We start from the raw sequence: 72,089 nt of genomic DNA, 5'->3' as shown, positions 1-72,089 counted from the left end.
TCATTGCAGATGGTAAGGCTGCTCCTTGAATGCTTACCTGGTGGAGAGCAAGGAGAAGCAGCTCTCTCTTGACTCTTAGAAGGGCCCTAATCCCATTTATGAGGGCTCCACCCTCATGACTTCATGTAATCACTTCTTAAAGGTCCCACCTCCTAATACTATCACATCAGGGGGTAGATTCTCAACATATGAATTTGCCTGGCTAGTGCCTCCCCAAGAGGCAGTCTGACTTACCCCTTAGCTGCATCTAAGCATCTATATCTCTTCTACCTGACTCTAATCACCTGAACTTCCGGGGAAACGCTCCTAGTTACTCTCCCCCCTACAGGTAGACGAATAGTTTGAAGCCTCTTGATAATGCTAATCTTATTTTTTTTATTCCCTGGGAGAGGAGAATCCCTTAAAATACTAACTTTTAACATAAAATACAAATTCTTTAATATGCCCTCTAAGGCCTACCAAGTTTTAGCCCTTGCTCACCTTCTCATTCTTGTAAATCTCCACCCTCCCCACAGTCGCCCCACTGCCCTTTATAAACCCTCTCTTTCTCACGGAATTCTCACCAAGTGTTCCCTCTCCAAGAATGCTCTGACCTCGCCTCCTCACCAGACAACTGCTGTCCATCCTTAATGTCTCCACCTAAGGACCACTTCCTCAGGAAAACTCGTGAACAAGGTAGGGTTTCCCATATATCCTGTACTCTTTCTTCCGAAGAACTTATGTAATGTTCCCACAGGACTGGGAGCCCTGCTTTTCTCATTGCTTTTCTTATCAATGTATCGCTAGTACCTCCACTTTGTTTTATCAAGGCAGTACTGGCTATTTTTAATTCTTTACATTTCTGTTCAAAATTTATAACCAGTTGTCACTTTTAACTAAAACCCCATTCAGTTGTTGATTGGGACCCCATTCAATTTACAGATCAATTCGGGGAGGGGGGGGACCGACATCTTTACAATATTGAGTCTCTCAATCCATGAATATGATATATCCCATCAGTAATTTAAATATTCTTTCGTTTCTCAAAATGGCAAGCTATTAGCCTAGACTAGGATGACCTTAACTGAGGCTAGCTTGGGTTGATTTGAAACTCACTTTTAATCTAGTTTGCCATTCCTTCTATGAGTTAGTTCTAAGGGTCTCCCACTAAATGCTGGGATGGTTAGCAGAGACCTTCATAGCTGGTCATCCCTGAACTTCAGTTTTGGTTTTCCCATCAAACAGAGATTGCTGAACGTCTGCTCTGCTAGTTAAGGTTTTAGTCCCTGTGTTCTGCTTGGCTGTTCAGCTGTTGGGGGTCATTAAGAGGACTGAGCCAAGTTGACCCATGAGCTTGATCCTGGCAATTGGAGCCCCCCCTCCTCACCCCCCGTCCTTGGATGTCTGTTCTACCCACCGTTCCCATAGTTGGAGCTATTTCAAGGACACATTCTTGAGCGAGGACAATGTTATTGAGACCATCTGGATAGCATATGAGACTGAGTCCCATTAAGGCCTCTACATAAACTTTTAAGATTCAAGTAGGTGGGTGTAGAGATCTACTCACTTTATGGGGCCCCAGATAAGCCTCATATGCAAGTACCCTTTCTCATTACACCTGCCACCTGCCAATCTGAAATGGTCAGCCTCTTCCTTCCATCTCTCCCTGCCCTCTGTGCTCAGGGATAATTTCAAATTTCACCCAGGAAACTTCTCAAGTTTCAAACCAACATCAGCCACATAGCTCAGAGAAACAAACATCTCTAAGGGAAATAGCTTTCATATCAGGCTCACCCAAATGTGCTTTTCTCTTCTCTGATATCTGGATCCCATAATCCAGGTTGCATTAAGAGCTCTCTCATATCTTTGATATTTTAAAAAATTATCGACAAGTTTTAGTTGTTCTCTTGGAAAAGTTGGCCTGACTGTCAATACTGGAGGGTCACATTTGTAGGTTATGTATTCAATAAGTCCACAGTCATCATAAGTGAAGAGTTATAACACATAGGAGAGGCCAAAAACATTGTCGTGTCAGTACTTATCTGTGACAGAACTGGTGTCTTACTCTCTACTCACGTCAGGTCAATTTCTTGACTCATACCTACTATCCTACTCCTGTTTTAGTTCTTTTAAATTTGATACATATAAAATAAAACCTTAAATTTACCTCAACATTAGAAGAGCTAGAGGCTTACTTATCTCAACTGTAAAGAAACAAAAACAAACAAATGTAACATCTAACAGTATGACCACAGGTGGCATGTTCCTTTTAGCTTTCTGCTTCATGAGGAATGTGTAGCTTTCTTCAAGATCTTTTTGTGGTCTGCCATGGCTCTGGAGTTCCTGCAATAATGCCTGTGCTGGAAGCAAGGAAAAGGAGGTCTCTAGGCTAGGATGGTCCACTTTGGGGTCAAAAACATCGATCCAGTAACTGTCCCTTTCCTCCTCCATTTGCAAAGAAGGATATGAAACATGGCCCTTTGCTCAGAATATAACATAAGTTGTGTAAATATGAAAGACGGAAAATGGTTATCAGATGAAAACTAACAATGTGTGACGATTTCCTTTGCTCGTCGGATTAAAGTAGAACATATTTTGAAGCTGTATAACTGATTATATTGCTATATGTACCTATCTATACTACCTTAAACAAGCCTCACCTAAGACTAATTAAACTCACCTGAAGAGCATATGGGACTCGCAGCTACTAAACCGTAGGTTCCTTGTAGGTAGGAAATAAGTTTTATTCATTTACATACTCCCCTAATTTAATCAAAACCTTATAATGAAATACAAAAACAGTAAAGTTTGTCAAATAAGTAAATGAGAATACAAAATAATGGAGAGCCAAAAAATCTTTCTGGACTCTCAGAAGTTGGGAGCTTTCGCTGATACTGACTTTGACACCTTACTAACTCATTATTTTTTTACTATGTTTGTGCCTTTTGCAAAGGACCAGGCGTGCTTTTTAACAAGTGATCTTTTGGTTAACCTGTATGGCTACATCCAGTTTGTCTGCTTTTCATGCATGCCAAAATTAAACTTCCTTTAAACCAAAGATAACGTAAAGTACACAAACCCATGAAATCAGTTCCTTATCTCTGAACCCTGGGAGCTCAGTGAGGACACATGGCTTCAGGGTTTACAAGCATTGCTGGTGTTAGAACTCACCCCATATCATTCCTTCATGTTAACCCAAGCTTTCTCTTTAATTTCCTTTAAGTTTGGTATATCTTTAAGTTGTTTCTAAGGACATTTAGGTAGTAAGTTTTTACCAACATTTCAACCAATTTTTCATTTCTCAGACTTTTTTTTCTGTACACATTCTAAAATTTCACAGTCTTCTGATATCTATATCTATACCTATTTATCTATGATAGAGTTCTGATATCTCTATCTTTACCTCTATCTATAGATAGCTGATAGAGATAGAGATATAATGAGTTTTGCCACACACTCATTATATTATCAGCCTCTTCCCATTTATCAGCATGTGTATTATTTAGAATTTCTTCTAATAATTCATATTATTAAGATTCATATGTGGTCCAGTCTTAAGAGTGGGAAATGAATAAGGTCATTGGAGAATAAAACTTACCAGACATTTAATTTCTTGACATGAAATGTTGATCGAATTGGAGCTGATGAATTTTCAGAATTGTTTCCACTACAAAGTTATTATTTATTTTCAATTTTACTTTAATGGCCAGTAAATGGTGCAGTGGAGAGAAATTTGAGTCGACGTTGTAATTCATTAATTCACTGAACAAGTGTTTGTTGAATGTCAGCTGTGCTTGGTCCCATTCTTAAGGATATTAAGATGAACACACATTTCAGAGAGAGGGAGGGAGAGAGAGAGAGAGAGAGAGAGAGAGAGAGAGAGAGAGAGAGAGAGANGAGAGAGAGAGAGAGAGAGAGAGAGAGAGAGAGAGAGAGAGAGAGAGAGAGAATAGGAAGGGGAAGAAGGAGGGAGGGAAGGAGGACAAAATTGACTCTAGTGGCAATTGAGAGTCTAGGTTCAGTAGTTACATAGATGAGTTGAAATCCCAATGAATAACTCATTAAGTTATTTAATTAATCTCTTTAAATCTCAGTTTCCTAAATTATACCCTAAAAATGGGGATAGCTGATTCAAAGGAATATTTAGCACAGTAATTGATTATAAAGTTGTTATCACAATACCTAAGACACATTAGATATAGGAATAGAAAGAAACTAAGTCTTTCTGGTAAACATGATTATAACATAAATGAATAATGAGTAGAGTCATGTAGATCAGGCCATGGTGTTTTGGGAGCACAGAAAATGACTCTGGACCCAACAGGAGTGAGGGTGGTGTGGTTGAGGTGGTGAGTGATGAAGCGAAGCTTCTGGCAGAGTTGACGCCTCCTGCAAATCTGAACAGACAAAGAGAAGCTGTCCCAGAAACAAAGTGACGGTGAGCACTCCCAGCAAAAAGGATCATGGGAATAAGGACACAGTGGCTTTCTGTAGCACGGTGTGTGGGGAGCAGTAAGAGTGGTTCAATATCATCAGAGCAGAAAGTAAATGCAGCTATTTGCCCACAAGATTGATAACACCAAACTTTTGAGGAGTTTGCCCTGATTGTCAGGATAAGGTGACAGCATTTCATCTTGTGGCTACTAAAGCATTACTGAAGAGCAAAATGGCAGCCATTATGAGAAGCATGGCTCGAGGAGGAACTGACTAGAAGTGGAGAGTTACTTGGGCATTTGTTTCAATGAATATAAGCAAGAACTGATGAGGAAGTGACTGTGGAGGACAGGTCACTCAAGGTGGTTCCTGGGTGGCAGGTGGGCTATGATATTTAAAACCCAGGCTGTTAGTCCTGGAGGATCACTTAATTTAAGAGTGAAGATGGTTATTTTATGGTTTCATTTGTTATGTGCACTTTTCTTTGGGAAAAAACAGTGGTGATGTCCATCGTGCATCTGGAAATAATACCTGAAGGTCAATGTGGGGCTCACACCAAGGCTGTATGTAGACGTGGGCCACCTGCGTGTACAAAATATGTGTCATTGGGGGTCAAGGAGAATGTTTAGGATGCATGTTCAGATTGACCTGAGGTGTCAAGGAAATCCTGGGAAACCACGCAGCTCAGAAATCAGAAAGGAAAAGAGGAGTCCTTACGTAAGAAAGACAAACTCTTAGAAACAGGTCATGACAACTAAGAGATTTAGTGTCACAAAAGCCGGCAGAGTAATGGCATTTGAGAAGTGGGAATTACCACAATTATCAAATGCACTGGAGAAGTCTGGAAAATAAGAATTTTTAAAAAGATAGATTAACAGATCGATAGATTGATAGATGATAGATAGATAGATAGATAGATAGATAGATAGATAGATAGATAGATGAGAAATGCATATATGGAAGATCTTATTGAAGCTGTTTCTCTGAAATGATATGGATAGAAGCCAAATTATGATGGTTTTAGAAATACATAGGAAAAAAAGTATACAATAATTTTAATAGATTTATTGAGGTATGACTGACATACAACAAGGTGTACATATTAAAGTGCACAATTTGATAAGTTTTGGTCTGTGTGTTTCTGTGGCTGTGTGTGTGTGTCCTGGTTCCTGGCACAGAGCTCCTAGAACCCTTGCAATTTCCTAAGTGATAAGAGCACTAGGAGCATCTTTTCTTCTAATGAGGTCACTCTGGGTGGGCCTTTGGATGGGGGCTGGTCACCACAAAGAACAAGCCTTGATTAGAACCTTGGAACTTTTAGCACCACCACCCCCTTCTCCAGAGCTGAGAGAGGGGCTGAAAGTGGAGTTAATGATGGGCCATGCCTATATGATGAAGCCTCCATAAAAATCCCAACGGCATGGGGTTGTGAGGGCTTCTGGGTTGGTGAACACGTGGAGGTGCTGGGAGAGTGGATAGAAAGATGTGATAAAAGAGGCAGATGGAGAGATGCAGAGGGCAAGGGGTGAGGGGAGGACGCAGGGCATTTGTGCGTTCCCCAGAGCATCACTCTCAGTTCGCACTTGCACTTTATTTCATAACCCTCTCATCTTCTGTATCTTCAAGATGGTCTTATCACCTCAACATGTCATAATTAGAGAATTGCTAACAGTTCTCAGAGATGCTTTCTGACCACTATTCCCCCAAGTGATCTAACACTGACCTACTGTCAGCTTCTTTTGGAGGAATATTTCTCCACTTTATATGTCCTTCACCTCAGTAAAACAAGGTAACTCTTCTGACAAGAAAAGATTTATAGGTATCAATTCTTGTGCCCTATATATTTCCAACGGGCTGAAATCCTGTCATAGATTTCCTTATTGCTTTTACAGAAGTTAAACATCTAGTCCTTTCTCTGTATTTACAGTTGTGTTACTGTTCTAGTCGCTCGCTTACCTTTCTCCAATACTGTTAGACCCTTGGGATGTGAAAGTATGTTTAATTACTCCATTAACCCACATCTTCTGTGCTTGCAAGAAACAGGGCTTCTAGCCAGGTATCTTTACCACTCCATTCATTTATTAATGGGCCAATAAAACATACCCTAAAGTGTCTTCATCTAATAGAATCATTAGACATTTATATAGAGGTTTCCATTCCGCGATACCCAAGGCATTTGGCAGATTTTTGCCATCAAACTTACTGAATTTATGTATAGCGTATAGAGTAATAATTAATTAGATTTTTAAAAAGTAATGATTTCTATAATACAAAAGAGAATGGACTAAGGGGAAGGAGGAATAACACGGCTAATTTTCTCAGATGCTGCAAAACAATGGTATCTATGGGGCAGGAGAGCTTGGGGTAGAAACAAAATGACTAAATATGCTCCGAAGTGGGCAGTGATGGGTTTGTAAAGTAAAAGGTAGAAAAAGAAAGTAAAAAGGTAAATGTGAGGTACTAGTGAGTAAAAGGAACATAGGGAGAGAAACGAGTGTTTCTTTTGCAACTTGTGTGCTTGCTTTGCAGCAGGAACAATGTCTGGGCTACCTCAGCTGGTGCAGGCTGCTCAGGATAAAAGCATCGGAGTTCAGAAGCCCGAAGATGCAAAGACCATAGCAGCCCCTTTTTTTCTAGTTTCACTTGATGGACAACAAATTTTATCCTTACGTTTCTCTTGCAAGGGTAATGGAGTTGACATTGTAATTTTATATTTAGACATGGTACAGTACAGGATTTCAGATGCACAAAAATATGCTTCATGAGGAATGAGGAAATTCACCTCCCAGTGTAAATGATACAGGAATGGTTTAGAGGTGTCACGAGAAGAAAGAGAAAGACTTCTAGTTTATCATTGCAAAGAGGTGGAAAGTATAATAATAAAGCGTAAAATCCAAATTACATTATTCTTCCTTAAACATTTTGATGGGGTACAGTAATTCATAAATCATGTTACATAATGTTGAAATTAATATAAGTTGAAGTTTATTACTGAGTGAGAGGCAAATTCACATGAAGTTTTAAGATGAGGGGAAGTTCATGCTTGTGGTTAGATACATTGAGCTACTTGGTCACCCTTCCCCCAAGATACAAATCCCTGCTCCTCTGTCTTAGGGTGACTTTGTGAGCAGGTTTGAACTTTACTGCTTTAAGAGAACAGGAAATGAAGAATTCCAGACAGTAAAAAACAAAAAAACAAAACCAGGTTGTGAAAGTGTTCTTATAAGACTGTGGCAGCCAGTTGGGAGTTATCAAATTGTTAATAAATCTAATTAATGCTATTTGAAAGCTAAAGAATGAGAAAATGGGAAAAACAAACCATTTTATTGTAATGAAGCAACATTAGTGGCTCCATGTAATGGCCTCTAATAAAGCTTGTTTAATCACCTGCTGTGAACAGGAATTTCCTTTCAGTGTTTCTAGAGTCAGAACAAAGGAACTATTTTACTTCCTCCTTTAAGGCCTCAGTCAGAGTGAGTTTTCAGGCAGTCTGATTGGCAGCCGGTTAGTTCCAGGGATGACTTGCAAAGTGCAGTACTGACTTCCCTGCGTCTCAGCTCCACCCTACCACAAGCCCCTCCCCCTACCTTTTGTCCAGAAACATTCCCTCTGAAGGCACTATTGAGTAACAATACAAAGACAGGTGACTTGTATGCTGAAGGTCACTCACATTCATGTGTATTATTTAGAGGTGCTGTATCACAAAAGGGGGAGAATGTGGGGTCAGCATGGGACGTGCAGGCTTGCACTCCTTAGTGAATTTCCTGTTAACATGGGGTACTTTGTTATATTCTCTAGAACAGCGGTTGTCAACCTGTGGGTTGCGACCCCTTTGAGGGTCGAATGACCCTTTCACAGGGGTCGCCTAAGACCATGGGAAAACAAAAAGATTATTTACATGACGATTCATAACAGTAGCAAAATCACAGTTATAGAGTAGCAACGAAAATAATTTTATGGTTGGGGGTCACCACAACATGAGGAACTGTATTAAGGGGTTGCGGCATTAGGAAGATTGAGAACCGCTGCTCTAGAAGAAGATAGAAACTGTTATTTGCATAAATTAATTATTGTATATCATTAAAGCCATGGGCTATAGAGATTTAGGAACTATCCAAGCAAGGGACGCATTTGGATTGGATGCTGGTGAGCAGTTGGTCCAGGCGTGGGGATGGCAGGCCCCAGGTGCAGGTGAGGCACCAAACCATGGCCAATGACCACCTGTCAATGTGGCCAGTGACCACCTGTTGTCATGCCCCACTGACAGCTTTGCCTAAAGCAGGCCCTCTTCTATAATTTCATGGAATCATAAAATCAGTGCCTTCGAATAACCTTCTACATCCATGGCTCCATGTCGGTAGACTAGGAAACTGAGGTTTTAGAGAGATAAAATGACTTCCATAGAGTCTCACCCCTAGGTAATGCAAAATCTGAGACTAAAATATGGGTTTTCTGGTTTTGAGTTCAATATTCCTCCTCTATGTATCACTGATTAATCTTTCTTCTAAATAGAAATAATCAATGCCAAGTTTTTTAAAAGTCCATCATTTTACATTATTCTTCAGCCTTTCAGGTAAAAAGATGGAAAATGCTGGATGCCTGAGAATTATGTGGAATTAATAAAAATGGGTAAACAGTAGAGGCACATAACTTGTTAAGTATGTATTTTATTTTGGTTTCCCCCAAAGCACAGCACGAGACAAGGGATTGGGAATACATGTTTCAAGAGGAAATTTTGAGGTGCAAAAGTACAAGAATGGGGAAAAGGAGAGAAAACCATGGAAGAGGACAAAGCTCTGTGTTTTGATGACCCAATTACCACATTAAGCACAGTCCCAGTGTGGACCCCAGTGAGGAGCTGTGTGGAATCTGCTCCATAGAGGCCTGGAGGCTGGGGCGTTTATCAATACTCCTTTCTCCCATTTATGCAGGATTCCTCCCCCACCTGTGCAGGCTCAACCAACTTGCAGCTGAATGGCTTCTTGTGGCTTAGGAGAAAGCTTTGAATAGCAAGCAGAGGGTGGGAAGATTTGGGGCATGGGCAGCGTGCTTGGAACTGTCCACCACCCATGCGCTGAAATCAGTTGGACTCTGGGGGAGTTTTCATGGCGCATCACAACCATTGACTCAATTCTTAACTGTGACAAAATAGTCAAAAGGCTGTTTTATGAGTTCTTTATTAAGCAATAATTCTTTTGAAATTGGAATTGAATTTCTTCTAGTGCTCTTCTGAAGTATATTGTAGGGTACTTGTAAACTAGACCATTAGGTATGTATGTGATTCATGGAGAAGATGAAAACCTCCACAAAGAAGATGGAATTGATATCAATAAAAGTAATGCTTCTGTGGATTTATGTAAACTTTTTATTTTTCCCCAAATCCTTTCTCATGCATTATCTCTTTTTGTCCTTCCAAATATCTCTTTATTCCCTGAACATGTTGATATTATTTTTGCTTCCATTTCTTGTGATATATAATCCCCTCTTTAAATGCCTTTTAAAAAGGTAGGCAAATCTTTAAGGATATAGGTGAATTATTGGTTTCTTTAGGGAGTCCTCCCTATTTCACTAGGAAAGCAGAATTACTTGCTTTCCTCCGTGATTCTGAATACTTTTTTTATAAGATCATAACACTTCTGGGTTTTAAGTATGCAATTCAAACAAGATGTTATTCTTTCCATATAACTTTGATTAATAGTTAGAATAAAAGTTAATATGCATATAATAATACTTATGGGAGTATGGAACACTGTAAACATTGCTATTAGAGTTTCTGAAGGACAATATTTTCAAGAATATTGATTGTTAAAAAGAATGTCATTGTTATAACAAAAATCAGAGCAGAACTTAATGAAACAGAGAACAAAAAGACAATGAAAAAAAGGAATGTCATTGTTAAAATTGAATTTCAACAGTTTCTGGTATAAGATGGCAACTTAGCAATGTTGCTGTCTGTGAGGAAGTAGAAACGCTGATTTCATCTCTTATTAAATCAGGAGACATCTGTAATTCTGAATTACAATGTATGAAGATGGAAAGACAAAGTAGGAATCAAATTATTTATCAAAGTAGAGATAGATCAAATACATATGAGGTGATAAAAAATATGGTGAATGTTTAAATAAAAAAAAATATTACAGCAAAAGGCACATTGCCATTAATTCCCCTCAAAGTACTTCCCCTCGCTTCAAACATACTTATCCCATCATTCTTGCCACTTTTTGAAGCAGTTCTGGAAGTCCTCTTTCGTGAGTGTCTTTAGTTGCACTGTCATGGCTGCCTTGATGTCCTGAATCATTTTGACTTTGGAGAAGAGCCAGAAGTCACATGGTCCCAGATCTGGTGAATAAGGTGGGTGAGGATACACTGTAATGTATTTATCTGACAGAAATTACTGTACCAGAAGTGATGTGTGACACGGAGCGTTGTCATGATGGAGGATGAAATAAGGACACTCATGTAAGAGAACTTCCAGAACTGCTTCAGAAAGTGGCAAGAATGATGGGATAAGTGTGTTTGAAGCAAGGGGAGTGTTTTGAGGGGGATTAATGGCAATGTGTCTTTTACTGTAATAATTTTATTTAAACATTTCCTGTATTTTTTTTATCATATCTCGTATATCTACAAAGTGTATGTTATCAATGAGAAGAAAACTGCTTTCTTCTTCAGAATACTTGTGAAGTTGAGGCAACATGACTAAGGAAGTGCTTGGGTAATGGGTGACACCTGGGGAGATTTAGAAGTTTAAACAAGAAACTGTTACATCCCCAGTTCCCACCTCTACCTCATGTCTTCAGACAACCACAACTTCCAGGCTTTGTGGGAACAGAAAACATGCCCTCTGGAGAACCTGTACTATAGAGGCTTAGATTAAAGAAAACCAGGTACTGAAAATGTAGGGTGAGCTGCAAGGTTAACGAGGAGCGTGAAGTAGAAGTCCCTCTTCCCAATCTCTCTCCTCCCTGGCTGTAGAAAACCAGCAGTCAGGTTTTTACACAAGATCAAAAATCTTAGGGATCCTTCTCCAGATGAAATGAAGCATTCCAGAGAGAAAATCAAATCTTGCCATTCAGTGGTCTCCAAAGTCCACCTGATCATTATACAGTGAATTCTGCCATTCACACTGAGATTAAAAGCAATTTTAAATATAAACAGATAGTTACGAATCTCAAAGCTTTTGAGGAAGGTCTCTAACACAAAAGGGAGAAACCAATAAACAAATAATACATAAGGAGCATAAGCAAAGTTGAAAGCAAAAGAAAAGCTTAAGAAACAAAGAAAAACTATTAATATACTCAAAGACATAAATACTGAACCTATGAAGGAATAGCAAAATGCTGTGAAGAAGGAATGCAGATCAGAGACAGAGCTCTAAGAAATTAAAACTACCAGTAGAAAGTTTGTTTGTTTGTTTGTTTTAAGAAAAAAGTTTTGGGTGATAAAATCAAGGAAATCTACTAGAAAGTAGAACATATAGGCAACTGACTGGATAACATACAGGCAACTGACTGGATAATAAGAAATGAGGGCTGATCATTTAAAAACAATCCATGGGATATCCAAATAATAGAGACAACAGAATGAGAGAAAATAAACATTGGAGAGAAGGAAATAATCCAAGAGATAACACGGGAAAATCTCCAAAGTGGAGGGCATGAATCTTCAGATTGAAGTGAATCATTGAGTGTTCAGAATAATGAATTAAGACTTAACCAAGTCACATTTTTAGGAGACTTTTAAATATCATATTATAAAAGTTCCCAGAGTGAAATGACATGTCATTTACAAAGGGGCAGGAGAGTTCTCTGTAATGACACTTGAAACTACAATACATGGATCAAGGCATTCCATTAGTGTCTATAAATGTTACAGATCGATACCATGTGAAGCTTGTAAACACACACACACACACACACACACACACACACACACACACACACACACACACGGGAGAAGCATTTGAGTCTTATCAAAGGCCAATCCTGCCTTTTCGGCCTGGATCCTGTTCCAACCAGTTTATTCAAGAACTTTGTGATCACAATTGTACTCTCTCTACTGCATCGTTTTTCTCCTGTTTCACTGAATAATTCCTTTTATCACAAGGTAAACCCTCATAAGTCTTAACTTAAAAAAATACAGACATCATACCTTTCTTTCTCCAGCCGCTATTTATTTGTTTTTGTCTTCTTATCTGTACAATAAATTTTTCTTGTCAGAGCTGCTAACTTCTTTTCTATTTTCTAATTTTATCACTTCCTGTTTACTCCTCCACCCACTTCAGTTGGACATTTGTTGTTACTGCTATCATTCAGGTTGCTATCTCCACATTGCGAGGTGTCACGGCACCTTCCCTGCTCACACCTTTCTTACCTACCAAACAGAAAGTGACACAGTGAACTGCTCTCTGCCCTTTGAAGCAAGTCATTTACTTGACTTCTGGGACATTACCATGTGTTTATTGTCCTGCACCTCCCTGGCCCCTCTTCCTTGGTCCATGCCTTCTCTGCTTGATTTCTCTTTTGCAGAGTCTATTTGGATGCTAATACGTATCTCAAAATATTTCCAGAATAGAACTCTTGCTGCCCCCTCTCAAGCCCAACTCTTCCCCAGGTTTTCTCATTCCATTAAATAGTTCCATAATCATTCACTTCTCAGTTACTAAGTAACTGGGAAGCATCTCTTTTCTCTATAGCTCAATCCAAAATAAATTCTGAAACTACCCTCTCCTCACCATCTTTATTTATACTATTGTAGTTTAGCCTGCCATCAATAATCTTAGGCCTGCTTTCTTCATTCCCGTTCTTGTCCTCTCTTCACAGCAGCGATGTAATCTCATTCAAGAGTAAATCATATCGCCTCCTGAGACTCTTCTAAATACTTCTCGTTGTATTTAAAACCAACTGCAACTTCGGACTGTGATGTACAGGGCTCTGTATTGAAGCTGTCCATTAAACTATAATGTGGGTCACATACAGCACATCTCATCTCAGACTCTGCTGGATTTCCAGCACTCAGTGGCCATGAGTGTAATGACCCCCATGTTGGACAGTGCAGCCCTCCATGATGGTAGCCCCAGTTACTTCTGCACCTCTTGTTATCAGTCTCCATTTCTTTGGCCATTCTCCAGTCAAAATGACCCTCCTCCCATGACTCACATATGGCATTTTGCATTGCAAGTCCCTCTGTCTGGGTTTTTTTTCTCCAGAGCATCTCAGGAGAGCCCCTTCTGATCATTTAGATATCATCTCAGATGCTACCTTCTCAGAGAGGTCTTCCCTTACCATCCAATCTAAAGTAGCATTCCTTCTCCAGACCCTCCTCATTCCACTAATCAAGTTTCTTTTTCATAGAACTTATGTGTTTCATTAGTATCTGTTCTCCTATACCCTAGGCTGCCATCTTGACCACATGGGCTTCATGTAGCTTGTTCACAGATGTATTCATAGGGCTTAGAGCAGCTCCTGGAATACTTACAGAAAGTATGGATGGATGTGCAAATGAATTAATGAAGGCATCACCATCAAAATGTTCACAGTAGTAGTATAAACATTGGAGTTTATACCATTGCATTTTCTAACTTTGCTTTAACAAACACGTGTTACTTTTGGAACAAAAAGAATAAAATTTTTGTAATAAGCTAATAAAAATATTATGAAACCACTGGATTCTGGACTATATGAAAAATCAGTAGTATCAAAAATTCTATTACCTTGCTGGTAAAGTAAATGCAATTTCCCCTAAGAGATTTAGCTGCTTTGCAATAAACATCCAGCAAGTGTCCTAACATTGATCCTGAGCTAGAGTATAATTTATCTCACAGGTAGTAATAGATGAATAATGCTCATTATTTGATTTTATTCTTCTTAGAATTTGGCATAATGCCAAACTATGGTACTTGCAAGGTCTATACCTTGGATACAAAAATTTCTTTAGGGGTCATGGTAGGAGGCATTTGAGGGGTGCAAAAATCTCCTTGCCTTAGCCATAACTCTGTGGCCAAGCATGGTGATATTACACATGTCTGCTCCAGGCAAATGGTTCTCATTCTCCAATCTTGGTCTCAGAGGTTCCTTTTTTTTTTTTTTTTTAAGGATTTTATTGGGAGAAAGTGTGTTTTTCCAGGACCTATCATCTTCAAGTCAAGTAGTTTTCTTCAATCTAGTTGTGGAGGGTGCATCTCAGTGGCCCAAGTGGGGATCGAACCAGCAACCTTGATGTTATGAGCACTGCGCTCTAACCATCTGAGCTAACTGGCTGCCTCCTCTCAGAAAGTTCCTGAAAGGAACCTCAGGAGGTTCTTTCAAGCATACATATTAAGTCCAGTACCCTGGGAACCTGCATTCCTAATCAATTCAGTTCGAGATTCCTGCTGCCCTATGGTCAAGGACCCATCCCTTTCCAGGGAAAGTTCCCTGGGGGGGAACAACAGTGAACTACAGCGAGTGGTTAAACATTTAGAGGATTAGATTTTCAGGTCTTTTCTAATTGACAACTTGCTGAAAATAGACTTCAAAGAGAAAAGGGCTAAGATTTTTGAGGAGGCTAAGGGCTACCCAGAGAGAAACAGAGTCTGTTATATTAGAATTCTCTGGAATGCTGGGGCTGGGTCAGCATTAGATGAAGACCACATGGCCAGTCTTCAGGAAGATGCAGAGGCTCCAAAGAAAAGCAGTGCCCACCACACAATGTTCCCACAATGTGCAATCACAGTGGGGAAAAAACCCTATACACAAACAGACACAAACTCAATTACAAGGAAGAAAATTATTAACACTTTGGAACATAGACTTACAAGTAGCATGGTCTCTAGACCCCTGATAGAGGCTTATTTTAGAGATTTACATAACTGAAGTGTGGAAAGATAAATTATTTGGCAGGAGACTCTAGCGCCCTATCGGCGATGAGAAATGAAGTCTGAATCAGGGCTCTTAAGGCCTGTGAATCACCTGGCTACCAGCCTAAAGTAGAATCAAGAAACTATTTTATCTCTTCCTTCCCTTTAAGCATTAGGTTTAGTGAACCAGTTTACACCTCCTGCTGATGAATCATCTTTTGAAATGACCCTGCTACATCACATGCACTTAATTATGAAGATTTTAGCGCTATATTTTGCTATATTATGTGTGTGGGTTGCAGATTACCATTGCCTGACCACATCCTCGGTAAAAGCTTAAACTGTCATCAAGTCACAAATAAAAGAGTGAATTCTTCATCCCCCATAGCTGCAGAGGGAAAAACAAAAGTGAGAAACTCTGATGGCAAGATAACACTGCTCCAGCCCTTTGTCTCTCAGAGTCCTCACTGCACTCAGCTCTCCAGACCTGTGTCTGGGACTCTCATGCTGTTACTTTAATCATCACCATCTTTGTGGATGACAGTGTCAGTGAAAATAGCACAAACATCTTGTTCAAAAGTAAGTAAATCTAACACCAGGAAAGAGAATTGCATAGAAGGAAATAAAATACAGCTTTGTGCGGCCACATAAGGTCGAGGACACATTTATGCCATAAGTGACACTTCATTGGCAAAGACAGATGAGCTGCGTTCATCTGAGAATACAACTATTTTTTCATATCATAGGGAAGAAAAGTTATTAGAGTGTGTGGTGTTCAATATTGGATACCTGAAACTTCCGATAAGCTTGAGGAAAAAAGTAATATCTGTGATTTAAAAAAATCATTGCACTCCTTGGGATTTACCCAAAGAAGTTCAAAACTAATATCCATACAGAAGCCCTCACACAGATGTGTATAGCAGTTTCATCCATAATCGCCAAAACTTGACAGTAACCGAGATGCTGTTCAGTCGGTGAATGGATAAATAAACTGTGATGCATCCAGAAAATGGAATACTATCCAGCACTAAAAAAATAAATAAGCTATCAAGCAATGAAAAGACAGGAAAGAACCTTAAAAAATATAGATGGTCCCTGACTTACAACGATTCAACATGGTTTATTGACTTTACGATGGTGCCAAAGCAACACACATCCAGTAGAAACTATACTTCAAATTTTGTAGTTTGATCTTTTACTGGGCTAGTGATATGTGGAACATGCTTTCTCCTGATACTGGACGCAGAAAGGAGACACAGCTTCTCACCAGCCATATATCACCAGGGTAAACAACTGACACTCTACAGTGTAGGCTGTTGCTAGCGTCTTTTGAGTATTGTATTCAATACATTATGTGAGTTATTCAACACATTATTGTGTTAGGTGATTTTCCCCAACTGTAGACTACGGTAAGTGTTCTGAACATATTTAAGGTAGGGTAGTCTAAGCTATGATGTTCAGTAGGTTAGGTGTATTAAATGCATTTTCAATTTATGATATTTTCAACTTATGGTGGATATATCAGGATGTAAGCCCATCGTAAATTGAAAAGCATCAGTATTACTAAGTGAAAGAAGCCAATCAGAAAAGGCGACATACTGTATGATTTCAGCTCTGTCACATTCTGGAGAAAGCAAAATTATGGAGACAGTAAAAAGATCAGCAGTTGCCAGATGTTAGAGGTGAGGGAGTGATAAACAGGTGCAACACAGAGGTGTTTTCGGGCAGTCAGAACATTCTGTATGAGACTGTAATTATGGGTATATGTCATTATACATTTTCCCAAACCCATGGAATGTACAACACCAAGAATAACTATGGACTTTGGGTAACTTTGACATATCAATGTAGGTTCATCAATTGTAACAAATGTTCCATCTGCTGGAGGATATTCATAACAGGGGAGGCTGTGTCTGTGTGAAGGCAGAGGGTATATGGGAAATCTCTGTACTTTCAGCTCAATTTTTCAGTGAACCTAAAACTGCTCTTAAAAAATAAATTATTTTTTCCTGTTACTGTACATAGTTGTTGCAACATTATTGACTATATTCTTTATACTGTACTTTATATCTACATAACTATTTTGTAACTACCAATTTGTATTTCTAAATCCCTCCACCTTTTTCACCCAGCCCCTCAACCTCGCTCCTGTCTGGCAACCATAATTTTGTTTTCTGTTTCTATGGGTCTGTTTCTGTTTTGTTAGTTTAATTTGTTCTTTAGATTCCACATGTAAGTGAGATCATATGGTATTTGTTGTTCTCAGTCTGACTTATCTGACTTAGCATAATACCCTCTAGGTCCATCTATGTTGTCACAAATGCTGATTTCATTTTTTTTATAGCCATGTAATATGCCATTACATGTGTGTGTGTGTGTGTGTGTGTGTGTGTGTGTGTGTATCACATCTTCTTTATCCAATCATCTGTCGACAGGCATTTGGGTTGCTTCCATATCTTGGCTATTGTAAATAGTGCTGCAATGAATATAGGGGTGCATATATTTCTTTTTGAATTAGTGTTTTGGATTTCTTTGGATAAATACCCAGAAGTGGAATTGCTGGGTCATAATGTAGTTCTACTTGTAATTATTTGAGGAAACTTCATACTGTTTTCCATCGTGGCTGCACCAATTTCCAATCCCATCAACAGTACACAAGGGTTCCTTTTTCTCCACATCCTCACCAACACTTGATGTTTGTTGATTTATTGATAGCCATTCTGACAGGTATAAGTTAATATCTTATTGTGGTTTTAATTTGCATTTCTCTGATAATTAGCAACATTTAATATGTCTGTTGGTGATGAGTATGTTCTTTGGAGAAGTGTCTATTCAGGTCCTCTGCCCACTTTCTAACTGGATTGTTTGTTTTTTTGGTATTGAGTTGTGTAAGTTCTTTATGACTTTTGGATGTTAACCCTTATCAGATGTATGATTGGTGACTATCTTGTCCCATCCAGTAGGAGCTTTGTTTGCTGTTCTTTCTCCAGTTCCCTTAAGGGTAAATTAGATTATTTATTTGAGATTTTCTTGTTTCTTGAGGTAGGCCTCTATTGCTATGAATTTCCTTATTAGTACTGCTTTTGTTCTGTCCCATAGATTTTGGGCCATTCTGTTTTCATTTTCATTTGTCTCAAGTTATCTTTTGATTTCCTCCTTAATCTCAGTTTTGACCCATTCATTATACAGCAGCATATTATTCAGCCTCCATGTATTTGTGTGTTTTCCGGATTTCTTCTTATAATTGATTTCTAGTTTTATACCATTGATCAGAGAAGACACTTGATATAATGTCAATATTCTTAAATTTGTTGAGACTTGTTTTGTGTCCTAACATATGATCTATCTTGGAAAGTGTTCCATGTGCACTTGAAAAAAATAGTACATTCTGCTGCTTTGGGGTGAAATGCTCTAAAAATATCAATTAAATTCATCTGGTGTAGTGTGTCATTTAAGTCCTGTTTCCTTGTTGATTTTCTGTCTGGAAGGTCAGTCCATCGGTGTCAATGGGGTATTAAAGCCCCCTACTATGATTGTATTATGTCAATCTCTCCCTTCATGTCAGTCAATATTTGTTTTATGTATTTAGGTGTTTCTATATTGTGTGCATAAATGTGTACAAGGGTTATGTCCTCTTGTTGGATTGAACCGTTTATCATTTTGTAAAAGTCCCTCTTTGTCTTTTATTATACCCTTTGTTTTAAAGTCTATTTTATGTGATATAATTATTGCTACCTCAGATTTTTTTTATTTCCATTCACATGAAATATCTTTCTTTATCTCTTTACTTTTAGTCTGTGTGTATCTTTCAATCTGAAGTGAATCTCTTATATGCAGCATATGTAAGGGTTTTGTTTTTTATTCATTCAGCTGCCCTAAGTTTTTGATTGGAGCATTTAATCCATTTGCATTGAAAGTAATTGTTGATAGATATGTAGTTATTGCCATTTTATTATTCATATTTTTAAATTTTCTTTTCTATCTTGAAGAAGTCCCTCTAATATTCCTTGTAATACTGGTTTGGCGATGATGAACTCCTTTAGCTTTTTCTTGACTGGGAAGCTCGTTATCTGTCCTTCAAGTTTAAATAATAATCTTGCTGGGTCAGTAGTTTTGGTTATAGGTCCTTCCTTTTTATCCCTTTGTATATTTCATGCCAATCTCCTCTGGCCTGCAAAGTTTCTGTGAGAAATTAGTTGAAAATCTCATGGGAGCTCCCTTGTAAGTAATTAGTTGCCTTTCTCTTGCTGCTTTTAGGATTCTCTCTTTGCTTTTAATCTTTGATACTCTAATTATGCTGTGTCTTGGTGTGGGCCTGTTTGGGCTCATCTGTTTGGGACTCTCTGTTTTTCCTGGACATGTATGTCTCTTTCTTTAACTAGGTTAGAAAATTTTCAGTCGTTACTACTTCAAATAGGTTCTCAATTCCTTGCTTTCTCTCTTCTCCTCTAGTACCTCTATGATGCAAATGTTGTTACACTGGATATTGTCCCAGAGGTCTTTTAAACTATGCTTAGTTTCTTTGATTTTTTTTTCTATTTTGATTGGGTGTTCTCTGCTACCTCGTCTTGCAAATCACTGATTCAATTCTCTGCTTAATCTAGTCTACTGATGATTCCTTCTAGTGCATTCTTCATTTCAATTATTGTTTTTTATTTCTGACTTGTTCTTTATTATGTTTTCTATCTCCATATTTATGTTGTCTATCTCTTTGTTAAAGTTCTCACTGAGTTCACTAAGTGTATTTATAACTATTGATTTGAACTTTGCATCTTTTAGGCTGCTTGTCTTCAATTCATTTAGGTCTTTTACTGGAGTTTTTTTCTTTTATTTGGGATATGTTTCTTTGTTTCCTAATTTTAGCTGCTTCTCTGTTTTTTTTTTCTATGTATTAGGTAGGTCTGTTCCATCTCCCAGTCTTGGCCAGATGGCTGTATGTAGTAGGTATGCTCTGGGGCCCAGTTGGCACAGTGTCTTTGGTCATGTGAACTAGGTGCTCCAGAAGTGTCCCTTGTGTACGTTGTGTGTGTGTCCTCCTATTATACTTGAAACTTGATTGCTATTAGCTCATCAGTGAGTGGGATTGACTCTCAAGCTGACTGGATGTGGGGTTTGGCCATGTCCACAGCTTATGGACTACTTTGCTAAGGGCTTACCCCACCTAGCAGGATTTGCCCCAACAAGATCTGATGCTGCATGCTGTGATTGTCCTTTGGGTGTGCTCCTTGTGGGCTAATTGGATGGTGCTCTGCTATGGCCTGAAGCCAACCTCTAGGTATGTTGTTGGTTCTTGGGTTTCTTGGGAGAAGCTCTGATGCAGGCCCAAGTCAGCCATTGCCTGTGACCATCCAGGGACTACCTGGTAGTAACTACAAAGCAATCCATGGTTGGTTGCTCTCTGTGCTGAACTTGGAAGCATATGGGACAGGCCACATTGAAAACCAAAGATGGCTGCCACCAGTACCAGGCCTGGGGTAGCTCCGCCAGAAGCCAGGATACCTTGAGGCCTACTGCCACCTGCCAGCTCCTGTAAGGCTCCACTGCTGATAGAGCCTCCTATGGTCATGAGTTGGGTGAGGCAGGGTCTCAAGGAATCACATTGGTTGGAGGAATTGTGTTCACCAAGTTAATGTAGATTCTGGTTTGGTGCCAGAGCTGAGCCTGTAGCTTCTCAGCATAAGTCTCAGAGCACACTGAGGCCAGCTGTTGCCTGCATAGGGCCCATGAGAGTTGTTCAAGAAAAAGTGCAATTGGGTAGGGCTGGCTGTTCCTGGAGAATGCACCTCTGGCATTACGCAAGTTAGGTAGGGCAGGGTCCCAGGGAGTCACCAGGGTGGAGGGAGCATAGCTCACCAGGCCAGTTCAGATTCAGATTTGGCCATGTAGGGGAAGGTTCAACACAGGAAAGAAAGAGCCTCCGTGCTGGCTGCCTGAGAGGATTTTACACAAGCAAAAATGGTGACTGTCACTCCAGTCCTCACCATGAAGCCATATAACTCAGTCTTTCCCTGTATGTATGTTTCTGATGCCTCCTGAGTCACCATTCCTGTGCTGGAGCCCAGGGTGAGTGCCTGCGAGTGTGTGGTTCTGTGCAAGGGCCCTTTAAGAGGATGTCTAGGTTTCTTGCAGCCTTTTATCCCACCCACACAGTCATAATCCCCACTTTTTTTCACAGCCAGTTGTTGTGGGGGCTCCTCTTCTTGGCCCTGGTATTCTGGGCTGGGGAGCCTAGCTCCTCTGGGTGGAGGGAGGACTTTCAAGGCTGACATATCCCTTCTGATTCTTAACCACCACATGCAAGTGTGGGACTAGCTTGTTTCATGTCTCCACCCCTCCTAACAGTCTCAACATGGCTTCTTCTTTATAGTTTTAGTTATAAAACTTGTGTTCAGTTAGACTTCAGATGGTTCTCCAGATTGATTGTTCAATAATTTAGTTGTAATTTTAATGTGTTCATGGGAGGTGTCAAGGACAGCAGTCATCTACTCCACAAGCTTGGACCCTCTTCCTAAAAAAGTACATTTTTAATAAAAATATCGGTGGCCATACATTTTACTCATAAACTACGAAATAACATGAAATACAAACTGGCAATTGTTTCATTTTACATTTTATCAAAATGTAGAGCTGAATTGATTTAATGGGAAAAAAAACCTTTTTATACCATTTCCCATTAAAGACACTTTTTAGCCTGGGTTAGCCCATATTTTTTAAAAGAGTTTTTAATGCAGAAAAATATAAGGTTATTTTCCTACTTACCTGTAGTGTAAATGTCCATGAAGAGTTTTAATAGCAACCACAAACTTTTCTTAACTGTAAAAAGGGAATGTATGAAATTACAAAATTGTACACTTGAAACCTATGTAATTTTACTAACCATTGTCACCCCAATAAATTTTAATTTTAAAAAAAAAGGTTACAAGCCAAAAAAGCACACTCAGGTTATTATATGAAAAAAAAATATATAAACCTTACAACTCTAGTTTCATTTGCCATAGAACAAAATATAAATATTAGAGCTTTCATTCTACAGGAGCTTAATTTTTGAAGCTCCCTCCCAATTTAATTTATCCTAATTTTAGTATTTGTTTGTTAATATTACATGTTTTGCAGAAAACTATACATGCTAATTGCAGGAAGATTTAAGAATACAGAGACAAAGAGTAAAATTCTTCAACCTCATTAACTCTAAATAACTATACAACATTTCATTTTTTATGTGACATTTGTGTGATCAAACCCCTAAGTGTTGGATACTTCTCCCCTGTTAGCTTTTATAATAAATGTTACAATAAATTCTTCAGTTCAAGTGTTGCTTGGCACTCCTCTGAATGGTCCAGAAATATTCTACCACTGTGTAATGCTATTAGCAATGATTATGAATGATACTCGCTACTCAGTATTACATTTGGGAATAAACTAGTCAATAAATAAACACATATCAAATTTCGTATTAATCTGTAATTACTTAATTGGTAATAAAAGTGAATTGTTTTTCATATACTTACTACCTATTTGTGTTGCTTAGCTATTAATTTATTATCTCATGCCTTAGCCTGTTTTTATAATACTGGTGATATGTTTTTTGAACTTCGGATGCATTTAGTTAATTGTACTCATTGATAGTATGGCTCATTATTATCATTGGTCTTGGCAGAGTCCAATCCTGTTTTGTTTCTTTGATTTTGTTTTATATTTATTTACATATTCCATTTCCCTTGTTCCATTTCTAATCTCTATACTTACTGTACTTTTTTTGTTGTTTCTATGTGTTTTTCTATGTGTTTCATTCTTTTGTGCACATGTGAATTTGGTTTCCATAACTTTTGTATTATATTAGACATCTGATTCTATTTTATAAATTTCTCATTTATCACCATGTTTTTTTGAAAAAAAATAATTTGTATTGCTGAGTGTATTCTAGTTGATTACATCTGACTTTTGCAAAGTATTCTGTGCTGTTCATTAATCACATTTTAAAAGTCTGGTCTCCCTGGAATAGGCATCCAGATTGCCTGTAATGCCCAAAACTGAAAACAAAATACTTGTTTTTATAATCTTTGCTAAATTTTACCTAGAAACATAATTGTCATGTTATTGTATAGTCTTATACATTTTTGACTGAGCACTGTTACTTGTGTGGCAAATATTTCCCTATTTTGTAATTGATGGATTTTTTAAATTGATTTGGTTGATTGATTGATTACATAGTCAAATCTATCAATTTCCTCATAACTCTTTCTGTCCTTGGCATCACAGTGAGAGGCCATTCTAATTCACTAGACATATACCATTTGTCTATGTGATTTATTTTATTACAGTCATAACTGTAATGAATCTGGAATTAATTTTATTAAAAAAAGGAAGCATGAATTTCACTTAATTTTTTTCAGATGTTTAACCAATATATCAACACAATTCATTGAATATATATTCCTGCACAGACTAGAAATAGAAATTCATCTGTACTCAATTCCAGTAGAATCTGTTTCTGGACTTGCTATCAACTTGCATTGATCTTGTTTTCCTCCCCTCAGGCACATCAAGACTTTTTAACAAGCATAGAATTAGAATGTTGTTTTTGTCTGATTGATCTGGATAATGTTTTCTTTATTAATTTTAAGTTTAGAAATATATGCTTCTTGTTTTACAAAATAAAATTACTATGTATATAGGAAAATTAATACTTATAGTTTCTTACTTTCCAGAAGTTACCAGTTTTAACATTTGTATGTCTACCTTGCTATATTTTTTCCTCTCATATAACATATATCTTCCATTGTTTTAAAAGTGATAGGATTCTAATATACATGTTATTCTGCAACTTGCTTTCTTCACTGTACAATAGATCATGGGCATATTTTAGGTATAAAAAGACGTTTTATCAATTATGGTAGGCTGGGTTATGCTTCAGTAATACATAATAAACCATTCTCAAATTTCAGTGTTGTAAAACAATAAAGGTTTATTTTTTGTACAACTACATGTTTATTGAAGTTGCCTGGGTCTCTGCTCTATATTACTCTTACCAGTTTATTGGAGCAAGTTATATCTATGGTAGAGAAGAAGAAAACGTAAAGTGTGCACGGGTTCAGTCCAGCAGGCCAGCTCTCATTTCATTGGCCAAACCAAGACACCTGGTCATTGCGTAACTTCAAGATGAGAAAGTGTGAAGTGTATACATACCCAGAAGAGGGGGGAATTGACCTATTTTTGAACCATTCAATAACTACCATAAACACATAGTTTAAGGTTATATTACTCCAGATACAAATATAACCTCATTTTTTCAGACATTACTCATTGATAACATTGGGAATGTTTTCAGTTTTCCCTTTGACTTGCAATACTGTGAGAAATATAATTTACTATAAGTATTTTTGTGTAAAATATATTTGTGGATCCGTATATTTTTTTTAAAATATGGAACACTTCATGAATTTGCGTGTCATCCTTGTGCAGGGGCCATGCTAATCTTTTCTGTATCGTTTCAATTTTATTATATGTGCTGCCGAAGCGAGCACTGGATTCATATTTTTATGTATCTAAGGTGAATTTTTAAAAGTTATATTGCTGGATTAAATAATTGTTGCCAAATTACTTTTCAGAAAGCTTAATGTAACGCACCCTCCAATATCGTATGATTATATCCATTTCCCTGTATCCATGCCAACAATGGATATTATTAATATTTTGATATTTATGAATTATTTTGTGCTTTTAATTATCACAATTTTAGTAAGGTAGAGGATCAATTCACAGATTTGTTAAATATTTATATTTCCTATGTTGTGAATTGCCGAATTATATGATTTGCCTAATTTGAAATTGTTATTTACACAAATTCATACTGAAGCCAATAACCTAGGTGACTACATATACATCATATTTATCAAAAACTCTTGTGTATTCAGCCTTCAATATATACCTTAAACTTGACATTGATCTCCATTTCTATTAACACCACTTTTGCCTATCCTGCACCAATCTTCTGTGACCATCTCTTATCTAATTTCCCTGTTCCATTCTTCCATACCACCCAATTCACTCACAGGAACAAGAATGGAGATAAGTCACAAAACTTGCTACCCTGCCAAATATATTTAAATAGTTCCTTAAGGCACTGGGAGTAAAATTGAAACACTTTGACCATATCCTACATAATAACTGCTCTCATACAGTTGTCTCCATATACTTGAGCCATTAGTTCTCTAATTCACTTTAGCCATTTTGGATTTCTTTGAGTTCTTAAAATACTTGAAATGAAAGTAAAGCTCGATTGACTCAGACACTTTGCACATACTGTTCCAGTTGGCTTGAACTTTCTCTCTCCATTTGTCAGATGGCTGGTCACGTTATTCTGTTCTCAGCTAAATTGTCACTGCGTTGGCAAGGCTTTCACAGCTCATTCTATGTAATGGGTCCTCCTCTGTAATTTTCCCCTCAGGCTCTTTTTTTATTATTTCATAACTCTTACTCTTTACTGATTGGTCTGCAATTCGTGTTTTCATTTCTTGATTACTCTTTTTAGAGTACAAGTAGTTTATTCCACTAAAATTTAGGTTTATAAGGGCGAAGATCATATCTAGTTTATTCCCAGGTGCATTTCCAGAGTATATCTGTGCTTGACACAAAGTAAATTCTCAACAAACACTCATTGACTAAATGAGTCAATGCCTAAGAAAGAACTTTATAAATATTAGAGATATCAGCCAGATAGATGTTCATCATTTGTGCAATTTATTCTCCTTTCTTCATCGTTTTATCTTTTGCTAAACCAAATACTTTAATTTTGTGTTGTCAAATTTGTGAATTGTCCCTTCACGATTGGGTAACACTTTGATTATATATATTTTCTCCAATATATTTATCTTTAATCCAACAGGAATTATTTAAAGTCTTATGTGAGGTAGAGATTTATTTTGACCAAATGAATGAGAAAATTCCCCTATGCAGCCTACTAAGTTGTCCATCATTACCACACTCAGGAAATAACACAGCTTACATAAACTAATGCACACACAAACGCGCACACACACACACACACACACACACACACACATACGCACACCCCATGAGGAGACTTTCCACATTATATAGAGCAATATTTATTAAAACATATCAGGTTATAGTAATTACAACTATGATTATTATTTCTTTAGCTATGTTTAAAATATTGGATTATACAATGTATGTGTACATATATGTTTTTAAGTTTCTTTATTCTTTTTTAAGAATTACTTTTTGGTTTTGTCAAGTTTGCTTAAAGTTTCAGGATATCTTGATCTTCTGTTGTTGTGTTTTTAGCCTATTTAAACATTTGAAACACACTTTCTTAAGGTGCTTTTAATATTAGTCTATTTTCTCTAATCTTCAGGTCCGGATCCTTCTTTTGGTTGATCTCATGATCTCTCCTTCATATAAGAGTTTCTGTCAAGATTTGCAATTGTTAGCAGTGGCTTACCGTTAGCAGGAGCTGTTTGCCACTGGAAGTATGGCAGGTCCTGGCTGTGGATGCCCAGGGCAATAACATATTGGCCTATGCAGAGGTCCTGTGGTCTTGACCTATACAAGATTAGTGTGTTTTTATATTTCTCAATGATTTTAGATTCAAAGAAAAGCTACAAAAATAATGTAGAGTTTTCTGGTATACTATTTACATAGCTTCCCCTAAATTAGTCTTAATAACAATAATAAAGTTAGTAAAACCAATAAATTAACCATCATACAGCAACTGTTAACTAAACTATAGATTTTATTTGGATTTCCTTGGTTTTTTTTTCTTTCACTACAACACTTAGAGGCCATTGACTGGTTATTAATTGGCCTAATTTCAATATTGCTGTGTCTCAGAGAATAGGGAGGCCTGAGGAGAGGGAGAGGCAGGGGGTCGGCCAGTTGGTTGAGCAGTCAGAACACACATATTTACTGACTGAGTTCGCTGTTTTACATGGGCACGATTCCTGGTGCCCCAAAACAATTACAATGGTAACATCAAAGATCACTGATCATAAATCAGTATAATGAATATAATAATTATGAAAAAGTTTGAAATATTGTGAGAATTACCAAAGTAAATGGTGCTGACAGGCTTGCTGGATGCAGGATTGCCACAAACCATCAATTTGTAAAAAAATACAATTATGTGCAAGGTGCAATAAAGTGAAGTGCAATAAAATGAGATTTTATATATATATATATATATATATATATATATATATATATATATATATATATATATAATAGGAAGAGCAAGGAAATAGTTATACATATACTAACCCACACATACATACACATACATACATCATGTAGTATAAATACAAATGGAGGGTGCCAAAAAAAGTATACACATTTTGAAAAAGGAAAAAACTATTAAAATTGTAACACTTTATATATTGATAACAAAATATGAATACAAGTCATGTGTATACATTTTTTTGGCATCCCCGGTATATTATATGTCTAGCTATTTGCTTGGGAATTTACAATTAAAAGGTTAGAGATAAATTAGATAGTTCAAAATTTTTCTAAGGGACAGTTAGTTTATGATATATTACAATAAACTTTTTTTTTTTTTTTAGTTGGGGAAATCCCTCTTTCCTTCACATCTCCTAATTATACCTGGACCAATTTATCCAGATTCATTGGATGAATATTAACAAGGGATTCATTCCTGGTTTGCACTCTCCAACTGTGTTTTCTCATCAGAAAGACAATGGAACAGATTCCTGATTTGGGAAATACTCTTGATTAGCTCTTGATTAGACTATTTAACCCCCACCCAGTTATTAAGTTCTCAAATGAAGAATTCAAGAGCTATGCTGACAGTAAAGCTCCACTGTGATTATGGACCCAGTCTCCTGGGGAGGAACTTCACAAGCGGCGTCCGTCAGGTACTTTGAATTCCCACACATACTATTTAAAGAGATTAACTTTCAGTGAAATAAGGGAATTTTTTTTTGCAGGTGTGTTCAAAGATTGAGATCTAAAAAGAAGGAATAAAAAATAACCTTTCATTCTCACACATTTACAATGTGTTTATGTTCTCTTACTGTTTATCAAACATCTAAGGGTTATTAAAATATTGATTCATTTACTGAACCCCTCTACCTAGCACTAAAAGCACCTGCAGTACTCCACACCACATCTTACATTAGGTCCCTGAAACTATTTTCAGTCACCCTCTGTGCTTCTCCGCATCCAGTTCCCTATAGCTAGGGTGTCCTTCCCCTTCACTGCCTGGGACAAGCCTTCTGTCCTCCAGGTCCCAGCTCACATGCTAAGTTCCTCCATGAAGTTTTCAATAACTCTCCAGACAGTTGCTTATTCTCCATGCTCCCATGTTGCTTTATAGGTACCTCATTGGAATACTTTTCAGTCCATAATTATATTCTCCACGGTGTCCCAAGGCTTGAGCTCCTTGAAAGCAAGGACTTCATTTTATTTATTTATTTATTTATTTATTTATTTATTTATTTATTTATTTATTTAATGGTTTTTATTAAAATATAGCTAATCCAATATTATGCTACTTTCAGATGTACACAACAGTAATTCAACAATTATATACCTAAAGAACTGATCACGATAAGACCAAAAACCATCTGATGCTGTACTATGCTATCACAATATTATTAACTATATTCTCCATGCTGTGTGTTACATCCCAATGACTTGTTTTATACCTGAAAATCTGAATCACTTGTTCCCCTTCACCTTTTCCCTCTTTTTAAATTTTAAATTAGAATTGACATTCAATATTATTTTATATTAATTTCAGGTGTACAGCATAGTGGTTAAACATTTATATAATTTAAGAAATGATCCACCTGACTACTACAGTACACAGCTGGCACTACACATAGATATTACCATATCATTGACTACATGCCCTGTGCTTTACTTTACAATCCCATGACTATTTTGTAACAACCAATTTGTACTTCTTAATTCCTTTCCCCTTTTTCACTGACCCCCAGTGCCCCTCCCTCCTGGCAACCATCAAAATGTTCTCTGTATCTATGAGTTTGTTTCTGTTTTGTTTGTTTGTCTATTTTATTCTTTAGATTTCACATGTAAGTGAAATCACATTGCATCTGTCTTCCTCTGTCTGACATAATTACACTCAGCACAACACCCTCCAGGTCCATCCATGCTGCACCAGATGGCAAGAACCAATTCCTTCCATGGCCCAGCAATATTCCATTGTATATATGTGCCACCTACTCTTTATCCACTCATCCACACTCAGGTTGCCTCCACATCTTGACCACTGTAAATATTGTTGCAATGAACATATGGATGCATACACCCCCTTTGAATTAATGTTTTGAGTTTCTTCAGATATCCCAGAAGTGGGATTACTGAGTCCATCTTTATCTCTTGTTATAGCCTTTGTTTTAAGTTCTATTTTATCTGAAATAAGTATTGCTACTCCAACTTTTTTTTTCATTTCCATTTTCATGAACTATCTTTCTTCACCCCTTTTCTTTCAGTCTGTGTGTGTCTTTGGATCAGAAGTGAGCCTCCTATAAGCAGCATATATAAGGATCTTGTTTTCTTATCCATTCAGTCACCCTATATTTTGATTGAATCATTTAATCTATTTGTATTTAAAGTAATTGTTGATAGAAATGTAGTTACTGCCATTTTTATTATTCATATTTTTATTTATTTATTTTTTGTCTCAAAGAAGTCCCTCTAGGAATCCTTGTAATTCTGGTTTGGTGGAGGTGAACTCCTTTAGCTTTTTTTTTTTTTTTTTGACTAGGAAGCTCTTTATCTGTCCTTTGATTCTATATGATAGCTTTGCTGGGTAGAGTATTCTTGGTTGTAGGTCCTTGCTTTTCATCACATTGAATATTGTGTGCCAATCTCTTCAGGCCTGCAAAAGTTCTGTTGAGAAATCAGCTGATAGTCTTATGGGAGCTCCCTTGTAGGTAACTAACTGCTTTCTTGTTGCTGCTTTTAACACTTTTTCTTTGTATTTAACTTTTGGCATTTTATTTTATTTTATTTATTTATTTATTTTTTAGCTGAGCCATTTTGCCACCTGTTGGCAGCTCAGCGGCAGCTCAGCTCGGGCTGTGAATCAAACCGGGGACCCTATTGCTCAGAGCTCAAACTCTTGAGTGAGCTCTTAACCAACTGAGCCACTCGGCCCGCCCCTTAACTTTTGGCATTTTGATTATGAAGTGTCTTGGTGTGGGCCTCTTTGGGTTCATCTTTTTTGGGACTCTGCACTTCCTGGGCTTGTATATTTATTTCCTTCACCTGATTAGGAAAGTTTTCCATCATTATTTTCTCAAATAGGTTTTCAATTTCTTGCTATTGCTTTTCTTCTTCTGGTACCACTATGATGCAAATGTTGGTACTCTTGGTGTTGTCCCAGACGTCCCTTAAACTATCCTCTTTGTTTTGGATTCTTTCTTCTGTTCTGTGTGTTTTTTACTACCTTATCTTCTAAATCTCTGATTTGATCCTCTGGTTCATCTAATCTACTGTTGATTCCATCTAATGTATTCTTCATTTTGGTTACTGTATTCTTTATTTGTGACTATTTTTTCTTCTTATGTTTTCTATCTCAATTTTTTTTGTTTCCTGTATCTTTGTTGAAATTCTCCTTGAGTTCATTGAGCACCCTTATAACCAGTGTTTTAAACTGGGCGTCTGGTAGATGGCTTGTCTCCTTTTTGTTTAGTTATTCTTCTGGAGCTTTATTCTTTTATTTAGGACAGGTTTTCTTTGTCTCCCCATTTTGTACATCTCTGTATTTGTTTCTTTGTATTAGGTAAGGCTGCTGTGTTTCTTAGTCTTCAGAGAGTGGTCTTTTGTAATAGGTATGCTGTGGGGCTCTGTGGCACAATCTTTCTAGTCACCTAAGCCAGGTACTACAGGTGTGTCCTTTGTGTGGGTTGTGTGTGTCCTCCTGTTTCCGTTGATTCTTGGTTGCTGTTCACACAGCAGTGGAAGGGATTGACCCTTGGCTGATTGGTTGTGAGGACTGCTGTGACTACAGTGGAGGAGCTGTTGTGCAGGGGCTGGCCCTACAGAGCAGGATTCACATTAGCAGGTCTCTGGTGCCTGCCTAGTGTGCCCTTTGAGTGTGTCATCCCAGGAGGAGGCTAGGTGATGCTTCACCAGGGTCCAAAGCTGGCCACTAGGCATACCAGCATCAGGAAAGGACCCTACCACAGGCCAAGCTCAGCCACAGCCTGTGCCCTGCCCAGGGTTTCCTGGCATGAACCACAAAGCAATCTGCAGCTGGCTGCTACCCGCACTGGGCTTGGAGGTGCCTTGAGAGACCATGCTGCGAACTGAAGCCAGCTGTCCCTAGTGACAAGCTTAGGGCTGCTCAGCCACAGATATGGGACATGCTAGAGCCAGATTATGCTTTTTTGGTTTTTTTTTTTTAATCTTTGAGAGATTTTAGCAAATTTTGAAGCATTTATATAGAAAAGCCACAGGAAGTGACTTGGGTGTGTCCAAAAGCTGGGTAGGGGTGGCATCTCAGAATCACCGAGGCAGGGCAAACTGTGTTAGCCAGACTGATGGAGACTCAGATATAGTATCTGCCTGCATCTGCACACAGAAAGGGGGGAGGGCTCAATGAAAAAACAATGGCTTCTGCCAGCTCCGCTGTCCAAGATAAAGCTGCCTCTCCAGCCCTTGCCCTGCACCCAGGTTCTCCCCTTCGGTCCCTGGAACCTTTCTAGCTGATGCCCTAACGCTAGAGCTCAGAGCCAGTGACTCCAGCAGCAAGTAAGTTGTGTGCAGGCCCATTAAGAGGAGCGCCTGGAACTGCAGCTGCCCTTTGTCTCACTCATCCACAATCTCTATTGGTTTCCACAGCCGGAAGTTATGGGGACTTCTCTCCCTGGCACAGAAACTCTAGGCTGGGGAGCCTGGTGTTGGGCTGGAACTCTTTGCTCCTCTGGGGAGAACTTCCACAATCGATGTATCCCTCCCAATTTTTAATAGTCACATGAAGGTATGGGACCAGCCCATTCTGCATTTCTGTCCCTCCTACCAGTCTGGAGGTGGCTTCTCCTGTATGTCCTTAGTTGCTGGGGTTTGATTCAGCTAGACATCAGGTGATTATCAATGATGGTTGTTTGGTAGTTGAGTTGTAATTGTGATATGGCCATGAGAAGAGGTAAGTAGAGCATTTACCTACTCTGCCATCTTGACCATATCTGGGACTTCATCTTAATGTTTGTATCTTGTGCAAATCCAGTGTCACTCAGTGTTGAGCAAAGTCTGAATTTTTATGGGGCTGGATTGGAGGAGGCCAGACAGAGAGCGCTGAGCACTATGAGGACTTAGCCTTTACCCTGTCCTTAGTAATGAGTCAAGGTCAAGGCATTTGACTCAGATCTATCATCATACCTCCACACTTTTCCCCAGAAGTTGTTCCACCTACATCCTAGGACAAGTGTCCTGAGACATGTGGTAAGCTCAGATCCTCCCTTCTGACCTTAGTGGTGGCCCTGTAAGAAATGCTTCTGTGTGGAAGCTGTTTGGAAACCATCTCTATCTTCTTTCTCTTTTCCTCCTTTCACATGTTCAGTGGTTAAGGGTGGCATGGAACACCCTTTTACTCATTTTCTCCCAAATTGCAACTGAGCACAGGAGAAAAAAATGGTAGAATTCCACATTGGAAGCCAAGGCCATTTCAAAACAAGATCAATGGGCACCAGATAAATTACCCAAGAGTGTAAAGTGGGCCCGACAAGCCTGCTGTAGGCAGAGCTAAGGCAGACGCTCCACATGGAGTCATGAGGGACCTAGAGAGGTACTGGCTGCAGGCTTTAGGTGAAAAGAACAAAAGCTGTGCACATGTTGAAGACACTGTCTCTCACTTATAGTTCATATTTCTCAAAGTTTTGCTCTACAGCCACGTTTTTAGTTATTCAAGGAGTTTTCAAGATCTAGAGCCTTTGGAAAAGGTGACAAAGGGGTCAGAAATCACCATTTTTTAAACACATGACCCATAGATAATTCTGGTGCCTACACAAGTCCGAAAAGCATTGGTGTCTGTTCTCCCACTTGACATTTTTTTTTAAATGCAAAGGACAGTTCTCAGATTGCCTTCAACATTTGTAAGAAATTATTTTTTCTTTCTCTCCCCTAGGTGAAATGGGTTTTTATATCTCTAACCTGCTTATTGAAGTTTTTATTGGATTTTTCTATTTCTGCCACAATATACTAGGTCTTTCCTTTTGCTTCTCCAGCTTGGGAAACAAATAAAGTGTTGTTGGAATTTTCTGGACGTTATAGTGACCAGGCGATTTTGTTTTTACCCATTCCCATTTCAAAAGCAAACAAATCATTATCTTATTTTACTGGTTTTACAAAAAAAGTATTTGGCTAGGGGAGTTTTTATTTTTATTCTTTTTCTTGAAGCTATTTATATCACTAACTGCAAGGAAAATGTGGGAAATAGTTTATGCAAACACTGTGTCAGGAGAGTAATCAACCAACACCCTGCTTGTAACATTCTAAATCATCCAAAGATAAGAAGTGGATCTTATTTTTATTCCCTGTCTACTGCACAGTGATTGCTATGTGGTTTATTAGCAATAGTGTCAATAGTATTGATGGGATAAATGACGGTCATACTGGGAAGTTCCAGGCATTTATTTATATTGTGTACTTGACCTCTTAGCACATTTAACTACAACTCCATAAATACTACATACTTTTTTTTTTTTTTGAGACAGAGAAACCTTTGTTTGAGTTCCCAAGGATTAAGCTCCAGGGATATGGAAAATGTTTGCTCTCTTTCCTCTCAATCAGGAAGGCAGTAAATTGAAAATCATTTAGGGAGCCTGCGCTGAGGGCCAGGGGCCCTATAGCGTCATCGCTCTTGATAATCCAGTCATGACAGGTGGCAAATCAGGGAAACCTCCCAGACCCGGGAGCTCCACGCTACAAAGAGACGGAAGGCAAGGGAGATTTCCAGGGAAGTTTATTTGACTGCTAGTTATATTGCTGTGCAAATAAACACCTTCTTACATTATTACTGGTCTAATCATTAACACGTAGGTATACACTTTCCAGTTCTTTGCACTTCACTCAGTTCAAGGCTCAAGGAGAGAGAAATTCACCTTCTCTTTTTTATCCACCAATCTTCGCTTAGAGAACATGTAGGTCTTTTTCTCTCAAACCTTTTACATTTTTCTCTCTTGAATCTCTTCAGACTATAAAACTGCTGAAATGACCTCTGCCTAAAATAAATAATAAAAAGAGACAAACAAGGTGACAAATCTTCTCTAATGTTGCTGCCATTTGTGACATTGCCTTGTTTCTCCTATTTTTTTATTTACTTAATTTTTTTTTTTTTTTGCAGATAAATTACTATAAGAAGAGAGCCTGTTCCCCTCTCATTCGGTGTCCCGCTTTTTTTTACTTTTTCCATCTGGGTTTGCCCCACCCTTACTTCTAAAACTTGTCCCCCTTCTCAGTCTTCATCCTTTTAAGTTTTTTTTCAGCCTATGACAACATGGTCTATGTCATCTGGGGCAGATTACTACAATAATGGAAGACAATGACTCACATTTCCCTCCTCTAGTGCTTGTGTGAGCCTTTCCGACATTCCCTCAGTGGTTGGCCAAAAGAGCCAACGGATACTTGAAAGGGACTTGCTGAAGGAGGTTGTGCTCTACTGCTTCTCTTACTACATTAAATAACACAACAAACAAACAAACAAACAAACAAACAAACAAACAAACAAACACCTAGGCTAGCCTCCCAGACATGAGAGCACAGAGAGGTACAGCCAGATACTTTGCTGACTGAGGACCACAGACATGACTAGGCAATAACAATCCTTCCCAACTGAGCCCAGCCCCAAGTGACAACCCACAGAATCATGAACAAATATACACTGTTATTTTAAACCATTACATTTGGGGCAATTTTGTTTCCAAGCTGGATAACATTATTCCTCTTGAAAGATAATTTTCTTAGCTTAATGTCATGGTATCTCATGTTGCTGGTTCTTTATTTTGTTTTTCCAATAGTCTCTCCTTCTCCACTCCCCCCCCCGCCCTTATTTGTTCCTTTCCAAACGTAGTAAGAAGTAGGATGTATTAACTTTAGGGAGCCTAGATCAGAAAGTAGAAATAAAAAGGCCATCAGTACCCAGGCAGTTCTTCTCTATTTTTGCTATCCTTGTAGACAAGTGAAAACGATCAGTGGCTTTTGGATAGTAAGAAAATCACTCTTCTTTGCATCCATAGCTTGTAATCAGAATGGTGGTTGTCATTATCTGTCTGCTATGTGCTATTTATGATCATTAGACCATCTTAATATTCTTTTGGAAGAAATCACAAAGGTTTCAATGCATCATCCGTGTAAATAATTGCCACTCTATGCTGTATCAAGAAAATGATTCATTGGGTTTTTGATTTCCCACAGCTATTTTCAGTTATTTGTTGCTATTAAATGGAAATGTACATATACTCTGTACATAATCAAAGATTACTTATCTAGCCACAGTGAGTCACTATACAGCACATTTAATTACTTATGCAATTTTCTTTGTGGTTTTTTATATGCAATAGCAAATGCCAAGACTTAATAGTTTAAATAATGGTTGAATGTGGACATGTATTATACTTGACCAATGGGGTGGTTAATTAAACAGGAATAATGTTTCATTCCATGGAGTGCTGTGTCACATCTCTGACTTTAGTAAAATCAGGTGAGAAAACTCAATAATATTCTTGCAAGTAGCCCTGTCTATATATTTTTTTCAGATTTAAAGTGAAGCTATGCTCCCTTGGAAACATGACATCATCCTGTTGGTTATTCCAGTTACCATTTCTTCCAGATCTTACACTGAGTTTAAAGTATGGAAGGAGTACTTTTGTCTGTTCCACATGAAAATATTCCACGATCATTATAAAAGTACTAAATGCAGCGTGGTATGCCCCACTCTTTAGTATTCCCCTTAGTACATTAAGTACTGACAAAGCTTTTGAGTTATTCTTCCAATAAGCCAAACATATTATGTATTTATTAAATTATAGAATAAACAGATAATTATATTAATTTAGAAATTACTCATTTACCTTTTTAAAATTAATATATGCCATCTGCATGCAGGATAACAGAATATGTTTTAGCTGGTATTGCATAAGGAATAGAAAAGCCAATGTATTCTTTAAATGTCTCTGAATGGAAAGTTTATCAATTTCCTATGAGTTATTGTGACATATTTGGGAAAAGGTGTTTCGGGAAGCTTCCTTGAGTGTCCTGAATTTAATGCCTGCACATGAAGGCATTCAGGGAGCACTAGCTTGATGGTATTCATCGCCAGCCAAGATGAATGCAAATGCTTTTTAGCACAAAATGCATTTTATTTCACCAAATCAGAATGAACATGAATAAGATTGTGTTTGTTTCTGAGTCCTTTGAACTTCAACCCTTGAAAGTCTTTGGTTCTCTTATTTTTTCTCCAATAAAAACAAAGTTAAAAATAATTAAACAGTACAGCCCGAAAGCCTTGTTGTAGTTACATACCGAGGGCTTCCCCATAATTCATGAATATTTTTAAACACGTGACTCCTATTTTCCTTGAATTTCTTACTTTCTAGGGCTGCTTTTTTCCTTCATTGTAAGCCTGGCCTGAATAAGTGAATTTCTCCAGGAACATTTTTTTTGTAGCTACTTTTACATTATCAACTTGTTTTCTTTGTCCAATTCCAACAGAAACAGCTGGAAGTGACACTAGAAATGAAGCTTACATTAGCCAAATGTATAATATTTTTCCCTATTTAGATTTGAAATAGTTTAGGCCAGGAATGCAAACAAGAAAAGCCATAGAAACTTTAGTAGCATTTCTAACTTGAGCCCCTGAATGAGTGATGACCAATACGAATTCCTGATATTGCATCGGAAGTGAAGCCTAATAAAAAGCATAATGTTAAGTATTCTACTGAAAGTGTAAACAGGTTTGAACTGGTTTGAATTGTAGTCTTTTTCAAGTTTGTAAAGGAGCTAGCCTTTTGATTATATTAGAAAGTACACAGAACCAAAACCCAGATAATTAGGTGTTTATGAAAGTTCTTGCAACTATACATTTTGAAATTATTTTTAAGTTAATTTTCTGGTTGTTAGATATTTATAAAGAGATGTCAGATGAACTTTAACCATTGTGATGTTAAAGCACTCTTGATTACTTCTTTCCTCCAAAAATAAATAAAATTAAACACAGTCATTGATTTTTCTAATGTTTATTTCATTCTTAACTTAGAATGCCAACTTCAGAGTTATCCAGCTGTGAAGCTGAAAGGTAATTTTCAGGCCTTGAAATGCTGATATTTGCTAAAGCTGCCCATTGCAGCCTACACAGTAATTATTCTACAATTTGAAACCGAGTGCCTGGGTTTCCAGTGGAAATCTACACAGTTCATGTCTGTAATCCAGTCTCACTTCTGTTTTTCCCTTAAGAAATGAGAATATTAACTCAAAGTTGTTCATAAGCTGTCACTTCTAGTTTACCATTTATGAAAGTTAATCTAGATCATTAGACAGAGACAAATAATAACAGTATAGTAAATTATGTAGCCCATCCAGTGTATCAGAAAGGTCTAATATAGAGTTATGTTTTTACAAAATAGAAAAGTGATATTTCTTTGTGTGATCATATAAAGGTTGAAGCACAGAAGGGGAGCCAACCATAAAATAAACCATACAGCACAAAAATTGTGCTGCTTGTTTTCTTCTTGCCATTTTGGATGCTTTTAATTATGTATTATATTGTACTCTGTAACAAAGACCGTTTAGTTAATCAGCAGATAAAGTCATGAAAGAACGCAGGGTTCAGATGCATCACAGGGAGGGGAAATGTTGTGGGGGTGTGTGTGTGTGTTTTATTTTTTTTTAATTTTTCAATTACAGTTGACATTCAATATTATATTAGTTTCAGGTATACAGCGTACATATTGATTAGTCATTTATATAACTTACAAAGTGATTTCCCCTGATTAGACTAGTACCCATCTGGCACCATACATAGTTATTACAATATTATTGAATATTCCCTATACTGTACTTTACTTCCCCATGACTGTTTTTATAACTGGCAATTTGTACCTCTTGATCCCTTCCCCTTTTTCATTGAGCCCCCCAACCCCCTTCCTTTCTGGCAACCACCAGTTTATTCTCTGTATCTATAAGTTTGTTTCTGCTTTAATTGTTCATTTGTTATTATTATTACTTTTTAGATTCCACATATAAGTGAGATTATATGATATTTATCTTTCTAAGGAGGTGATATTTACTTATTTATTTTTTTGAAATTCAATATTATTTTATGTTAATTTTAGGTGTATAGTGATCAGACATTTGTATAATTTAAGAAGTGATACCCCTGTCTAGTCTGGTACCTACCTGGCATTATACATAGTTATTACCATATTATTGACTATAATCCTATGCTTTACTCTATATGTCCATGACTATTTTGTACCTACTAATTTATACTTAATTCCTTCCCCTTTTTTCACCTATACCTCAACACCCTCCCATCTGACAACCATCAAAATGTTCCCTGTACCTGTGAATTTGTTTCTATTTTGTTTGTTTATTTTGTTCTTTAGATTCCACATATCAGCAAAATCACTTTGCATCTGTCGTTTTCTGTCTGACATGCTCCACTTAGCACAATACCCTCCAGGTCCATCCACGCTGCCGCAGATGGCAAGAACCCATTCCCTTATCTGGTTGAGTAATATTCCACTGTATATATGTACTACCTCCACTTTATCCTTTCTTCCATCGACAGAAACCCACATCTTGACCATTGAAAATAATGCTGCAATGAATATATGGATGCACATATCCCCTTGAAGTAGCATTTTGGGTTCCCATGGATAAATACTCAGCAGTGGGATTACTGGGTCCTTCTTTGTCTCTTGTTACAGCCATGGTTTTATTAAAATCTATTTTGTCTGGTATAAGTATTGCTACTCCAGCTTATTGTTTTGTTTTATTTCCATTTTCGTAAAATAACTTTTTCCATCCCTTTACCTTTAGGTCTTTCAATCTGTGTCTTTCAATCTGAAGTGAATTTCTTATAGGCAGCATACGTGTTTTTATTTTTTATTCATTCAGCCATCCTATGTTTTTGAGTAAAGCATTTAACCAATTAACATTGAAAGTAATTGTTGATAGATATGTAGTTATTGCCATTTATTATTCATATTTTTTATTTTTTTTCTGTTTTAAAGGAATCCCTCTAATATTCCTTGTAATTCTGGTTTGGTGGTGATGAACTCCTTTAGCCTTTTCTTGTCTGGGAAGTTCTTTATCTGTCCTTTGATTCTATATGATATACTTGCTGGGTAGAGTAATCTTGGTTGTAGGGCCTTGCTTTTCATCATTTTGAATATTTCACACCAATCCCTTCTGGCCTGAAAAGTTTCTGTTGAGGAATCAGCTGACAGACTTATATGGGCTCCCTTATAAGTTACTAGTTGCTTTTCTCTTGCTGCCTTTAGGATTTTCTCTTTGTCTTTAACTTTTGCCATTTTCTTTATAAAGTGTCTTGGGGGTGGGCCTGTTTTGGTTCATCTTGTTTGGGACTCTATGTACATTTCTGGGTTTATATGTCTATTTCCATCACCAGGTTAGGAATGTTTTCAGTCATTATTTCTTCAAATAGGTTCTCAATCGCTTGCTTTTCCTTTTTTCTTTTTGGTATCCCTGTGATGCAAATGTTGTTACTCTTGATGTTGTCCCAGAGGTCCTTTAAACTATCCTCATTTTTTTTTTTTGGATTCTTTTTCTTTTTGCTGTTCTGGTTGGGTGTTTTCTGCTACTTTGTCTTTCAAATCGCTGATTTGATTATCTGCTTCATTTAGTCAGCTGGTGATTGCTGCTAATGCATTCTTTGTTTCAGTTATTCTATTCTTCACTTCTGACTGGTTCTTTTTCATGGTTTCTATGTCATTTTTTTATACTTGCAATCTCTTTGTTAAAGTTCTCACTAAGATCTTTGATCATCCTTATAACCGGTGTTTTAAACCCTGTCTCTAGTAGGTTGGTTTCCTCTATTTTGTTTAGTTCTTCTTCTGAAATTTTCCACTGTTCTTTTATTTGGAAAGTATTTCTTTGTTTCATACTTTAGCTGCCTTTCTGTGTTTATTTCCGTGCATTAGGTACATCTGTTTTGTCTCTCAGTCTTGCTGGGTGACCTTATGTAGTAGGTGCCCTGTGGGGCCCAGTGTCCCAATCTCCCTGGTCACCTGCTCTGTGTGCTCCAGGAGTGCCCCTTGGGTGGGTTGTGTGTGTCTTCCTATTATATTTGAGCCTTGATTGCTATTGGCACGTTATTGGGTGGGGTTTACCCTCAGACTAACTGACTGCGGAGTTTGGCCACACCCATAGTTAACGGGCTGCTGTGTGTAGAGGCTTACCCCATGGAGTGGGACTCTTTCCAGCTGGCTGTGGTACCTGTTGAGACTGCTGTTTGGGTGTGCCACTTTGGGGTTAATTTGGTGGTGCTCTTCTGTGGTCTGAAGCCAACCTCCAAGTATGTTTGTTCTAGGGCCTCTTAGGAGAGGCTCCAGTAAAGGCCCAGGTCAGCTACTACCTGTGACCAGCTGGGGACTACCTGGTAGGAGCTACAAAGTGATCCACAGTTAGTCACTACCTGTGCTAAACCTGGAGGCATGTGGAAGAGGCCATGTTGCAAATGGAGGATGACTACCACCAGGCCTGGGGTAGCTCTGCAAAAAGCCAGGACACTCCAAGGCCTACTGCCACCTGCCAGGTCCTGTAAGGTTCAGCTGTTGATAAAGCCTCCATCGGTACTGAGCGGTGTGTGGCAGGGTCTCAGTGAGTCAGCAGGATGGAGCTGGTGAAGCTCACAAGGCCAATCAGATTCAGATTTGGTCGCATGGGGATGGGAAAAACACAGGAAAGATGACTCCCGCCTGCCGGCTGCCCACACAGAGCAAATGGTGACTGTCCTCTAGCTCTCGGTCCAAGGCCACATTCCTCAGTCTGTCCCTGTATGCCTCCAATGCTCCTCAAGTCACCGTCCATCCTCGGGGGCCCAGAGTGAGTGCCCTCGAGAGAGTCTCTGTGCAGTCCATTTAAGAGGATGCCTGGGTTTTCTGCAGCTTTCTGTCCCACCTAGATGGTCAGAATCCCCATTGTTTTTCACAGCCAGATATTGTGGAAGCTCTTCTTCCTGGCACCAGTACTCTGGGTTGGGGACCCTGGAGTAGGGTTGGTGTCTCTTACTCCTCCAGAGGTAACCTCTGTGGCCCAGATATCCCTCCTGATTTTCAACTACCACACAGACATTTCATGTCTCTGCCCTTCCTACCAGTCTCACCGTGGCTTCTTCTTTACACCCTTAGTTATAAAACTTATGTTCAGTTAGACTTCAGATGATTCTCCAGGTTGATTGTTCTATAATTTAGTTGTAATTTTGATGTGTTAAAGGGAGTCGGCAAGCACAGCATTTATCTACTCTGTGATCTTGGATCTCCCAGAACTGCTCTTGTAATTCATTCTCTTATGTAACTAGAGAGAGACTATGAAAGTTTATAAGAGAAAAAAATCACATTAGCATTCCCACTGAAATCCATATCATTTAAACCCCCAAGAGTTATGTAATATCTAACCACCATTTATCTTACTCTTGGGGTTGTTACTAATAACTGCATATACATATTTGGTCTAATATATGAGGTGAATCACATAAGTCTGGTTAGCCCCCAAGAATTTAGATTATTGGTCTCAATGATGATCAGAGGAACATGCCAGCCTACCTATTTGAGGGGGGTCTGAGCCATTGGAATAATAAAAGGCCTTGGGTGAATACTCTAGTAATGGAAGTAGATTTGTGTCTGTGCAGATGCATTCCATCCAGTGTTCCTGTACCCAGTGGTAGAAGTGTCAGAGTTACTCCAGTTGCTCTAAGATATATGCATGCAGACAGAGCTCAAGAGGCTCCACTGACTCAACATCTAGTGATTGTGAGCCCGACATGTGTTCCACAGGATCAAAAAGACAATACTAACTTTCTCACTGATTCCATTTTTTCCATTTCAATTGCTATCCTTGACTGCTAATCTTTGACTAGCACTATCATACAACCAAATTTTTATTTTTATTTTTATTTTTATTAACCACTTTCCCTATTAGTTTTTTTTTTTAAGTTTTTATTGGGGAATGGGAACAGTGCTGGGGAATTGGGGTCAGGGGAACAGACAAGTTACTGTCCTTTTGTTCTTCTGTCTAGTTGTGGAGAATGTTGCTTCACTGGCCCAAGTTGGCACCATCATTGCGCTCTTCCCGGGTGAGGCAGATAGGTCGCTAGCTTCTGGACGGCTGCTCACTGCGGCTGCTGGCTGATCACTCTAGCTGCTGGCTACACACTGTAGCCCATGGCAACCCACTGCCACAGGGACTGCAGCCTATGCCGTCGCCGGCGACTCACGGCAGCCCAGCTCCAGGTTGAGCTGTTGTTCAGCATCTTAGCTGTAGAGGGCAGTGTCACTGGCCCTCATATGTGGGATCCGAACTGGGGCCCTCAGGCGTCCCAAGCCAGCTCTTAACCAATGCGCCACTCGGCTGGCCCCCCTATTAGTTTTCTTTAAAACCTTTTTAAACTATGCTCAAGGAACACCAGCACCTGTCCTTGAGGCAATTTTAGAAACATCTACAGCATTATCTTAAGAGAAATATATATCTAAGTTCTTAAGATATCAGCTCTGTTCTCAGTGGGTAAAATTTATGGAATTATTGTGATTTTTCCCCCATTTTATTTCAGATTTTCTTTGAGTTTTAATTAGCTGCAGACATGGGTTTATACTTTGGGAAGAGCCCTTTGACTCTTACAGTTTCTTTACATGTAAATTGTGTTAGTATAGACTGTGACTTTCAGTGCTTTGGTGACTAATTCATCAGCTTTTTCCCTATGCTATCAATCATACAGTGTCTTTTTGAGTGGCATTCACCACTGACAGAAACAGATTTGCCTGGAAAAACTACTGAATCTACAAAAAGAAAAGTGCTTATTCTAAAATGAGTGCTATTTTGGTTGTTAGTTTGCCCTGGTTGAATATGGAATTTAACATGTCCTATAATTTACTTTTCTCATTTTATAATTTATTTTGCTCATCAAAAGGAAAAACAATTCCATGCTTTGAAGAACACTTATTGTTTGCAGTCTCTCTCTACACTTTTTCAGTGTTCTACATTCATTAGGTTATAGCGAATTCCTGTGTGGGAGGCGAGGACCCATTCACTCACCATCTAAGCAAAACATCATTGTAATGCACATCGAACAGGGTTCTTAGATTCTTAAAGACTTTCCAGTCTAAAAATGACATCTTAGAGGTCTCCTAGATCCTTAGATATCTTTTCATCAAAGTCCTTGACTGTTAAGGTGAGCATTTTTAAGTGTAATTAGATGAAGTGACTTTTCTTGAGACATACAAATAACTCTCCAGTTAGAACAAAAGTAAAACCATTAATGCATGAAGGGAGAGAAAGCTGAAAGACCTGACACATTTTTCTTCCTATTCTTTTTGTTTTCTCAACCACCAAGACCTGCAAGGAGTTTCTTTCATAAATGTTCCCTCCAGGTCAGCCGGTCCCTTATCTCACTACTACCATCAAACATATCTATGCGTCTATTACTTGAATTTGGTCTATTTTAATGCTTACTACAGAGGCTTGTTCCTTATCTTTGATGACTAATTCTAAGGTTTCCAAACAGTGTGCTGAGGCAACCTGCAACCTTCAGTCAACTCCCAGCGGGCGTTTCACAATTTTGCTCAAGCTTAGTCCCACCTAGAATGTCATCTACATCTATCTTCTATCTATTCATAAGGGCCCAGTTCCGGCCTCGGTAACCAACCCATCTCTCTCATTCTCTTAAAGTCTGATAGCATTTACCATAAATATGTGTCATGTGATCAAAGAAGAAAATAATGCCAGGACTGCGACCAAACAGACTGGTTCTGTCTGTGGCTCTATCTTTTCTATCCGTATGTCCTGAGGCAAACCACATAACCTGTTGAGCTTGTATCTTTATCTGCATTATTGGAAAATAAAAGGTGATTTTAAAAGGTAGGTGTGAGTATTGAACAGTATAGTGTTTTAAAAATATCTAGGACCACCTATCACATAGTAGGCACACTGAAAATTAAAGTTATCCTTCATATTATTACTGTCTTGTATCATCACTTATGCTTTCCTTTATATGAATGTGTTATGTCCAAACTTGACCCTAAAATTCATAAGGTTTATATAAATTTCAGTATTTCCACGATTGGAAGCTGGGTGATTAGATATAAAAGATCCCCAATATTTGGAATGGGACTAAAATATGAAATTTCTAATTTTTGTAGTTTAATTTTAAATGTTCACTTTTACTGTTATTTTTACATTGAACCTCTTTAACTCGTTTAACTTGGTTGTCCAGCTAAGAAAATTATTTTGTGAACATACACTTTTTAATTACATCATTTTTATTTTAGAATGATTACAATTACAGAGAATTCTTAAGCCATAACGACTGCATTTTAACTGCAGTTCTGATATCAAGTATAACTTGGTAGCAATCTCTCTGGCTTTGGAGAACGTTACCCCAGGATCTTGCCAGCCCTGTAAGATGCATGTAAACACTGCTGTGCCTGCTGCCTCCTCACAAGAGAACGTGAGAATTATTAATTCAATGCAAGAATATTTGTGTCTTAAACACAGAGAGATCTGAGCCATTATCGAAGGCCTGTGTGTTTCAGATTGTTGAATGCCAGGAATGTGCATCATATGTTTTATTGTTCTATTCCTAAATTTCAGAGTAGACTTGAGTTTATTTATTTATTTATTTATTTATTTATTTATTTATTTATTTTATTTCTTAGTTTAGGAATTGGTCAATATTGGGATATCTACTATTATTATATTTTAAATCTAGTCTTCAGGATAAAACTTAGTTCCCAGTCCACTTTGTTCTTTTTCACGTATATAGCCCCACACTTTGCATAAGTTTGCAGGTGAGATGCACACTTCTCTTTTCAACTCAAAGGCTGAAAGTGCCAATGTTTATGCAGTACTGGAAGAATGGTTCGTGAAGGTTTCATGAGCTTCCTCTGTTATTTAGAAGTAAACATGCAACTTGATGCTAATCTTAAATTTTCAGATTTAAATGTTTTATTTCAAATATTTGGCAAAAACACTTACCAAGAGTATAAATGAAGAAAACTTGCAATTTCTGCACCTTGCAGAACAATTTGGTTTTAAAAATAGTATCACATTTTAGGATGTAAAAAAAATAAATAATATTTTTAACTTTGTCAAGATAAGCGAAGGGATATCTGTAAGATCTCTCTCTCTCTCTCTCTCTCTCTCTGTTCTTTCAATTTTCATAATAACCTTGCAATATTGGTATTATATCATTTTAATAATGAGAATATTATATCTCATAAAGGTGGAGTGATATGCTCATGGTCTTAGAGATTATTACTGACAAACTTGATATTTCAATTCAATCTTCTGATAATAGGTTCAATTCCTATCTTACACTGTCATTAAAAAGTCTTTAACTTGTTTTGTCATCCTCTTGCTAATTATTCATACACCATTGTTTTGTGAAAATTATGATAAACTTTTCTGAAAGCCATAATGCGCTTTACAAATATGTTATTATCCAGCGTGCTCACTTTTTCATTTCGTGCTATATATAAACTTGGAGGTCAAGGAATTTTGTACCTTCCTATATCTCCAAAGGGGGATAATAACTTCATTAGAACACATATTTCAATCACTCTGAACTTGGCACAGTGGTAAAGGTAACTATCATAAACCCTTCTGCAGTGTATGCATTTGAGCACAAATACGTATGCTAGTAAGCTTTCTTTACTGTCCTTACTCATAAATCAGTGCTCAGTTCCAATCCTGATTACATTTCTTCTCATCTTTAGTTTTCTCATCTTTTTTACAAGGCTCTTCTAATTGTTGTTTCCCCGCCTCCGCCCCCCCCCCCCCATAGCATATGTCACATTATAATTTATTGTTTAGTTTCTCATTTAGACTGTAAAATTCTTAAGGGAAAGCTGTAGTCTTGCTAATTTTCCTCATCAAGTCCATTTAATACAGTGTTGGGCACAGAATAGGTATTCAGTGAATGTTTATTGAAATGAATGAAAGGACTGTTATTTTATAAACTGTTTCCCAGAAAAGTTAAATGTTTAAGATTGTTGACCTGAAATTCACTTAAGTTCCATGTGCCCTAACACAGTCCCATTAATTATCTCAATTGTACTCTGTAATTTAACAATAATGATGGCATTGTTTACGGAAAGTGAATGGACAGAGCTGGCCAGCCCCCCACCTCAGGATTTGTGTGCGTTGCTGCGTTACCTCCTCTCATTGCTCTTTCAGGTCCAACCCTCTGACATCTCTGAGTTTCCACATTGACCTCATTCTCAGTGGCAAATATCAAAGAAAACCCTATGTGTGTTGTCACAATTTTCTTTTTCGAAAACAAATATATCCATGGATGATATATCTACAATACAGGCTCATAGATCTTAATATAAAAATAGATCTATGCTAGTTTTATACCAAGTTCAGGATGAATAAGAAAGGAACATGGAGAGAGGATACAGGATTCCTCACACACACACACACCCCTCAGCTCTTTATTTGCATGTATGTCACACAAACACACACATACATAAAATTTTTCTAATTACAAAATTATGTTTCATTTTAAATGCTTATTTTCCTTTTTTATTTAAGTATAGTTGGTATACAATATTGTTAGTTATATTAGTTTCAGGTGTACAATATAGTAATTCAACATTTTTATATCTTACAGTGTGATCATCCCATTAATTCTAGTAATCATGTGTCACTGTGCAAAGCTTTCACAATATTATCAGCTATATCCCACTTCACCTTTTTTACCCATCTTCCTTTTAGTAACCATCCCTTTGGCCTCTGTATCTATGAACCTGTGTTTGTTTTTGTTTGTTCTTTTGTTTTATTTTGTTTCTAGATTCCACATATAAGTGAAACCATATGGTATTTATCTTTCTCTGTCTGACTTATTTTACTTAGCATAATAACCTCTAGGTCCATCCATATTCTTGCAAATGGCAAGGTTTTATTTTTTTGTATTACTGCATAATATTTTGTTATATATGTACCACATCTTCTTTATCCATTCACCTATCAGTGGACACCCAGGTTGCTTCCATATCCTGGCTATTGTAAATAATGCCACAATGAACATAGGGGTACATATATCTTTACGAATTAGTGTTTTCATTTTTTTTTTCAGATAAATTCCCAGAAGTGGAATTGCTGAGTCATGTGGCATATCTATTTTTAGTTTTTTGAGGAGTGTCCACTGTTTTCCATAGTTGCTATACCAATTAGCAGTCCCACCAATAGTGCATGAAGGTTCCCTTTTCTTCACATCTTTGCAAGCACATGTTATTTGTTGACATTTTGATATAGCCATTCTGACCAGTATGAGGTGATATCTCATTGTGTTGATTTGCATTTCCCTGATGATTACTGATGCTGAACATCTTTTCATGTCTGTTGGCCATCTGTATGTCCTCTTTGGGGAAATGTCTTTTTATGTCCTCTGCTCAGTTTTTGATCAGATTGGTTTTGTTAGTGAGTTGTATGAGTTTCTTATACATTTTGGATATCAACCTTTTATTGGATATATAATTTGCAAATCTATTCTCCCCTCCAGTAGGTTGTCGTTTTGTTTTGTTGGGGGTTTTGTTTGCAGTGCAGAAGCTTTTTAGTTTGGCAAAGTCCCATTTGTTTATTTTTGCTTTTATTTCCCTTGCTCAAGGGGACATATTCAAAAAGGTATTACTCAGACTGATATAAAATAATTTACTACCTGTGTTTTCTTCTAGGAGTTTTACGGTGTCAGGCCTTACATTTCAACCTTCAACCCATTTTGAGTTTATTTTGGTATATGGCATAAAAGAGTGATCCAGTTTCATTGTTTTAAATATGTATCTGTCTAGTTTTCCCAATACCACCTTTTAAAGAGACTGTCTTTGCCCCATTATATTCTTGCCTCCTTTGTCATAGATTAAATGACTATATAGGCATGAGTTTATTTCTGGGCTCTCTATTATCTCTATTCCATTGATCTATGTGTTTGTTTTTGCGCCAGTACCATGCTGTTTTGATTATTATAGTTTTATAGAATAGTTTGAAATCAGGGAGTGTGATACCTCCAACTTTGTTCTTCTTTCTCAAGATTGCTGTGGCTATTCGGGGTCTTTTGTGGTTCCATTTACATTTTAGCATTATTTGTTCTAGTTCTGAGAAAAATGTCATTGGTATTTTGATAGGACCTGCTTTGAATCTGTAAATTGCTTTGGGAGGTATGGTCACCAGAATGTGCAAATGGCTTTTCCTCTACTTGTTAGGTCATTCACCTTCTTTTCTCTTTAGCTTCAGACATGTAAGCCATCCAATATCTGGCTATGGATACTTTTTCTTTAAAATTAAAGTTTATTGGGGTGACAATAGTTAGTAAGGTTACATAGATTTCAAGTGTACAATTCTGTAATACATCATCCATATATCATGTTGTATGTTTACCACCCAGAGTCAGTTCTCCTTCCATCACCATATATTTGACCCCCTTTACCCTCATCTTCCACCTCCTCTCCCATTACCCTCTGGTAACCACTAAATTATTTTCTGTGTCTATGGATACTTTTGTACCTTCCTCATGTACTGCTTCTATTGGCCACTTTTATTCAGATTTGTGAGTGAGTGGTTGACTTGAGTTCTGTTTTGTCTCTGGGTATATGAATGTTTCTTCATTTTCAAGTAAAAAAAAAAACGACAAATATCTCAAGAAAATAAGCAAAAGGGGAGGATTGTAATATGTGAGCTTGTGTGTATTTATTTAAAAAACAACAGCAGCAACAAAAAATAAATACCAGTGATTTCCCAGACCTATGCAGAGTGGGCTAGAGGCTGGAACTAGAGCATGAATGAATTAGGGACTAAAACTTTCTCAGCCTATTTATTTTGGAGGTACACAGTCCCTTTATCTTTTCTTCTCTCTGCACATCAATTTTATTCTTTCTATGTTGTGGATGTCTGCTTCTAAAAGAATATGGATACCCTTCAGCTCTGGATTCTACAAATCCTTGCTTTCAAGCACGTTTAGAGACATCCCAAATCCAAATTCCCAGAGACGGATTGTGATCATCCCAGCCTGGGTCCAATGAATACACCATACATTGTACCTCCTGCTTCAAGTCTTTACTTAAATGTCATCTGCTCAGTGGGGGCACCCTGACTTCTCCATTTCACGTTGCAATCCCTTCCCTGACATCACCCTAATTTACAATCTTTATCCTCTTCACTCTCATTATATAATTTACCTACTTATGATGTTTAATTAATGCCTGTCATTCTTTACTAGAAAAGAGGTTGCAAAAATGCAGGAAGTTTTGCTTTTATATTGACTATTCTATCTCCAGTGCTTTAAAGAGTACCTACTATATAATACGTGTTCAATAACTATTTATTGGATTAATTAATTGATGAATAATAAATGATAGGACAAGTTTGTTTTTGTACTGAGACACTTTTGTGGTGTTAGAGTGAGTTCATTGGTCAACATAACTTGCTATTGTTTTAATCCATAAAACCTCAATTTCTAATAAAACTAAGATGTAAGTAATTAGCATTCTGTAGCTTGGCAAATTTATAAAGACATTTTATAATCTCTAGTAACACATTTTATTGACATCAAAATTAATTAACATGGATTTATTTTTATTAAACGCAGGCAAAATAAAGATAAGTCTGTTTTACTTAAACAAACAAACTTAACTTAGTATTTATTTACTAAGGATTAATGTTAGATCATTTGAAAAGCATTTGAGTTAGTTTCTATATTTCTGAGAATTTTACAATACTCCTCACAAGTGCTTGCCTTTAAGTTAATTTTAACAATACCATCCACAGGTAGAAAATTATCTCACATTTACAACATACATATACACATTGACACAGACAGAGAACAGCTGGATCCAAATTTTGTTTTGGAGGCATTTATAATTTATATCTGTCCTTGACAAGTCAAGTTCCAATTGAATTTTCCCCTTTTAAAATAAGGACAGCCATTTTTAATACCTCAAAGAATTGGTTCAAAACATAAATGGCATCATAGATTTATTTATCTAAATCATCTTTTTGAAGCTTTGGAGAGACCAATTAAATATAATTTCCGTTCATTCTGCTGGATTTTATAGCTGGCTTTTTCTTTTCTTTTTTTTTTTTTAAAGATTTTATTGGGGAATTGGGGGAGGGAAACAGCGCTGGGGAATTGGGGAAGGGGAACAGACACATTACTGTCCTTTTGTTGTTTAGTCTAGTTGTGGAGGACGTCGCTTCACTGGCCCATGTTGGTATTATCATTGCGCTCTTCCCAGGTGAGGCAGATCGGTTACCGGCCACTGGACGGCCACTCATAGGGGCTCTTGGCAGCTCATGTTGACTGCCAGCCACACACGGTAGTTTATGGCAGCCCACTGCAGCAGGGGCTGCAGCCTACGCTGTCACCGGCAACTCATCGCAGCCCAGCTCCAGGTCGAGCGGTTGTTCACCATCTTAGCTGTAGAGGGCAGTGTCACTGGCCCCCATGTGGGATCCGAACTGGGGCCCTGCTGCTCAGAGCCAGTGTCCCAAGCCAGCTCTTAACCAATGCGCCACTCAGCTGGCCCTATAGCTGGCTTTTTCTAATTGTGCACACAGAAAGATTAATTTAGAAATATCAAAGAATCATCATCTTGGCCATCTTGGTGTTAATGGGAGGCTGACTGTCACGGGGCTTGTTGGCCTTGGTGGCACGATTTTACATGTTAATTTTGAGATCTGTAGAGTCTGAACAAAACTTCTAGGGAAAACCATCCCTTATGTGCACATTTCTGGACCAGCCAAATGCAGTGGCTATCCTTTTAGGTCTGCTTTTTATGCCCTAGAGGAAATTTTTCCTTAGGCAACCCCACAAAGATTCCTAGTCACCTAAGAATGCCTGAGCATGGGCCAGTGAGAGCTTACTGGACATCTCTGGAACCAAGATGCTTTCCAAGGCATGGGCCTCTCTCTTGGGGTGAACCCATTCCAGAGTGCCCTGCCCTTCTCCCCAGGGCTCTCACCAGCATCTCTGGGATCTGGTGCATTACCAGACTGGACACCTCACTGCACCCATCTCTACCACTCCAGATTTGAGGATCTGAATAATTGTCATCACCCCGTTGGCTATATGGGTTGGGGAAGCAAGCATCCTTTCTCTTTCAAAGATAAAGAGAGTTCAGTCTCTCATTTAACCAGCCAAGATGTTATTCAGAGTCTTAGTAAGCAATCCAATTAAAAAGCCAACATTAAAAGCAGCAACCCATTTTTTTCCTTTCCCTGTGTTATCTCAACCCTTATCCACCTTGAGGATTTTCTAAGAACAGCTCAAATAAAGTCAGGGGCCTGCTATTTAAAGCAAGGCGGTCTGGAATTCTGAAATAAATTCACCCAAGTTCACCTGATGGGAAGCAGGGAGCTGGTGGGTCACAAAGGGCCCCTGCTGGTACCTAACTCTAGGTCAGAGTCTGCAGGGCAGTCCTGGGTTAGCCTCTTCAGAATCCCGCTGACTACTCCCAGTAAATGTCAATGCAAGAAATGTCGAAACCTGTAGAGAATTTGTGCAAGAGTTTATTCAAACCAAACTGATGATATATACTGGACAGCAAGATCTCAAATGCTCTGGATAGTAACAGTTTTGCAGCTTCTTTTAGGCATTTGAAATTAAGGGAAGAACATAAGGAAGATGACATGGAGGTGGAGAAAAAACAAGGTGGGGATTGGATTACAGGACAGTTAACAAGATTATGTGCTCTCTTGAAGGTAGTTACAGTTTATTTCAAAGGTGTGTTAACCTAGATGCACAGAAACAATGGACAGGGCTGGCTTAAGGCAAAGAAAAGCCATTTACTAAGAAGTTGCATGTCTAGGGCGGGACCGCCCACCATGACCTGCCCAGTTAGGAATTTATGATTTCTTACATAACCCTTTTTAACCCACTGAGTGGAGCAGGTGTCTAAGGCATCCAGGGAATTGGCTTACCCACTGGAGCAGCTCCCGTAGAGGGGTCAAGTGCGTGTAGTCTTGCCTTGTTGTTCCGGCTCCCTGTGTTTGGAGGCAAAAGGCTCCGGGCAGTGTAGCGGGGAATGTGCTGCTGTGATCCTGCAGGTAGGCAAAGCCCCACACAGAACTCCGGCTGCCACGTCAAGGTGGAGAGCATGTAACAATGGCGCCATCTGCCCCTCTGGCTGGAGACTTCCTGCAGCTTCCAAGAGGGCGCCCCAGGCTCCCAACCTCTCTGTTCAGTCTCTTTCTCTTATTTGTTTTCAGAATCTGTTCATCCAGCCCTCTGTTTTCTCGCAGGAGGCCTTGCTACCTATCTATGTGTATATTTGGGTTTGCTCATTAGGAGAGACTAGAGCAGGGCCATCCTGCGCTCATGCCATCTTGGACCTCCCCCTAGACGTTGGCTTCGATCAAGTATGGGTTATTCTTCACCTAGTCTGGGGCGTGGTTTTTTTTTTAATTGCATGATAATAAAATCTTAGAATTTCTTTTCTCCCTCTTGCAATTATTTATTTATTTATTTATTTATTTATTTATTTATTTATTTATTGTTATTAGTCAACAGCAGAAAATTCGTAGTGCCTGTCTGCTCCAAGAACGGCCATGACCATTGAAGCCTATTTTAGGGCAGGTTGGGAGGTTGGGAACAGAGGCACCATGCAGACTTTCGCACACTCTTTTCCAATCTGCCTTGGCTTCTTGCACTTCACCGTGAGACCCATGATCCAGTTAGTCATCACTCAGTGGGTGGTACCTGGGAGTAACTGTCTAATCAACTGCACCGGCATCAATCTTCAACCAGTGCAGCATATTCATCAAGACTGGAAGCAAAACAGAATCAGGCCATAGTACTTCAGCAGGGGTCCACCTTAGCAGAACACAGTGAGGCAAGGCCAGTCGTGTAGCAACGGGCCATGCTCGCCTCTATTTGTCTCTAGCTAGAAAGCCCAGGGCTGGAATGTGTTATTTATGCTATCCGTAAGTTAACCCCGGGGTTAGCTGATCTTGGCTACCTGAATCAAGGTATTTTAGGTAGCTAATAGGGCCACTTATCATAAGAACAGATCTTTGAAAAGTTCACTGTCATCCTCATATCCCTTCTCCCTGCTCATCTCATCACCCACCTCTCTCTAAACTCCAGTTTCCAATTCCCCTGTAGACTCTCAATATTCCCCTGGTTCTGTTTGCCCAGATGTCTAATAGCATTTGAAACTTACCTTCAAAACTGAATTCTTCTTTGCTCCCAATTTCCCCTTTCTCACAGTGTTTTCTGTCTTGAAGAATGACCACAATTGAGTCAGTTGCTTAGGTGTGACACTTGGGAGTCCTTTCTAGTCTGTTTTTTCTTGTCATCAAGTCTTTTAGCCCCATCTTGCGGATGCATTCCATTCTGATTTAACTACTTCTTACCCTTTTCCTCTCACTGTACATGAAGCGGCCACGATCTTTTTTCCTGGAAAACTCAAGTAGCCCCTGACTTATAGATAGCTTCCACTGCTGCCTCCTTGTAGCTCACACAGCACCCAGAAAACTGCCAGTCAGGATCCCCCTCTATGCCTTCCTATCACATGCAGAAGGAAACACGAACTTTTTACCAAAGCTCAAAACCCTGTATCTCCAGGTCTTTCTGCTGTCACCCTTTTTATTCCCACTTCCTTCTGCCTGGGTTGTCATTCTTGCTTTCCTAGAATACCCAACTTATCACTACCTTGTATGCAATGTGTTTATTTTTTTTATTTGTTCATTTTCTGCCTTTCAGAGATTCTGTCATGTTCACTGCTCAACTCGAGGGTCTTGACTGTTGCCTAGTCTGTTGCAAGTGCTCAAATACTGAACAGATTCTTGAATTCTGAATGAATACCAAGTTATCCTTTCTGATACCACTTACCCTCCAAATACTGGGAGTTTTGTGACTTGACTAACTCAGTGTCATGTAGCCCCACGTTACTTGGCTTTAAAGAAAACATATGTGAAATACAGAAATATATTTTTTCTCAAACATATCCAAATTAATTTCCCCTGATACCTGTGTCTCTAATGCTATGGACAGTTATTATTCCTCTGAAATTAGAATCCTCTTCTAACAGCTTTCTCAGTTCTCTCAGATGCTCCCAATGGTCTCTTTATCTCACTATCCCCATTACACATGTGGGTTGTTCCTCCTCCAGGTGTAGGCACAAGTTTTGTTTTTGTTTTGCCAACCTGGTATCTATTTACCTTTCTCTGTATAAATAGTCCAGTCTTCCTCTGGGGAGCCTGTCTTCCCATTTTTCATCATAACCTTTTAGAGGGAACTGACTTCACCCTTGTCTTTAGCTGTGAGTAGGAGGATCATATCTAACCAATCAGAAAACCACTAGCTTTTGTTAATGTTTATGAGAGGTATCCTGACCCAAGTCAGGCTAGTGTGAGTCTGGGTCTGGTGCTTTCATCCAGTGCTGGGCAAGAGAAAATGTTCCTTTCCACTAGCTTCGGGCATGGGAAGATGTAGCCTGGAGCTCCCAGCAGCTGTTCTGGAATCAGGTTGTGCTTGAGAATAAAACCAATATATAGAAAAGGACAAAGCTAAAAGATTGAAAGGGACCAGAACCTGATCACACTTACTGAATTATTAGTTACATGATCTAATCTATTTTTCTTTAAGTTAGTTTGGATGGGGTTTTCTACTTGTAAAGAATACCCAGCATAGCTTAGTTACAATTTTAAAATTCTTATCTTCTCCTCATTTTATGTCGCCATTGGTTTAATCCCCTTCTGAATCCAATCTACCTTGCTTTCCTCTTATACTTCACTCTCTCTCCCCAGAAGGAGGAGGGTTATGACAATGTTCTTCTCTAATTAGAACAATAATAGCAGTAGTAATACATTACTCACATCATTATGTTTACAATTGGATTTACCTTATTCTCACCATCAGATTTATCTTTCACAGAGATTTGTTTGTTTTTATTATTATTATGTACTTAAATCCCAGCAGTGCTTAACCATTACCTACTGAATAACAAACTGTCCCCTTAGATTGACACTCAGGACCTACAAGGATAGAATCTTGACTCACCTGTGAGCCATCTATTACAGTATTTTTTCCTATGGTTCCATAAAAATAGGTGGCTGCCTAGTGAGTTAGTGCATCCTGTGTTTCCCTCATGTTGGTTATGCTCTTTGGATTCCTAACCTTTAATGTCACCTGGTCATCCTAAAGACCCTCCACCTCAACGCTCACAGCTCTGGGAGTCTTCTTTAGATCCTCTGTCTAGAAGGAATCTTTTCCTCCTTTGTACTTAGACTGTACATTCTTTTTTGGGTTGGAAGGCAAAGTGTTTGTGTCCATAGTTTATTTTTCATAATAGAGGATATATTCATTGAAATTTGGGACAAGATGTTATGTACTTTGTATATTTCAGTGTACCTGGCCTGAGCCTCGCACACAGCAGGCACTCAGTAAATATTTAAAAATAAAAAACAAGGAAAAGAAAGGTTGCTTTTAAATAACAACACACATGTGTCATCCATCATAGATCTAAGATATAAAATTCAGCTTCAAGTTTACATTTGTCAGATTGTCATAAGGTATCTTTTGATGTAAAGTTTAGAAAAGAGAGGGTAATTTCAAATAGCTGCAAGAATTCCTTAGGTTATGAAGCATCTTTGAGAGTTACTTTCTATATGATAATATGTAGCACTCAGTCACATTTTGAGTAGAAACTTGCTGTGGCGAATAATCAAAAAGTGTTCAGAGCTGCTATATTTCAAAGTAAAACAGTCTGTTTTACAAAAGGAATTACTGAAATATATGAAAAGCCTTTTGCTTATAAAAATCAGTAACTAAAAAAAGATTATTCTCAAAAACGTTAATCCTTTTGCCGCTCTTAGTGGAAATAAAAAAGACAAGAAAATAAATGAAATGTCATCCAACTTCCCCTCCAACATGCACAAAAGTGAAAAAAAATGCGTATCTAGCAAGATGCCTTCCTAATAAACCCTTCAGCATAGCCTCACGACGAAAATGTTGACACATCATTCAGTGTAGCAAAGATTCTAAGGGCCAATGTAAGTGCCCACTGCAGACTGTGACTATATAAGAAATGGGAGGAAACACACACACACACACACACACACACACACACAGAGTCTTTGTAAGAGAGCCAATAAAAACCACTGTTCAGTGGTGCCTAATTGAATGTAATTGCTCTTGTGATAACTGAGTTCACACAGCCCATTTGACGTCTTTCCTGGGATCGATCAGCCTGAAGGTTTTGAATTCCTTGAACAAAAAAGGAGGAAAGTGATCCAGGCAGACATTTGAACCGACGCATGCTGTTTACATAGAACAGTGTGGCTTCTAAGGCTGATCCCTTACCTGGCTTTGCATATCAATTATTTGTACCCTTTGCCTCCTCTTATGTAAACTCAAAGCTGTGCTTTGCCTCCTGATTTACTCTGATAAGGTCTCCCTGCCTGCCTTCCATAGCCATTTTCCCCACCGTGGGTGGCTTGTTCACACAGGGTCAGTGCCTGACCAAGTATGCGTTAACTGGGACAGTAAATGCAAAACTGAGCCCTCAAATATGGGTCTATGTGTTTTGAAATTATAGCTAAGAGACACTGGTAATTTAGACCAATCAATTCAAGAGGAAGAAACAGGTTTACATTACATACGGATATAAGTAATTTGGCAGGTTTCCATGTGTGCTATAATTTATAATATATCTAAAGATTAAAGCAGAGGTGATTCTTACAAATCAAAACAAACCTCTCTCTTAACCATGTATTTCAGATTTTCTTTCACAGAGTCATTCTTTCAAAAGAGCAGATCTGTTGCCAATAGGGTCTCGTAGATTCACTTGACTCATATAATATACAAAAAAAAAGAGACTTAGGCAACATTATAAATAATAATTCCCACCACTGGTAATACACAAAGTGTATTATTGATTTAGTAATAATAAAGAGAGAGTCAGAAACTTTAGTCAGAGAAAAACTTTAACATTCTATATCAACATACTAATTGTATAGAAAAGAAAACACAGTTATTTGACAGAGCCTAATCCTAGTTCCCTTTATATGGCTGTCACGTTTTGATTCCTACTTATTTGAATATAGAAGCGACAGCTTTGAGAGCAGGAAGTAAAGTTGCCTGTCATGAGACACAGTGATATATATGACTTGATGTGTAGTGCAAATAAACGCATGAGCTAATATATATGAAAGCACACTGCCTCTCACATTGTAGGTGTATCATAAAAGTTTGTGAATTAATATGATAAGTCAGTAAATCTTAAACTATGATTTGGCTATAATCTTTATAACAAATATGTTCAGTATCTCACTGGACAATATTTCAGCAGAAATGTTTTATTGGTGGGTGGATTTAAAGCAATATAGATACAGGTCAATATTTCATGAATCTCCTCAGTTTTGGAAATATAGTCATTGTTGACTGAGCACAGCACAGACCTATATTTCAAGGGGTACCTCTTCCCCCTATATCTAGCATTAGGTTAATTGAGGAAATCACACTTCAAAAAACCAGCCTATAAAAATAAAATATCAGTGGGGAGTATTTCTTCGTGCTTTCTGTTTGTTGGATGTAACTTTACTGACAGTACATTTAAAATTACTCATGTATAAGGCACTGGAGTGATACTGTTTAGGACTTAACGTTCTTAAGTTTTTTTTATTCTGCTTTTTACTCAACAGTGAAACCTAATGCATAGTGAAACTTTGGGGTTTGGGAAGTCCTTTTATTCCCTAAGTATCCATCCCCCATTTATGAGGATTTCTCACCAGGAGTTCTTTATCTCCCACTAGCCCCTTACTCACCAGGTGGCGCTGCCTTGAGGCAGACCTGCCCTCCTGAGCGGCCTCTGCTGCTTATGTCCCTCACAAAGCCTCCATGATTTTTGTCCTGCGCCTGTTTCACTCCCACTGAGATCTGGCCTCAGCAACCAATTCATCTCATTTCTCCGCTGAAACTCTTGACATCATAACTAGGTCAGGGGGCAAAGCACATAACAAAGGTGGAGCAGTGCAAGTATGCAATTACCTGGATAATTTCAGCTGCCACCATGCTTTGTCTGTATTACCTGGACAATTGACTTGCTTGAAAGTCAGTAGTGAAGAGATTAAGAGTATTAGGCGTATCTTGCAATAAATAACTCAGGCAATTCAAGGCGAAGCAATGCTTTTGCTTGAATTATCCAGATAATTGCTTCAAATCTATATTTTGCTTTGCTAACTTAAAGTTAACCTTGGGAAGTGTGGTTTAAGTAGCCTGAGAGATCCCAACTCAGAAATTCATTCCTGAACCTTTTGTTAGCAGGTGATTTCATTTATTTTCACAAGGTAAATAAAAGATCAAACTTCATGTCCAAGGAGCAGGTAAGAAAGTACCTAGAGGGACTGGATAAACACGAAGCTGCAGGAGCTTCATAGACCATTAAGGAAACTGCCACTTAGCCTGTCACTGCCCTGCTTGGAAGCCAGAGGGGGCTCCTCTTGGTGTCACTGTACCTTCTGCAGTCCTTGGTCTGTCATTCGGCAGATTATGCCATGATTCCCTTGGGTTCAAAGAAAAGTGGTTGCCCCAAATGCCTACAGAAAGAAGGGGTTTATTTTCAAGGTCCACACAGGCTGGGGTTGAATTGAAAAAGTGTCCTCTTCTCTGTGTCACTTGCAGGACAAGCCTGGAAAGCTCACTCGGGGCAATCGGCCTCTCGCAGCACATTTACTGAATGCGTGCCCCACAGGTGTTGTTGGAAAGTTGCAGAATTCAGTTAGTCTTCTTCCTCTTCAAATGATGATAATATATAAAACTCACAAATATCAATATATGTTGTCTTGAATAAAACATCGTGTTTTGGGGACTTCTAAGTGCTACAGGCAAACATTTACTGCGTATGAGTGATATCCAGACGCTGATACTTGGAACACAGTAACGGCAAAGATGACGTGGCACAGGATACATGTTACCAGAAATGCACACATTCTATGAAGGACGAGGTTAGCGGTGATGGTTGCAATGAAGTAAGTAAAGTGGGTCAAGAAGGAGATTGCTTACGGGTAATGTTTAGGTCAAATGTCAGAGAAGAATTTTCCGAAGGGGTAACAGAGCAGAGATTGGAAGGAGGCATATGACTATCTGGGGGAAGGTTGTGCCAGACAGGAGGAAGGGCTGATGCAAAGGCTGCAGGTGGGCACGTGCTGGCCGCTGTCCTCCAGGAATGCCGGCAAGGCTGCTGTGGCTGGAGAGCAGGGGGCTGAGGGCAGAGTCACAGAGAAGATGAGGTAGGGAGGAGGGTCCTGGTCAGGCCATGTCTTCCTTTAGGCCGTAAATGAAGTTCGGGTCTTATTCTGAGTGTGATGGCAGGGCTTCAAGTGGGAGAGGAGCATTAGCTTTTTTTGTGTTTTAAAAGAACAATTCAGGTTGTTGTTGTTTTAGGACACTCGTGGGGCAAGAGAGAAAACACAAAGAGCAGCCAAGTGGCTGTTGCAATTTGTGGGTTTGACTCGAACTGTGCCACAGGAATGGTGAGAAACGGTATCCATGTTTTTAGGATGTATTCTGGTGAAAAAGCTGAGAGAACTTGCCTGTGGTTCGGATTTGAGGTATGAGTAAAACAAAAGGGTTAAAAGTGATTCCAAGCACGTTAGTCTAAGGGAAGGTATGAAAGGCGGCACCGACCCTGACATGGAAGGCATGAGAGCTCAGGTTTTGGGTACAGAAAATGAGTTCATTCTTGAAAATGTTAATTTTGAGGCTCACATTAGTCGTGCAAGTGCTGATGCTCAATAATGAGATGTCTAATTCTGGAGGTGAAGGGAGGGATTAGCCTGCAGAATAAAGGAAAAGATAGCTTGCAGGCCAAGCACCAATTAGCCCATTGAGACAATGTGTGGAAGAGAGGAAGTGCCTGCCCTCCCTTTCTGGGTTGCCTCCCTCTTTTTTATGTCCACGACAGAAAAGTTTCCAACTTCACCATCACAGACAAATGCTCACCCTGACTATGTTAGATGACTGCCTGATTTCTTGCTCACATTCTAATCATAGTTCCCTGATCACAATGACTTCTGTGATTTTGGGTTTGTCTATTTTCCAGATGTTCTCTTCTCTACCAAATTATGAATCTATGTCTCTCACCTTTAAAAAAAAATTACCTTACTACTCCCATTCCACATTAATATCATGAGGCTCTGATTCATCTCTTAATCTCTACCCATACCCACTGTGTTCCATTTGTCCTATATTGATTTTATATTTGATTCAACAAATATTTTTGAAGAGTTACTATGTGGTAAACATTGTGACCCTATGCTTTATAAGTGTTCTGATTCTTTCTAACATCCAATTACAGTGCTTAGAGCAGTATTTTGTAAATAATAGTGTTAACTGCAGTGATCATAATAATCCGTATTGTATAAGTAGTGCTTTACTTTACAAAGAACGGTCACATATATTATCTCATGTAAGCCTTTCAACAAGACTATGAGGGAGGTACTATTGTTATCTCCATTTTACTGGCATTTATATTGAATATCTATTATGGCACCTGCTCTAGGAAATAAAGATGTAGAGAAGGGTGGAAAAATGACATCTCATTCCATTGCCTTATAATTTGAAATAACATTTACATTTAATTAGATAGAAAATGAGAATAGACCAAAGGCACAGTTGTGAAGCAATTGGAGGTGCAGTGGCCTGTTTTATATGAGCAAACACTGAACCGTGAGGACAAGAAACTAGATTTCCAACAGCTCCAAAACTGTAGCTGTTTTAAGGGTATATTAAATAAGTTTTCAGTCATTCTTGTTGTTGTTATTTGTTAATATAAAAATGAGTGTGAAATGCTGCCAGAGGTTAGATTATACCATTTTGGATTATTTTATGTCAACATATGCAGAGTCCTTTACTAAAGAGGAAGGTGACTGGAATTGCTGAAAAGTCAAGAGGAATAAACATAAATCACTCTAGTTTCTTCTATGTTTAACATTTTCAATTGAAACAACAAAAGGCTCCATAAAACTACAAACCATGAGGATTTTCTCTTTTTCATGGTCATGAGCATTGTCATTGTGTGGTTGGTTCCAACAAAGGTTTGGTCTACTTTGTCAGTTCAAAATATTCCTTTCTCATTGGAAAAATTACACGAAGGAAGGAAGGGGCCCAGGTGACTCCTTCATCTTCCACATTAAGGAATTATGTTTAACATACTTTAATGTCTTGTAACTAGAAGATGCTGCCTTTATTCAGGGCAAATTTCCTTAGGGTAATATATTTTCTCTCTTGATTTTGATGAGCTACCAGGAAACCAGCTGTGTAACTTTAAATAAAGTTACCCAATTCCACAGTCCTTAATGGCCCAGTTATGAAGTGAGGAAGCTGAACTATATGATATACATTCTTACTTCTAATTTAAAAATTCTATCAGTCTAAAGCATGCACAATAAAGTCAATATAATACTCTACCTTTCTAGAGCTTGTGGTGTTCTTTTTTTTATTTTTTTTTTCAATTACTTACCGTTGACATACAATATTATATTAGTTTCAGGTGTACAACATAGCGATTAGACATTTACATAACTTATGAAGTGATCTCCCCAGGAAATCTAATACCCAGCTGGCACCATACATAGTTATTACAATATTTTTGACTATATTCCTTATGTTGTACTTTATATCCTTATGACTATTTTGTAACTACCAATTTGTACTTCTTAATCCCTTCCCCCTTCTTCTACCCATTCCTCCCAATTTCCCTCCTGCCTGGCAACTCTCAAAATGTCCCCTGTATCCATGAGTTTGTTTCTGTTTTGTTTGTTTGTTTGTTTGTTTGTTTGTTTATAGATTCCACAAATAAGTGAAATCATATGGCATTTGTCTTTCTCTGTTTGACTTATTTTACTTAGCATAATACCATCAAATCTTTTTGTGTTGTAGCAGATGGCAAGGTTTCATTCTTTTTTATGGCTGAGTTATATTCCATTTCATATATGTACCACTTCTTTATCCTTTCATGTATTAAGGGACACTTAGGTTACTTCCATATCTTGGCTATTGTAAATAGTGCTGCAGTGAAAATATAGATGCATATGTCTTCTTGAATTAGTGTTTTGGGTTTCTTCAGGTAAATAACCAGAAATGGAATTACTAGGTCCTTCTTTGTCTTATATTATAGCCTCTGCTTTAAAGTTTGTTTTGTCTAGTATAAGTATTGCTACTCCAACTTTTATTTTCCATTTCCATTTTTCATGAAATATCTTTTTCCATCCCTTTATTTTCAGTCTGTTTGTGTCTTTCAATCAGAAGTGAGTCTCTTGTAGGCTGAATATGTAAGGATCTTGTTTTCTTATCCATTCAGTCACCTTTTCTTTTGATTGAATCAATTAATCTGTTTGCATTTAAAGTAATTGCTGATAGATATGTAGTTATTGCCATTTTATTTTTCATATTTTTTGTCTTTCTTTTTTCGTCTTAAAGAAGTCCCTCTAAGACTCTTGTAATTCTGATTTGGTATTGGTGAACTCTGATTTTTTTTCTTGTCTGAGAAGCACTTTATCTCTCCTTCAATTCTAAACGATAGCCTTGCTGGGTAGAATAGTCTTGATTGTAGGTGTTTGCTTTTCACCACTTTGAATGTTTTGTGCCAATCCCTCTGGCCTGCAAAATTTCTGTTGAGAAATCAACTGACAGTCTTAGGGGAGCTCCCTTGTAAGTAACTGAATGCTTTTCTCTTGCTACTTTTAAGATTCTCTCTTTGTCTTTAACCTTTGGCATTTTAATTATGCTGTGCCTTAGTGTGGGCCTTTGGGTTCATCTTGTGTGGGAACGGTGCACTTCCTGGGCTTGTATGTCTATTTACTTCACCAGGTTAGGGAAGTTTACCATTATTATTACTTTAAATAGGTTTTCAATTCCTTGCTCTCTCTCTGCTTCTGATACTCCTATGATGTGAATGCTGTTATGCTTGATGTTGTCCCAGAGGTATCTAAAAGTATCCTCATTGTTTTGGATTTGTTTTCTTTTTGCTGTTCCGATTGGGTGTTTTCTGCTACCTTATCTTCCAAATCATTGATTCGAATATCTGCTTCATCTAATTTACTGTTGATTCACTCTAATGTATTCTTCATTTAAATTATTTTATTCTTCGTTTCTGACTGATTCCTTTTTTATGTTCTCTATCTCCATTTTTATGTTTCCTATTTATTTGTTGAAGTTCTCCCTGAGAACTTCAAAAGCAAAACCAGTATTTTGAACTCTGCACCTGTTAGATTGCTTGTTTCTATTTTATTTAGTTCTTTTTCTGGAGCTTTTTTCTGTTCTTTCACTTCAGACATATTTCTTTGTTTCCCCATTTTGGCTGCCTCCTTGTGTTTGTTTCCATATATTAGGTAGAGTGACTATTTCTCCTGGTTTTAGTAGAGTGGCCTTATGTAACAGGTGTCCTGTAGGGTTCAGTGGTGTAGTCTCCCTGGTCATCTCAGCTGGGTGCTTCATGAGTGTAGCTTGTGTGGGTTGTGTGTGCCCTTCTGTTGTAGTTGAGCCTTTATTGCAGTTGGCACATCAATGGGAGGGATTGACCTATAGGCTTATTGGTTGTGAGGACTGATTGTGACTACAGTGGAGGAACTGCTATGCAAGAGCTGGCCCTATGGAGCAGGATTCACTTTACCGGGACTCTGGTGCCTGCCCAGTCTTCCCTTTGGATGTGTCTTTTGTGGAGGTGGTTGGGTGGTGTTCTGTGTGGTCTGAAGCTGGCCATTGTGTGTATTGGTTCTCTGGTTTCTTGAAAGGTAGAGGCCAAATTCAGCCACTGCCTGTGCCTTTCCTGTGGTCACGTGGTATGAGCTATAAAGTGATCTGCAGATGGTTGTCACTTTTGCTGCACTTAGAGGCATGTGGGAGAGGCTGAGCTCTGTACTGAGGCCAGCTACTGCTTATCCTGGACTTGGGGCTGCTTAGCAAGAGGCAGAGGGCACACCAAGACCATTTGCTCCTTGTTTGGCTTTTGTGAATCTTTGAGAGATTTTAGGAAAGTCAGCAGCATGAGTCAAATCAGATTGTTAGCCTGGAAAAGCCACTGGAGGAGGCTTGGGTGGGCCTGCAAGTTGGGTGGATCAGGGTCTCAGAGAATTACCAGGGTGGGATGAACGTGGTTAGCCAGGTTAATGGAGACTCAAACATGGTAGCTGCCTGCTCATGCAGAATGGGTGGGAGGAGGGCTTAACAAAGGAATACTTTGTCAGCACTTTTGTTTGGGAGAAATCTGCCCCTCCTGCCCTTGCCTTGAAGCCAGACAATTCAGTTCCTTCCCTTATGTTCCTGGTGACTTTCGAGCTGCTATCCCATTGCTGGATCTCAGACCAAGTGAGCCCATGCATGAGCCCTTTAAGAAGAGCACCTGGGACTTTAGCCACTCTCCATCTCACTCGGTCACAATCTCTGATGGCTTTCACAGCCAGTGGCTATGGAGATTTCTCTCTGTCACTGGAACCCTGGACTGCAGAGTCTGGTGTGGGGCTAGGACACCTCACTCTTCAGGGGAAACCTCTGCAGCCAAGATATCACTATTGATTTTTAACTGCCATACATAAGTATGGTACCAGCCTGTTCCATATCTCTATCCCTACTCTGAGTCTTGACATGGCTTCTTCTGTATATCCTTAGTTATAGGAGTTCTGTTTAGCAGACTTCAGGTGATTTCTCAGTGATAATTATCCTGTAATTCAGTTGTAATTTTGATGTCATTGTGGGAAGAGATGAGCACAGCATTTACCTACTCTTCCAGCTGTACTGGAAGCTCCCAGGAGAACTGTGGTGTTCTTTTGCAAAGTTCTCTTCTTGTCTATCTTTTGCCTGTGCACAATATTGTGTGGTCTCAAGGATACAACCATCACATGAATATTGATTACTCCCAAACATATTTCTACAGCCCTGCATTTCCCAAACTTTGTTTGTGGAGCACTAGTGTTCCTCAAGATAATAATAGCAATTCAATAAAAAAATAGTTCCATTGAACATAATTTTTAGAATTCTCCTTATTCTGTCTCCCACTCAGAGAAAACAAAGCACCCAAAGCATATTAAGTGCTTTGAAAAATTTGCAGCACTGAAAGCTACTTAAGCCAATGTTTCAAGACATGTTTGGGGTACCAGCAGATGTCTTTGTTTACCTATTTTGAACCCTGAAAATCCTCAGTGAGCACAGAACACAGAACTTTGAGTCCTGGGTTAAGTCATGTGGGATTAGGTTCCCTGTATGTTTTCTCATGCGAGTCACTGGAATATTGTTCTCATGTTTTTATTTCTCAAACTGCAATTACTTTTTTTCTCATTTATATTTTCTGCAGTAAAAACTAATATTAATTTTATCAAAATGAATATAGTATAAAGTATTAATTTTATATGGATGATTGCTCAAATGAGACCAATAAAAAAGGGGGGAAAAAAGAAAAGGAAGTCTTAGGTTGGGCAATTCCAATTACTTGTTGAAAAATCTTCCAATATTTATGATTTTTTTATTTTACTTCAATGGTAGTAAGATCATATGTTTAGGATGGTTTGAAATGCTTAATTGAATACTTATGGAATATGAAAACTGATTGTTGGGTTATAAAATCTTTTGAATACCAAATGTTTCAGGTGTGATCTGAAATTTAAAAGAGAGTGTCTTGAAATCATTTCACAAAGACTTATTTTACTTCACTTAAGGAAGTAAGTTGGATGATATTATTTTATGAAATCCAAGCATGCAAAATAAACTTCCTTATGACTGACTGATCCTGTCAGAGAATAATAACATTTCGTATAAATGTTAGAATGAAGTTAGCGAACACTGTGCTTTTTGTGTGCACATGTATATTAGAGCTCATTTAGAACTTATTCTGAGCCCAGACCTCCTTAAACTTCATTGTTTACCTGTGAACTGTATTATTAAACAAGGTCATTCTTATCATAGTCACAGTTGCAGCTCAACTTAGTTAATTGTTAATAGCCCAGACCTGTGGCTTTCAGTAACCGAGTTATCAGGTCAGTGCCATGTGGGACAGTTATTTGAAGTGAAACTAATTCCTCACTATCTTTGTTCTAAGCATTGCACAAATTATCTTTTATGGGAGAAGGTCAAATGCATAATTTTTTGTGTCAAGAGAATATCTTTTCCTGATGACGATAACATAACTGTCTTAGAAAACAGTGTTGGATTTTTCAGACATTATTTACAATAGAACCCTTCATTGCACTCTATGGCTAAAGTTTTGCTTTAACTCAAAAGGTATTATTTTAAAGAGGAGAGTTTGTTATTCCTTTATAATTTCCTTGCTTGTTTACTCTTTTCAAACAGTGAGTTTTCTATAGAGACAGATTTAGGAAAGCAAATAAGATGTCTATACTGGTTAATAAACAAAAGTGAGACATCAAAATAAGTTGAGTTTGCTCATCTTTACCCAACAGACCCCCAAACGAATTTAGCATTAAGAGTTAATTTGGCCAGAGGAGACCATTAACAGCAGAGAAAGAAGCCATATGTATTGTAGCTGTCAGGCAAAACATCAGTGATGTTTTTGTGTCATAATTTCTTTTCCTTTCTGCAAATGTATGCCTAAATAATGATCTTGTTTGGGAAATATGCTGGGTTTATATAATTTTTAAAAAGCACAGAAGATGGTTGTATTTATTTCTGGTATAAATTAATGATGATACAAAGGTAGAATTTTTCCATATAAAAATGTGGAATTTTTTTCATCTAAAAAATAATAGGTTTCATTAAATGGGTAGACTTTTTTTTTGAGGTTAGAAAACAAACCTCAGTCAAGGAAGTATATTAACATATCAGCAGATAATATGTATGAGGCTTCTGGCATTTCAAATGCACTCTCCTGAGACTCCCAACATCCTTTTCTTCAGTCATAACCCACCAGCTAAGATTAGCTCAGTTGGTATTCACTGACAGTAATTACCCACTAATATTCTTTCCATGTTTTCTGTTCTCAAAATAAGGTGTCCTTTCCTGCTCAGGAAGCATCTTGGTCTCAGTCAACCAGAGATGGTTTGAGTGGCATCTTTTCCAGTGTCAAGGAAAAGCAGACCTTCAGCTTTCTTGCTAGCCTAGATTGTGAGCATTTCATCAGTATGAGAAAGGGCTCTGAAATTCACTAATAAACCCAGAAATCTGAGCACGACATTGCTCAGGCTGGAAAGCAGCTGGACCTCTTCTAGTTAAACTAAGCAGAACATTCAGGTAATGGAGTATGAAGTATTTCAGAATGGAGATTTAAGTTCATTGTCTGCTTTTACCATTGTAAAACTTTGGGCCTTGGAAGATCATATGATGTGGTGGAGATTTTCACAGCACATAAGTGTCACCTAGGATTTTAATCAAATTCAAATATAAGTACATTACCTGGCATACTTCCTCTTTTGAGATATTCAATCAATGAGCATTTATTCAGTTTTTACAGTGAACAGAACATTGAACTCCAACTCTGGAAATATACCTAAGAAATTAAACTCCATGTAGGTATTTTTCAAAAATCTAACAAGAAATAATAATGATGCAACAAAAGCTAGAAGAGAGTTGAGTGCTTATCTCATGAGCTTCAACATTATCCAAAAAGTTAATCCGTGTAATTCCTGGCAAATTGATACAAATAAAGAAGTATGTAGGAATGAAGGAAATGATAAACAACCTTGGCAATTATTTAAATTTCTCCTGTACTTGCCTACTCTTTGGGTTGTTTATAAATCAGAATGTATTAGAATGTATTTAAAAACTAAGCCAGAAAAATTCAGTGAGAGGCATTACAAACCTCAATTTCACTTTGGCTTGGACCCAACACTGCAATGATTTCATGATGATGTCTATTGATAGTTTGATCCCTATTGATATTTTCATCCCTGAGTCATTCATGAGCTGCTCTAGTATCATAGTCTGCAAATTATTTTTTATTTATTGTATTTAGAAATAGGGCTAGATGAAATATTATTCATCTTAATGTAACTGGCATTGGTCTATAAGAAATAAACATAAGATAAACCCATCAACAGTTCCCAGGACCCCTTTCTGGAAGGCATCTTTTAAATTTCATGACCAATTCTCTTGGAGCCACTTAACGTCAATTGGCTGCATGGAATATGGAGAGAACTTCCTTCTTTCCTCTCCCATTTGGAGAGTAAGAAACGTGCCTCGTCTGAGCAGTTCTGATAGCTCTTCCCGTCTCTCAATGTCTCAACCTTCTTTAAAATTTCTGAGTTCGGATGAGCTGAGTTTAACATGACTCATTCTTTCACCTCTACGTAAACACTTAATTTATCAAATTCCAATTTGAGAACATCTCTATAATACGGGGATATTTAACACTTCTTTAGACTCAGTTTGGGGCCCATTAAAATTCCTGAACATCAGGAAAGCGTTCATTTTGCCTCTTACTGCATAGTCTGTTGATATCAATCCTAACTAACAGTGGTGACATAATTTCTGAAAAAGAAAGGCATAACAGTTCCAATCTAGTAAGGTGAGAAATGTCTGGAATTTGCTTTGAGGTTGTTTGCAGTCCTTCACAGCCAGGTCTATTAGTTGGTTTTGGAGGCTGAAGATGGTGGGGGTTGTTAAACATTCTCCTACTCCCTCAAGCCCTTGCAGTACATACGTCCTATCCCAGCCCAAGCCACACCTTGGCTGCTGGCACTGTGCTTGGCACCAGTGAAGAGTGACTCTTTCTGGAATGACCACAAGCCTGCTGCTTCTTGACTTTGGGAGGGACACTGACATACAACCGTGCTGACACTGCCAGCTAGACAGGCTGCCATACCCCGGAGTGTGGACAAGGCTGCTCCCAATGAATATGGAGATATGGGAAATTTATTTTTGTGGGGATTTGTCTTTGAAAACAAAATTCATGGGCCCATGAGAGATACAGTGACTTATCGATTTTGACTTAGACTCATGGGTAGAAAAGAGGTACTCATGTATTTGTCCATTGTCCAGTCAATGCATGAGGACTCTGTGGTGTTTAAGCACTTTTATCTGTTCAGATCTACGAACTAAATCTTCATGGGCTTTATTTCAAATGCACCCTTCTTGGCTAATTTCGTATGTTCACCACAATAAAAAGGTAGCAACACTGTTATTATTCAAAGTGTCATGGATCACAAGAATCTGTGTTGAGACAATGTAGATATTCTCTCCTTTGCTGTTTCCTGATGTTCTTTATTTAACGCTTGGCTGAACCATCCATGACTATTAAATTCCAATGGCTATCAAAGCTTCTTATGGTGCTTTGTTGAAAATCATCTCAGATGCAAATCTTACCTAGAGTATTCAGAATAATGTAAAAGATAATTTATTTTCTTGTCATCTTAAATTTACTGTTGGGATTTTATGGGTAAATACAAGACAACACATCTTCCCACCATGTCTTCTCTTGAACTTTTTAGGCCATGATCACTACATTCCTGGAATGTGGTCTGTTACAATGTCCCTGCCTTCCATACACTAACACAAGTGGAGATGGTAGTTGAGGGGCCCATGAGCAAAGCAAAAAGAGTGGTCCTATTTGCATAAGGAATGTTAGTCCCTCACCTGGTGTGGCTTAATAATGACCAAGGAGGACACACTATCACCATATCTGCTGGGGGCAACAGAGGATGCCAACTAACAGGGTCCATTTCTGTTACAGAGCAAATCCCTTTAAAAGGATAGGCACAGCTACTCCTGAGAACTGCCTCCTATGTTGCATGAAGCCTGTGGAGGAAGTGAGTTGACTTCTCTTAGGGCTAGTGACATGAGAACATGGGATAAGGGAATTCTGCTGTTACTCCATGACTCTCAGGTATAGGCCAGGGTCAGTGATGGGTGAGTGAGAGCTGACGAACGATCCCACACATGATTCAGCCCCAAGGGTCAGTGGTAGTTCTTTGGCAACCCATATCTATGAATGTCTTCTGTTTCCTCATTGAGTCAAAATCACTTCAAACCTGTGTGTCAGCACAGTTCTGGCAGCACAAAATCACATGATCCTGTAAAAAAAAATACTATGTCAGCCAGTGGGAGTGATCTGTTTACCAGACTCCCCTTCTGAGAGCAAGGATTGGACACAAGGTCATTGGATAACACAAGGACCCGTTGGTTGAATCCTACATCTCCTCCTTGGGGAATCTGGTTGACCTCACATGTGGAGTGGGCATGAGAGAGGTGGGTTGATGGGATAAGGTTGGAAAGTGCCCTGAAAGAGATAAATGGGGACTGGAGCCAAGTGGTCCAGGCCTGGGGCTCCCTGACCTGATGGCACTGAGGTGTCTTGGGGTATTTTCAGGAAGGCACTCCAATGTGAAAAGAAGGATGCTATCTGGTCACATTGAAGAGTGGTGCTGCCCACGAATGGCATGAATAAGGGCTGGCCAATGTGTGCCATCACATCAGTGAACATCACGCAGTTGTCATCTGGGAAATTGTCATTTTGGACTCAGATCGTCCACTTCAACTGATAAAAATGACTGTTAGCAATCTCTGCCTGTTTTTGCTCAGATGGAATCAGGTGGGATCAGTTCTCTTTGTACTTCCGGAAGCCTTCTCTCTATCAGGCTCCAGGTAGATTTGACATCAGGGCTTTGCTATCTTTTCACTTGGGGTCATCTAGACTTCTCTATTTTTTCCACATTTCTCTATTGTTCAGAGGCCCTTTCATTGTGTCTTCTACTCTCCCATATTATAAATGACCCAAATCTTTGGTCTTTGTCTTTCTTCTAAGTAGAGTCTTTAAGGACAGATGGCCAGGATCCTGAATGGCTAGCCCCAGTCAGCCAGCTGATCGCTCTCAAGTTTTTGAGTGAGTTGGGCAGAGGAGAAACTCTAGGATAAAATTAACGATATATTACTATCAGGGGCTCTGGCCTCCAATTTCATGAAATCTACTTTATGGGAACATGTGAGTCTGTGGAATTTCCAGTGTCTGGACTAGAGACAAAGCTATACTTCCCGCCTGAGTTTTCTTTCCCTGCTCCTCTCTCCCCGCAGTTCACACCTGGTGCTCTAAGGTGATGAGCGCTGTACATTATGCCAAGTGGGAAGCTTCTTCTCCTGTATGAGATCAGACAGGAGAAGAAACAGAAGCAATCCAAAACACCCATCCAAAGAAGGAAAGAAGGTTACAAAAGAGATGGAGCTGAGAGGTTGACCCCAAAGTGGTGATCCTAAAAGAAACATCCCCAAGAGATTTCCAACTGGGAGTAATTGCTCTTAGAATCTTTATCAGACACAAGCCACTCCCCAAACTACATGCCCCAGCACCAATGGTGTCTTTGGCACTGGTCCTGTTCTGAAAGGTGAAGATGCAAGGATGGTCACATCTTCATCGGTTCTCATTTGCAACAGTGTTTCCTTCCCAGGGGTAGGCACACCAATTCAAAAGCCTTAATTCCTAAGTTACAGTGAATACGTACCTCTTATTCTTTATTATATCTTTTGTCAAGATGATGAAGTTACTGTTTTATTTATTTATTTATTTATTTTGCTATGAATAAGAGATAGCAAGAGGGGAAAAATATCAAAAGTTCCTCTAAAATCTTCTCCCACATGAACTTCAAGCTGCTGTTGTTCTTGGGAAAAACAAAACAAAACATGAAAATATATCCTGGAGACTTTTGGGAAAAGATTAGTTTACAGAAATAA

Source organism: Hipposideros armiger, unplaced genomic scaffold (genome assembly GCF_001890085.2).
Source record: "Hipposideros armiger isolate ML-2016 unplaced genomic scaffold, ASM189008v1 scaffold_113, whole genome shotgun sequence".
NCBI lineage: Eukaryota > Metazoa > Chordata > Mammalia > Chiroptera > Hipposideridae > Hipposideros > Hipposideros armiger.
This window is presented reverse-complemented; position numbering follows the sequence as displayed.